This window comes from Carcharodon carcharias, chromosome 31, assembly GCF_017639515.1.
Source record: "Carcharodon carcharias isolate sCarCar2 chromosome 31, sCarCar2.pri, whole genome shotgun sequence".
NCBI lineage: Eukaryota > Metazoa > Chordata > Chondrichthyes > Lamniformes > Lamnidae > Carcharodon > Carcharodon carcharias.
In genome coordinates this window covers 9,941,217-10,013,305 of record NC_054497.1, presented here as the reverse complement: position 1 = coordinate 10,013,305, position 72,089 = coordinate 9,941,217, and the positions used below count along the sequence as shown (strand labels likewise).

The following is a 72,089-nucleotide window of genomic DNA, read 5'->3' as shown; positions in this document are numbered from 1 at the left end:
AAACAGAGGGAGAAAACAAAGTAGGATGGAAAGAAAGGCTGACAAAAGAGAATGAAAGAATATCAATAAAGGCAGGGAAAAGACTGAGACTGAAATTTTAAAATGGGCGAGGAAATGGTAGAATTCTGGATGGAGAAAAGGGAATTGGGGAAAGCATGAAAGATATGTGAGGAGGTTAAGAGAAGAGAAGCCAAACTCACACTCATGCACTTTTAGCATTTCTTTATATGCTTTTCTTGGACCATTTTGCCTCATTCAAGGCGCTATTTAAATGTAAGTTGTTGTTGCTTTTCCACCGATAACGTACACACGATGTGCGTTCTGAAGAGAATGGCAGCTGCTTGCAACAATCACGAAGGGGTTTTACATCTTCGAGGAATCTTTACATGTTTTCTCTTCGCACATTGATTGCCATGAGTTCACACAGCACCGCCTGAGGGCGTCTGCACAATCTGCTAGCTTGCAGTGTTTGTCGCTCGTTATCTGATTTATTTACCTTCCCATCTGTCGCAATTCGGAACTAATTGGGGCTAGCTTGAGAAGAAAAGCACCAACGCAGCAAGGACCTTAATGAAAAGGGGTAACGGCAGCTTCAAGCAGGTCCTAAACCCTGGCAGCAGTGAGAGTAACGCGCTGCCTTTTAAGGAAGAGTAACTGAGCAGAGGGCACGGCTGCAAATAAAAGGACAGCTTGCGAGGCAATGGGAGCTTTATTATGCATCTTGTCCATCGATAGAGGTCATCTGGGAGTGCTTGATGTTAACCTGGGTTGCCAGAAATGGGCAAGTATTCTAATCCCCAGCATTGATAATCATTATGTGACCCCCCCCCCCACCCCCTCCTCCTCGGTTAAAAAAAGAGTTTTAATCATTGGCGCAAAAGTCACGTCATTACATTCCTCCCTCCCCTCCCCTCTCCTTCCCTCCATCCAAACCCCCGTCCCCTCTTTCCTGGCTGCCTCCCCTTTCTGCTCTCCCCTTGCCCTTCCACGTTATACTGAAGTGGTCATGCAAGATGCGCTACGCTTGGCCGTCACTCCCACACGGCCACTACGAGCGAGAGAAAGGGGTTGCGTGCTTTCAGTGAAACAGAAAGCCAGCTCTTGCTTCCTCCTGTCACGGCACAGATGGTCTCCGTGCGCTTCTGCAGATTATCCTGCTACTGCTGTCAAGGGCACGCACCAGGCTGGTGTCAGAGTTTGGCCTGGACTGGTGTGGGTGGGTGTGGGTGGGTGGGTGGGTGGGTTAGTGCAATGTTGACTCACGGTGCTGATGACACCAGACCCCAGCTGTTCACTACCTCTCTCTCTCTCTCTCGAAGTGTTAAGCCCTGTTTAAACAGAAGGAAGGCTTAGGGCAGGGACTCCAACCAGGGGAAATCTAAATGACGGGCTCTTTCAGATGGGTTCAACATCATAATTAAAACTTTAGTTATTTCAGTGGCTTTTGTTCCGTCAAGCGATTATTTTTACTACCTAATTGCTCATTTCATGATTGCCAGGTCTGCCATTTTGGGTTGCTAAGCCCTTTGACTATCCCTAATATGATCTGCAGACACCCATAATCCGCAGAGAATTACATAGAATAGGCAGCATTGAAACTGGCCGTTTGGCCCAACTAGTCACTGCTGGTGCTTATACTCTACACGGACCACCTATTCCATCCCCTTTGTTTTGATTTCGCGGGCAGTAAGAAATTCTTTGATTCATCCCTTGGCACTTTTTAGTGAAATCCTAAGAGCATGGGTGTCATAATTTCTCCAGCAATAGTAATCAGAGCAATCCACCATATTAAGGCTATGGGGGTTGTCTGTATCCGTAGAGCACAAGAATTAGGAGCAGGAGTAGGCCATTCGGCCCCTCAAGCCTGCTCTGCCATTTGATAAGATCGTGACTGACTGATCTAACTGTGGGCTCAACTCCACTTTCCTGTCTGCCCCCCCCCCCCCAACCCTTGACCCCCTTGTCGATCAAAAATCTTTCCAACTCAGCCTTGAATATAGTCAATCACCCAACTAGAAAGGCTGTTTGCCTAATAGCCAAGATTAAACTGATTGGGTGCCTTCTGAGGGAGAGCGTTTCACAGGCCAATGGATCCTCTGAGAGAAAGCATTCCTCCTCATCTGAGCCTTAAATGGGAGACCCTTAATTTTTAAACTGTGTCCCCTACTTTCAGGTTGCCCCATGAAGGGAAACTCCCTCTCAGCACCCACCCTGTCAAGCCCCCTCAGGATCTTATAAGTTGCAATAAGATCATCTCTTATTCCTCAAAATCTACAACACCCATGCTCTTAGGATTTCACTAAAAAGTGCCAAGAGATGATTTTAATTGTGACCACGCAGAGGAATCAAAGAATTCCTTAATGCCCACCAAATCCAAACAAGGGGATGGAATAGGAGACCTGTGTAGAGTATAAGCACTCGAAACTCCAGTGGGTATTGGCCCAACCTGCTCAACTTTTCCTCAACCTCTTCATCCCAGGAATCAGTCAGCTGACCCTTCTCTGAACTGCTTCTAATGCAGTTGTATCCTTTCTTAAGTAAGGAGACCAAAATGGTACACAGCACCCTAGATAATAATGGAATAACCAAGACACAGCTGTGGCAAGACTTCCATACTTTTATACTTGATTCCCCTAGCAATAGGTGCCAACATTCCATTTACCTAGTGACCCAAAAGGGAAATGAGAGGACCCCATTCATAAATTCCTGGGACCTTAACCTCAAGAACTCTGTTTTATTGTTGTTTTGGCACGTGTTGACCATTTTGCCATCCTGCATTGCACAGCGATGGTACCAGGGCTGTCAAGGAACTTCAGTTATATGGAGAGACTGGAGAAGCTGAGGTTGTTCCCCTCAGAATGAAGAAAGTTCAGGGGAGATTTAACTTATGAAGGATTTTGATAGAGAAAGTAAGGAGAAACTGCTTATACCGGCTGAAGGGTCAGTAACCATTTAAGATAATTGGCAAAAGAACCAGGGAAGAGAATGAAAGGATTTCTTTCTTGACACAGTGAGGGGTTATAAACTGGAATGCACTGCCTGAAAAGATGATGAAAGCAGATTCAATAGTAACTATCAAAAAAGAATTGGATAAATACCTGAACACGAAAAATAAAACTGCAAGGCTATGGGGGAAAGGGAGGAACTGAAGAGGTGTGATAGGCTGAATGACCCCTTTCTGTGCTATATATTTCTATGATAGCACCCTTTGACTTTAAGCCTCTGGGATAGATTTTTTTTCCAATTTATTTTTTCATGGAATGTGGGAGTCGCTGGCGAGGGGCCAGCATTAGTTGCCTAACCTCAATCATCCTTGAGCTGAGTGGTTTGCTTGGCCATTTCAGAGGGCAGTTAAAAGTCAAACACTTTGCTGTGGGTCTGGAGTCACATGTTGGCCAGACTAGAAAAGGACATCAGATTTCCTTTCCTAAAGTGAACCAGATGGGTTTTACGACAATTAACGAAGTTTCATGGTTGTCATTACCTACAGTGTTTCCATTATTAGGAGAGACTAGGACCCGAGGGCACAGCCTCAGAGTAAAGGAAAGACTTTTTAGAACAGAGATGAGGAGAAACTTCTTTAGCCAGAGAGTGGTGAATCTATGGAATTCATTGCCACAGAAGGCTGTGGAGGCCAGGTCATTGAGTGTATTTAAGACTGAGACAGATAGGTTCTGGATTGGTAAGGGGACCAAGGGTTACAGGGAGAAGGCGGGAGAATGGGGGTTGAGAAACTTATCAGCCATGATTGAATGGCGGAGCAGATTTGATGGGCTGAATGGCCTAATTTCTGCTCCAATGTCTTATGGTCTTATAATACCTTTCCATTTCAGATTTTAAAAAAAATATACTAACTGAAATTAAATTTCACCAGCTGCCATTGTGGGATTTGAGCCCATTCCCACAAAAGATTAGCCTGTGCCTCTGAAGTCTTAGCACCAGTGATATTGTCACTATGCTACCATCACCCCATAAATGTTGATAAGCCTTGAGTCATGATGCTGAGCCACTCTTGATGGACACAGCGATGAGAATTTCTGATTGGCAGCGTTATAGACTTTCTAACCAAGAAGTATTAAAACACACACAAATGGAGGATCAGAAGAGGCCCTGCGAATCAGAGTCAGCCCTCTGTGCACACCCCCACCCCCAATTCTCTAACCTACACTGCTGTCAGGCAAGACCCCACCATGGCGGGTGGGGGTGGGTGGGGTTCTACAAAAAATAGCATTTGGATGTTAGCTTTGGTTGCCAACTCTGAATGGACACATTCCTGGAGGATTCTTCACATGACCAACTGCCTCAGAATCACCCTTGCCCCCGCATTCCTGCCATTGGTCCATCCTCCGAAAGCGTTAGCCAACAGGAAAGTGGGCAGACTCTTTTACACCCAATCAGTTTAATCTTGGCTATTCGTCAAACAGCCTTTCTGCACCCATGTCTACAACCTATAAATGATAGAAAATGAACAAAAATGAACACATGTTTTTAAGGTCCCTAATGATTTTTCTCCTGGGTGTTGCTCAGTTGCTTAGTGGAGATTAATCGTTAATTCCTGGAGCTTTCAGGGCACTCCTGGAAGGATTGGCAAAACCTAAAGTGAGGGACTGATAGTTTGGTTCCTCTCGTTTCTATGAACAATGTATTGACAAGAATTCAGTTCTTCCCATAATTTATTCGTTGCATTGCAGCAACTGCGTGCTGTATCTCCCCCACACCCTCCCTCCCCTCCTGTAAACACAAAGATTACAGGATTTGCTTTGCAATTTTCCCTGATGTGTCATCTATTAAATCCGATGAGATCCCGGTTTGCTCGCGTCCTGGCCCCTCCTTTCCTTTCCATTTGTGCTCGTGATGTTCCACTTGGAGGGTGAATGCTCCACTTGGCTCACACATTCACGCAGCACAAACATCATTAAAAACTATATCTGATCCAGTCAGTCACGTGCGGGGAAGGGGCTTAACGGGACTTTGTCCTTCCCGAGATAATCTGACTGCTCAGCGGGTGTGGATGGTGCCAGGGGTGGCTGTCAATCGTTATCTTTTTATTTTTAGCTGCGGCTCAGATTTCATCTGTCGTCCTTTCTTTATCTGTCCATACGCTGCACCTATCTGTCTAAGAATGAGCCAGGTTTTCAACTGCTGTCGGGGTTGGGATCCAGTGTGGGCTGGATTTAAGGATCACAGTCCCGGAGGTCATCTCTGAGTCCCAATGCTTTGGTGACAGTCTGCAATTTCCCCGATGTTTTGGAGGAGGGGAAGGGAATGAGGACCCTGCTCACTTCCAATTAATGCCCGACTTTATTAGGAGCTTACGAATGGGCTGGGGAAGGCAAGGACTGTCATTTTCGGAGGAGATTTCGGCAAACTTGAACAATCTGCTCCACACTAGCGGACAGCTGTCGGATTTGCCTCGGGGCAAAGGGAAAGTTTTTTTTTTCCTGATATTTCTGACCTTGCTGGTCTCTTGCACCAGATCATGAGCATTCCTTTAGTTTTGTCCGTTGGCAGCCTCTTCCCGTGCCTCTATGCTGCTGGCTTTCTGAGGAGTTGCCTGTTCTTTTCGGCAAGGCAGCGGCAGGACCCATCATGGCTTCCGTCTGTCTTTGTCACTGGCACCAGGCAGGCAGCTCCCATCTCCTGGAGATGCCCGGCACCACTAATTGGGTACCTCCTGCCCAAGTAGGGCCTTTGCTTGGGGTTGAGACACAAAATTCATTTGGGCATTGGGTTCCCACCCTTTATGACTGTTTGTCTGTCGCCATCTCTCCATCATCTATCTATCTGTATGCAGGGTTGGGTGGGGGGAGATTGTGGCACAGTGGTGATGTCACTGGGCTAGTAATCTAGAATCCCAGGCTAATGCTCTGGGGACATGTGTTCAAATCCCACCATGGCAGTGGTTGGAATTGAAATTCAATTAATAAATCTGGAATTGAAAGCTAGTTCCAGTAATACCATTGATTGTCATAAAAACCCATCTGGTTCACTAATGCCCTTTAGAGAAGGAAATCTGCCATCCTTACCTGATCTGGCCTACATGTGACTCCAGATCCACAGCAATGGCTGGGCAAGGGCAATTAGGGATTGGCAACAAATGTTGGCCTCGCCAACAACACCCACATCCCATTAAAAAAAAATGCATGGGGGATGATGGTGGTGTAGTGGTGATGTCACTAGACTGGTAATTCCAGAGACACAGGCAAATGCTAACAAGGCATCAGTTCATATCCCACCACAGTAGTTAGTTGAATTTAAATTCAATTAATAAATCTGGTCTCTGTAATGGTGTCTGTGACACCTATCATTGGTTGGTTTTGTAAAAACTCATCTGATTCACTAACATCCTTTAAGGGAGCAAATCTTCCATCCTTACCCGGTCTGGACTCCATGTGACTCTTAATGCGATTGACTCTGAAATGGCCTAGCAAGCCACTCAGTTGAAGGGCGATTATGGCCGGGCAACAAATGCTGGCCTTGCCAACGATGCCCACATCCCATGAAAGAATAAAGGAAAAAAATGTAGGATGGGTCTCATCCTTCCTATTAAGGAGGGGAAAAGTCAGCCGGAGTCCCCTCTCACTATTGATGGGCTCTGGATCTGGGTGGTCATTCGATGCGATTGGATTCAGGTGTGATGACTCCCAAAGTCGAGCAGACTCCCGGCATTAGCTGCTCTGTTCAGGCATAAAGATTGCTCACTCAGTTAAGGTAATGGAAGGTGCTGTTGTGCTCAGCAGCCCTGGCAACCATTACCTTATGTTACTCACTATCTCCACTGATGCAGTTCCCACACACTGTGAGACTCGCTAACTCCTCTCACCCGGTGCTGTGCGTTACCGTACCTTTACTGATGTTAATCCATCTCCACTGTCACTCCTCCCACACTCTCGTCTCTTCAGCCGCTGCTCCTCTTTTCATATCTCCATGCAAAAAAAAAATGCAAACATGAACAGAGAGGGGCGAAAGAAATAAAAGTAATGATGCAGAACAATTCCTGGTGAGATTTGTTACGAAAAGATTGGTTAATAAAGCTGAGGTTAATAAGCCTGGTGGTTAAGACAGCTTTATTCACTGAGCAGCTGAGAGGAGAACCCTGGCTTTGAACTTTGAACCCCAGGCACATCCCCGAAGCACACATCAGGGGCACCCGAGGAAGTCCTTTGATGTCCTACTTGTGTTTCAGCTGCATTGTACATGGGGCCATCAGGCATCTCTGGGATCCAATCAATAAATCATGTCTATGTGTACTGAAGCTCTCATCAATCGTCAATGTAATTACTGCTGTCATGGACCTCTTGGGAACACCAGAGTCTCGACCTTGGGCCTACATCCAGGGAACAAAGAGGAATTCATCGAAATTTATTGCACTTCACGGCTTGTAATATGTGAAATTACATTAAAATGTCTTGTCGCAGTACTCAGCCGATTGAATTATTTATTCTCGAGGCCCTCCTAAATCTTTCCTTAAGCGATTTCAAAGTCCCCCTCTTTTCTTTCACCACCCCCCCTTGCCCCGAGGGAAAATCAGGCAGCGCTAAAACTGGTGTGCATTGTTGTCCACGGCTTCAGTTACTAACACAAGGCAGAGTAGTGTATGCAGAGGTGGACTTCGCAGACTGCCCGATATCCGGTGCATTAAAGGAATATTCAGGACCAACGGTGCCCCATAGAATCTGACAGAATCAGTTTTCTACAGCGATTGTTACAACAAACTTAACAGATTGTCAGAATTTCTCATTTCATAGAACTCCAGTGGGCCAAAACCCTTCCTACCTAATTCCCCTGTAGAGAATTCCAATGATAAAACCGCCCCCCCTGCTGTTGAATTCCCCCCTGTTTGAACTCCAGTGGGCCAAACCCTTTCCCATTCTCGGCCTGTCCAGCCTCCCAGGCCTGACCCTGTAGCTAGGCCTTGCGACTAATCAATGGGGCCACAGCTGAGTAAATTTCCAGGCTCCGGCAAGCCTATTACACGCGAGTCAGGCCTTTGAGGATAGGCTCCTCTGGCCACTGATGGAGACCCTCAATCAGAACGTTGACCCAACTGACTTAATCTTTCTGGGAAGGGAGTAAAAATGACGACCTGTGCTTGTTTTGGTTTCTTTGAACCTCTCCCTGGCAGCCCCACAGAGCCTAGAGTCAATTACTGGCAGCTCTGGGACTAGCGTGACGAGATGTCCCGGGTTTGCTGGACCACTCTCGGATTTTCATTAAACGACCCGATGTCCCAACAATTCCCTCAAAATCATTCAGGTGTCCTGGTTTTCAGCTTTTCCCTTTCCCTCCCTTTCCCTTTAAACTATGCCAATGGGAACAAGATGGCCACAAAATTCCAATGTAACCAGAATGTAAACCGATAAGATACAGCTGGGGTAGGCGGGGGTGGGGTGGTGTGGGTGGGGAACACCCTGGGATGATTGTCAGCTGATCCCTGGGAGACACCCCCCCCCAGCCGGGCTTGTGCTCCGGGGGCTTCTTGCAAAATCTGTCCAGGTCTCCCTCCCCGATCTGGTGTGGGCAGGGTCTCCTAGCAACCGTGAGCTTGCTGATGGCGGAGGTGGTGCAGCTCCAGGTGAAAGCTCTCGCTGTTGGGGCTGCTGGGGAGAAATGGCTCGGGACGACCCTGGAATGGGGCACAATCACGCAGACCCTCACACCCCCTTACTGCGAAGGTCTCTGAACAAGGGCAATTAGGGATGGGCAATGAATGCTGGACAGTGTTGCCCACATCCCATGAGCGAATAATAAAAAAAAATATTACCATGGGCTGGTCAATGTGCCTCAGTTTAGAATTTTGAAAATCTAGTCACCCTGCCTGGAATAGGCCCTGGTATTCGTGGGAAATGAGGCAGGAATCGTTGGTCCCTCACACCTCATTATTCAACCTACCCACTGCCTACACCTGCTTCAAGCGTATACCCAGATGCGACTGGACGGGGAAACCAAAGGAAATAACGCAGCAGCACCTAATGGGAATCCCGCCCGTGGGTGAGGCTTCCAAAAAAAGGCAAAGGTCGCTTGGCCTTTTCGCCTGCCCGCCAACCGTTAGGTTGAACGGGCAGTGAAAAACTCAGCACAACTGATAACTTAATGGCCATAACAGGCCCTTTAATTGTCGGCGGGCGCGCTGCCGGCTCTGGCGCGTGCCTGCCGATCGAACTATTGCGCAGCCGACTTCATCGCGCGTCCTTTCACACTCGGTTGGGTTGGGCGCGTGTCCACCCACCGAGCTGAGAATTCTGGCCCGTGTGTCCACAATCCCAATATTTTATAAATTGCTTTCAAGTGCCCCGTCGATCTCGGATACTTTCACAATGTTCAGATGTTGACTATCGTCTGTCACAAGCATGATAAAGGTAACTTTTAAAAAAATTTCCTTGTGTGATATTTTTATTCAATTTTTTTTCCAAGATTTGTGAATAACATGGGAGAAAATCGCATTCGGGTAAAAGGGGTTTGTGATGAGGTGGGGGGGGGGGGAGAGGGGTGGGGTTTGCTGGCGGTGGGGTGACTGGTGAGATGCAAGGTGTGGTACACTGTACAATGACGTTACAGCTGAGGTCAAAACACATCAAGGAGGAGGAGGGTGGAAGAGAACCAGGGTTCTGTGTCTGCTAGGAACAGGAGGAGGAGGAGGAGGCCATTCAGCCCCTTGAGCCTGTTCCATCATTCCATCAGATCATAGCTGATCTCTACCTCAACCCCATTTACCCGCCGTGATTCCATTATTCCTTAATACCCTTGCCTAACAAAAACACTTAGTGTACTTTGATATGGCTAAAGGGCAGCATCTGTTGGTAAGTGAGGCGAGGGGGGAAGGGCTGAGGGGTGGCGGGTCATTCAGCTCTGCTAAAAAGCAGTACCAATTCCTTTATTTTTATTGCTCTGTCTTTCACAGTGCACCATCTCGCTGCCTTTGTCACATTTGCTCCTTTGTGTCCCGTATCCTTCCCCAGGCTAACTCCTCGCCTGCTCTGTGATGTGGATTTTATTCCTGATTTAGGGCTCATTCCCTCAGCTTAAGTGCTTGGCACTGCCATTCTGGGCTTTTCTTTTTTGGCAACGGGTAAGTTAGTTGATCTGAGAAAGCGTGCCCCTCATTTTGAAGACAGCAACTTCTAAAGAGTTCCTCCCCACTCCGGCCTCGCACTCTGAGCTACGTCATTCCCCAGCCTCACACTTCGAGAAGCTACTGACTGATAAATCTACTCATCAGGGCTTGTCTGGCACGTCTGAGCGTGGGTTGTGGCGGAGAGGGCGGTGGCTTCACGTCAATATTATGTGTCAACCTGGCTCAGTGGCAGGTTGTCTCTTGCCTTTGAGTCAGAATGTTGAAGGTTCAAGTCCATGTCTGTGTTACAGCAGTGACTACACACTTAAAGTATTTCCTCAGGTAATGAACACTTAGGGGATTTCCAGTGGATTTGAGAAGTGCTACATAAATGCCAGCTCCTTCCCTTTTCACTTGGACAATAGGGCTACACTTGGGTTTATTCCACCGCACTCTTGGCTGGTCTCCCACTTTCTATCCTCCATAAAGTTGATGTAATCCAAAACTCTGTCTTAACCCACGCCAAGCCCCGTTCACCCATCACCCCCTGTGCTCACTGACCTACATTGGCTTCTGGTCAAGCAATATTTTGACTTTAAAATTCTCATCCTTGTTTTCAAATCCCTCCATGGCCTCACTCCTCCCTACGTCTGTAATCCCCTCCAGCCCCACAACCCTCCGAGGCATCCGCACTCCTCTAACTCTGGTTTCTCGGACATCCCTGATTTTTAATTGCTCCGCGATTGGCGGTCACACCTTTAGTTGCCTGGGCCCCAAGCTCTGGAATTCCCTCCTTAAACCTCTCCACCTCTCTTTTCTACTTTTAAGACACTCTTTAAACCCTACCTCTTTGACCAAGCTACTGGAGACCTGACTTAATATCTTCTTAATGTGGCTCATTGTCATACATTGTTTTATAACATTCCCATGAAGCAGCTTGGGACTTTTTATTACATCAAAGGTGCTACATAAATATAAGTTGTCGTTGCTTAGTAGTGTGGTGGATTGATGGAGTCACTGGTTGGTGGTCTGCTTGTTTTCTGCAGGGCATGGTGGTTGGTGATTGACTGGACGCTGTGACATGATACTGCATGCTACTCTGCCAGAGATCACATGCTAACTTCCCGATTCCAGTCCCAGCACTGGGAGAAACAACCGTTGAGATCTTGCTTGGAATGGAGCCAGAGGATGAACCACCAGTGAAGTCTCGCACCTAACTCTGAGATGCAGGGGGCACACGGGAGGCTTGTATTGCTTGGAAAGAATATGGGATGCCAGCTCAATTTTTGTGGCTACCCGTGGTCATCCAACATTTGAGACATCAGCTTTATAACAGGGGAGAGAAGGTAGTGGGTGGGGTGTCTAACTGGGAAATTAGAGAAAGTAATTTCAAAAGGATCACACGCACACACCCGTACGCCCACGCTTCCACACAGGTGAACACGCACACACATGCACATCTACATGCTCGCACACAGTCCCTGGCTATTATAACCGTGCAATTGTAGGGGGGCCCCTGCTGGACCTGGCCTCTGACACTGGCCCCCGTGGGCAGCACTGGGCGCTTGGAGCTCTCAGCCTGACGCCTTCCGTTCCTGCAAAACTAGCTCGGATCAAACTCCCCCTTAGCATGGGGCCTCCCTTGCTCTTGGTGGTGGAGGGTGGGTGAGGGGAGGTTAGGGCAGGCAGTGAGGGGGGCCGCAGGGGGTGGGGGGTGGGTGCAAGGAGTGCAAAATTTCCACCGCTCCGCTCTTCGGAGCTCCCAGCCAGTGCAGTATTGCTAAGCTCTCCACTCCCGGTTTGTGGCTTTCCCAACTGTTCGCTTTGATAGATGGAAAATTGCTGGACCAAAATCCTGGAACTCCCTCCCTAACAGCACTCTGGGTACACCTACACTGCCTGACTGCAGTGGTCCAAGAAGGCAGCCCATCAACCTCTTAAAGAGCAACGAGGGATGGGCAATAACTTCTGGCCTTGTCAGCAATGCTCACGTCCCTTGAACGAACGTGAATCGGACAAAAAGAGGCTCCCCCCGGCCATCAGAGATGACAGGTGCAACATGAAAGTTGTACCCCTTGGAGTGCCGAGTTTGCCTTGTGGGGGACGTCACCTGTTATTGTATCTCATCGAGTTTAAGAGGCCAAAGGAAACCTTGGACTTTGCCTCAAAACCTGCCCTGATGCCTTGCGAGGGAGCGCCTTTGGTGGCATGGGGTAGATCGGGGGTGGTAGGGATGGGTTTAGATTTTCCAACCATTCAATCTATTGGGCACCCCCCCAACCCCTCCCACTCCCCAACCTCCCCACCCACAACCAGCCTGCCTCTCTCCATTTGCATTTTGCAATGAGGAATCCCTCTTCGCACCCCACCCCACCAAATAAAATAGAGAACGAAACATAGAAATGTGGGGGAAAAAATGATTACAGCAGGAAAGGATGTATTATCACTTTCTGGCCACAGCCCTGATGAAAAAAGACAAAAATGGTTTTTAGCTCAAAGTGGCCCAACACACTAATAAGGGCACAATTTCTCATCCCAGCAGCCTTTCCCGACTGCACACACACACTCACACACACGCATATATTACACACACTGAACGTCACTAGAATGAAGGGTTTCCACCTTGCTTGGAATGGAAAGTAAGGTGAAGTCGTCCTTGAAAGAACTGGTTACTTATGTACATTAGATTCTACATTGCCCTCCCCACAAGACTCGGTTCCTGTCGAGCTTTACTTTATCGTGTTGGTGTTGTGTGAGCTGTGCTTTCCCCCCACCCGCTCTTCCCCCCGCTCCGGCTCCATGCTCAGGATAAGTCCCTGTCTTGCGCGCTGCCGTACATGTATGGATCCTTCCCCTGCTCTTGGACGAATTCCTCCTTCTTGTCCCACTCATTGGCCCAGCCACCGTTGGTGACGTTGGTCGTCTCAGTGGCCCCATAGCTCCCGTAGCCAAGGCCGGCGTCCTCAACCTCGTTTGCGAGCTCGTCCTCATGTATGAAGCCGCACTTTTCGTCATTGAGTTCCTCAGGCTCTGCCCAGGGCTGCTTCTCTCCGGAGGCGAAGATGCCGTAGAATATGACGCCCGCATAGTGAACCAAGGAGGCGATCAGGAAGACATACTGCCATTCTTCTCGCGTCTTGGTGGACATTTTAAAAATAAACACAACAGCTTGTTAGAGAGGAAACCCAGAGAGGGTATGACTACTGTAAACAAAGGCCAAGATCTTAACTCCGTCAAACAACAGATGGGAGAAGGATCACCAGGGGTTAAAAAGATAAAAATAAAAACCAAAAGTGCTGGAAATATCCAAAAGGTCTGGCAGCATCTTCGGAGAGAGAAACAGGGTTAACGTTTCACGTCCAGCATGGATTATCTTTGAAACTCTCTCGCCACAGATGCTCCCAGGCCTGCTGAGATTTTCCAGCACTTTCTGTTTTTATTTCAGATCTCCAGCATTTGCGGTATTTTGCTTTCAGTCGGTAGATAAATGTTGGGGGGAGGGGGAAGCAAAACCAACAAGATGCCCACCGGCCACTGCCTGTTCCTTTTACACTGATGGATATCGGGGTGTTTTTCAGTGGAGTGATGAAGTGCTTTAAAGACATATTTAACTTATATTTAAATCGTGCCCTCGCAGGGCCTGGTTTAACAGTTGTTGCTCAGGTTCCCACAATCGAGGCCACAATCAGATCAGCCACACTTTTATCCAATGGCTGGGCAGGCTCACTGGGCTGACTGGTCTACCCCTGCTCCTAATTCTCATGTTCCTCACACCATTCACCCCGCACCATAGCAAGGTCGCCAACCCTCCAGGATTGAGCCTGGAGTTTCCAGGAATTGGAGATCAGTCTCCAGGACACTGCTGTGTGCAACCCTGGAGAAAAATCATCGGGGCATTAAAAAAGGTTTTTTTTTTTTGCAATTTTCTTTGAACATATCTCTTTACCAGATATAAAAATATTGAAAATGGGGGAAAAAAGGCCGTTTGGCTGACAGTCAGCCATCATCCAATTGGGTAATGAGTCATTTCACTTACCAATTGGCGTAGGAAGGCAGTGCGTCACAAGGATGGATGTGTTGACCGACTAATGGCTGGAATGTGGGGGCAAGTCATACGCTGAGACCCCCAGGAATACATTGAATCACAGTTGGCAACCCTAAATATCTGTCAGCTTTATCTGCTAGCTTCAGAGCAGTGTTGGGCGGGGGAGGGGTTGGGGGTGGGTAGCAGAATATCTTTAAAGCCATCCCTTTGAGGAAGGGATAAAAAGAATATAAAAATCAAAACCTCAGCAAAGCTACTGAACAGTTGGAAAAATATCAATAACACATCCTCAGGGACCTCCAAACACATTTTGTTCATGCACCCTCCAACGTTTCATGCTCGAAGTTGCATGGATTTGAGTGGAATGTTGGGTTCCTTAACTCTCAGATGCGAAGCTATGGCATTTTATTTATGGTTTCTCACCTTGTGCTTTGTCATGGCCCCCACAATTAAAGGGCACACCATCCCGGATAAAGTCCCAACTCCATTGGACAGTCCCATCAGGATACTGGCGTAACGTGGGGCGATGTCCAGGTGGTTAACATTGAAGCCTATAGCCCAAAAAACAAACAGAAGCGAAAGATGGGATGGATTAAGTCGAGTCATGTCCCCATCTGTGCGATGCTAAATTGTGAGCCAAACAACACATGCTAACATATGATAATATATGATAATACAATTGCATTTATGCTAATGGCTGTTGCTGGTTTCCTAACACTGCCTGATGAAATTAGAGAAAGCAGGGATGAAAGCACGAATCACCTGAGATTGCGAATCCACTGAAGCCGACAGCTAGGACGAGGAAAGAGATTGCCACAGCTTTAGTGTGAGAGAAACCCACCACCAGCAGAAAGGTGGCTTCCATCCCAAAACCTTAGATACGAGGAAGGAAGAGGAATAGAGCAGAATGAGGGGATTATCTTGAACAGTGAAGATTTCATGCAACAACTTGCTTTTATATAGCATCTTTAAAGCAGTTCAAACATCCCAAGAGGCCTCACAGGAGCATTATCAAACAAAGAGTTGATGCCGAGGTACATAAGGAGATATTAGGGCAGGTGACCAGATTAGAGAATTAGATGGAGAATTCCAGAGCTTGGGGTCCCAAAAGATCCATTCTCAGAGTTATCACTGCAAAGGATTGGATGTACCCATCAGGAATTTATCTTATCTACACAAGTCAGGGACTGCCCATGCCCCCCCACAATGAATTCTACTGATAGATTTCAAAGTATCTCTCTTAATTAAAGTGGATAGTGCAAATGGTGGGTATAAGATATAATGCGGTCAGTTTTTTTTAGAAATAAGGAATTATTACCTTTATATAGCGCCTTTCATGGCCTTGGGTGTTCCAAAGCACTTTAAAGCCAGTTAAATACTTCTGAAGTGTCGTCACTGTTGTAATGTAGGAAATGCAGCAGCCAGTTTATGCATAGCAAGCTCCCGCAAACAGCAATGTGATAATAGCGGGATAATTTGTTTTTGGTTGATAATTGTTGGCTAGTGCACTGGGGGGGGGAGCTCCCTAACTCTTGTTTGCGATAATGCAATGGGACATAGGGTCATTTGAGAGGACAAATGGGAACTTGGTTTAAGCCTAGACTTTGTGCTCAAGTCTCTGGAGTGGGATACGAACCCACAACCTTCTGACTCAGGCGACAGCGCAGGGAGAGCAAATGAACTGGTTCATGTGTAGGAAGTCAGTAGGCGGCCAGATCATCCAAAAGAGCATAAGAAACAGAAGAAGTAGACCATTCAGTCCATTGACCCAGCTCCCCATTCAATACAATCATGGCTGACCTCCTACCTCAACTCCACCTTCCCACACTATTTAGCTCTCTTAGGGTCAGCTTAATGCCTGTATTAAAATGGAAGGCAAAGGAACGGCATACAAACTGGGTCAACGTTTTGATGTCAACCTTCACACATCTAAATTTCAGGGACCCCTACTGTGGAACTTTTCCAAACAAAATGCTCGTCAAATAATCCCTCTAATAAAATTAGAGCGGTATGCCACAGATTGGGCTTGAGTTTCTGGATCTCAATGCTGCATCTGAGAAGGCATTTAAACTAGGTGGTGTTTGGATGGGGTGTGGACGTGGAAAGATGCAGAGACAACATAGGGCGGAATCGTCCCAGATTTGCACAAAGTGCAGTTCTCAAACACGTCTCAAGCCATTTTTGTGTCAACATTAGAGGGTGAAGCTTGTTGGGCCAAATGGTCTTTTTGTATTCTTCCTGTAGATGAGTCAGCAGCTTCAGGCTGCTGAATGTGCCGGGGAGTAGGAGGCACTTGGTTCTGTAAGGAAGAATGACTAAAGGCTGTTGAGTGACATCCATCTGTACTTAGCCACAGTCTGCAAGAGGCAATAGGCATCAATCTCTTTGTTAGAGTGAGATAAGTGGTTATAGCTTGAGGTTGACCACTCAACATCAAGTATGGCTGAGCATCTGCCATGGGCACAACGGAAGGATTAGCAGGCTGATTATCAACCCATTTAACCATGCCATAAATGCTCCATTCATGACCTACAAGCCCTGGAGTGGGATTTGAACTCAGAGCTCAAAGGCAGGAATGCTACCCACTGCGCCACAAGACTTCCCTAATTTGCTCACATCTTAGGTTAAAGTGAGAAATAAGGGAGAAGGGTCAATCTGCAGTCATGGTGGAAGCTGGTCCAGAAATTTAGTTGGGATTTCCAGGCAAATTAGTAGATGGATATCAAATTCATCAACAACAACCTGCATTTATATAACATCCTTAACGCAGTAAAACATCCCAAGATGCTTCACAGGAATGTCATCAGAGGAAATGTAGGGTGATGGAGGAACCTCATTTTAGGATATGGGCAGCAGAGTTTTGGTGAGCTTCAGTATATGGGAAGCTGCAAAGTTAGAGACCAGGCCGTGGGAGCATTGGAATAGTTGAGCCTAGGCATGGGTGAGGAGATAGCATGCTGGCACAAGTTCGGGCATCATGCGTGACTAGGAGTTGCTGTTACAGTTGAGGGAACTAACGTACAGAAGTTCACTGTTGGACTGCCCTGCAAAAACACACCTCCACAGTTCATCATCTTCCTGACGTTGGTGGTGGACATGAGTTTCTTGGCTCTGAGGTGGTCCGCTAACTGTCCACCAATGGGCACGATGATCGTCATGACGAGGTGGGGGAGAGCAGACAACAAGCCTACCTGCGTTGAGAGGAAGTTGAACATGGAATTAACAATGTGAAATGCACTTTGACCTATGTACTGTCAACCCTTTGTTCCTGGAGACCAGCAGTGCCCTAACCGGCCTCGTAAACATGCTGCAGTAGAAATTCCTCTCAGGCTTTCCTGCTAAGTGGGTTTGGCCGCTTGATGCCCCCCCACCACCCCCCCTCACCCCATGCCTGATTTCAGTTCTATTGCCCACTTTCTGCTAACTATTCAGGGCAATTGTCTACCCAGCTGAGCTGACTCCGTGACCCAGCGACGTTACATCATATGGGGGCAGAATGTTTTGTCCTACAGGCAGGCACGTGCCCGACCTGAAAGGGAGTGAGGTCGTGCGTGACGGCGTTGGGTGAGTGTCTCGACGTCATCGTGCACTCTCGCCACCTTTTGGTCGGTGGGTGCGCCTGAGAGTTGGCAGTGCACCCGCCGACAATCAAAAGGCCTGTTAAGGCCCTTAAGTAATTAATGAAGTCACCTTTTTTGCTGCCCGCTCAACTGTTTGGTTGTCGGGTTGGCAAATGGGTCAAGCGGCCTCTGCATTTTAAACAAAACCTCATCCATGGTGGGGGGGAATGTTTCCAGCGCTTAGTTAAAAAAAAATAACATTTTTTAAACATCCTTTTTCACATGTCCCTCTTCACGTGACCGAGTCACATGGGGGGACACGTTTATCTCATATGTTAAAAGTTTACTTCCGTATTTAAAACCCGTCAGCTCCCTGAGGCTGCTCTGTGCCTTCGGTGGGGTGGGGGGGGGCAGGTGGGGGGGGGGGCGTTGTCCGTGTATGGGCTCCTCCCGCCCACCCACCCCCCACACCTCAGCGCTCGTACCCCTCCCGCCCCAAACCGGCAGCACTGAGGCTCCCAGCGCGCGTTTCACGCCGGGCTGGCCAATCGACGCGGATGATGCCCGATTGCGGGCAGTGGTCTGTTTCGCGGCTGCTCCCAGGCCCACCCATCACGCCCGCCCGAGGAGAGAAAAATCCTGCTCTTGGAACTGTTTCGAGTTTCCAGCACGGGAACAGGCCATTTGGCCCATCTGCCCTTGCTTATGCTCCACACAAGCCTCCTCCCACCCCGCTTCACCTCTCCCTATTGGCATATCCTCCTGTTCCTTTCTCCCTCTTGCGTTTAACTAGCTTCCCCTTAAATGCATCAATATTATCCACCTCAACCACACCGCGTATAGGAATTCCACATTCTAGCCCATCTCTTGCTAAAGAAGTTTCTCCTCAATTTCCAAGCGGACTTATTGGTGACTATCTTTCACATACGGTTCCCTAGTTCCGGTCACTCCCACGAGCAGGCACATCTTCTGCACATCTACCCTATCGAGCCATTTTCTAACCTGAACAACCTCTGTCAGGAACCCCGGTCTGATCAGTCTTTTCTGATTATCAGTTTTGGTACCAACCCAGTAAAACTCGTATGGCACCTTCTCTCGTGCCTTTACATCCTTTTTTTTGTATAGTCTTGTAGGACACCAGGGCTGTGCTCAATAATCTAAGTGTGGGCCAGTTGGAAAATGAGTTGGGTCGGGGGGGGGGGGGGGGGGGGGGGGGGGGGGGTGGTGGGTGGGGGGGGGTGGGGGGGTGGTGGGGTGTCCAGCCTTAAATATGCAGTTTGGGTTCCAATGTCATTACTGGGGCCCCGGCTGCAATTTTAACCAAGGCCCTAGGTGGGGGAAGGAGTCTCTCAACCCACGATAAGTCAGTTTGCAGAGCAGGTGAGGTGGTTTTCCAGCTCTGACCACCTCCCTCGTCTGGGAGAGAAGGTGCATTTCACAAAAACAGGAAGGGGGAAAATACCAAATACACATTTTCGAAAAAAAGGACAAATTCGGTACCTTGCTGATCTCGAACCCGAACACCTCCTCAAAGTAGGCCGGCTGGCTGATCAACAGCAGGTAGAAAGTCCAACTACGGCAGAAGTTGGCCACAACGATGGCGTAAACAGGCATCGAGGTGAAAAACTTGCGCCAGGGGGCCTTGAATTTCTGTCAAGGAACGCATAAAAAAGCATGGAGCATGGAGTCAAAGTTACTCACCCCTCAGTCCAAGCCCACCTCTTTCACAAACTGTGAAAAATCCGTAGGGTGGTGTTATGATGCCCTGTGACAAATTCCTTGAGTTACACAATCATAGAATCAACTGCAGTGCAGAAGGAGGTTATTTGGCCTGTGCCTGTGTTAGCGTTTTGAAAGGTGGTGGCAAAGTAGTATTGTCAGTGGTCTAGTGTTCCAGAGACCTAGGGTAACGCTCTGGGGACCGGGTTTCGAATCCCATCCACAGCAGATGATGAAATTTGAATTCAATAAAAATCTGGCATTAAAACTCTGATGATGACAATGAAACCATTGCTGATTGTCGCAAAAACCCATCTGGTCACTAATGTCCTTTATGAAAGGAAATCTGCTGTCCCTACCTGGTCTGGCCTACATGTGACTCCAGACCCATACCAATGAGGTTGACACGTCAATGTCCTGTGAACAAGGCCAATTAGGGATGGACAATAAATGCTGGCCTAGCCAGTGGCACCCATGTCCAATAAGCAAATATAACAAACAATTAGTTCCATTCCTATGCACTTTCCCCATGGCCCTGCAAATTTATTCTCAGTTTTCTATTCTCACATGGCTTTTCTCACTGATTCTTCAATTTTTTTCTCAAATGTTTTTTCTATGTAAACTGTTGCAATGTAATTGCAGGCTTTGGCCACTATTTGGCACCATGGAGCAAAATTCTGAAATCCCTCAAAGCCATTGCAATCTTCAATCTAAAATATTTACGTTTATCTACTACCCATGGTAAATTTGCAAGGTTTAAAATGTTAATATTAACAATTATTTATTTAGTTTGGGATTCCTTCACAATGTGAACTCGTCTTCTGGAGCATGTGGCCTACTTGAAGGAAGCTTCCTCTGCCACTGTACATCCATTGGCAATAAAAAAAAGGCTTACATTTATATTGCACTTTTCACAACCACCAGATGTCACAAAGTGCTTTACAGCCGATGAAGTACTTTGAATTGTAGTCACTATTGTAATTGTATTGTAGGAAACATGGCAACCAATTTGCACACAGCAAGCTCCCACAAACAGCAATGTGATAAAGACCAGATAATCTGCTTTAGTGATGTTGATTGAGGGATACATATTAGCCAGAATACTGGGGAGAACTCCCCAACTCTTCTTTACAATGGTGCCAGGGATCATTTATGTCTATCCGAGATGGAACATGGGAACCTCATCTCACTTCATCTGAAAGACAGCACTTCTGACAATGCAGCACCCGCTCAGTACTACAGTGGAGTGTCTGCCTTGATTTTTGTGCTATGGTCCTGGAGTGGGATTTGAACCTACAACCTTGTGATTCAGAGGCAACTGAGCCGGGTCTGACACTGGGGTAAGGTGGGTGTGGGGAAGGTGGGGAGGTGGGTGGCAAAGAGGGAGGGCAACACCCAAGTTGTCCACATTTATCCCCATTGCCCTTTGACCTTTGGCTTCTGCTCAATACAAACGGGTAGAAAAAAAGCAATACTTACTACCAGAGGGTTCATAAGATTGGCGCCTTCTCCAATAGATTCCTCGATGTAGGTCTTCTCTTCATCAGAAATGGTGGGGTGTTTGGCAGGGCTCTCATAAGACACCAGCAGCCAAAATATGTACCACACCATGCCAAAGCTCCCTACCAGAGAAGAAAAATGAGACCTCTTAGATATCAATACATTTCTAACTTCCAGCCTCTTCACCCCCCCTCATTTGCTGCCTCGGGCTGGGACAGGCTACAACAGGGGTGGCAGTGAACTGGCCATTCCTCACGCCTTTGATGTTGGGTCTTTCTACTAAGGGAGGAGAATCAAACCCATTGTCCAATCCTATACTCAATGGTCCACACATGCACTTTGCAGCAAAAAAACCATTGGGATGACGAATGGGAAGCATAACCAAGCTTTTCCTCCCATCCACCACATTCCCTTCACTTACCATTCGCTCAGCTTGAGGCCATTCAGCAACAAGATATACAAACATCATTGGGAACAAAATGGATCTATTTCAATGGCTCCTACCCTCATCCTTGTTTTCAAATCGCTCACTCTTCCCTATCTCTGTAATCTCCTTCAGCCTGCAACCATCCAACAAACCTCCTGTTATGCCTTCTGGTTCCCCTAAGTTAGAAATAATCGCACTTTAGACTCAAAATGCTGGAGCTTCATTGAGTGCATTTCTTACTGCTCTCCACGTGTTGGTACACCGATGGACTGGTACATTGTTACTTGGCACATTGACTGCAGTGCGACAGTACTGCGCCACCCTTGAATGTATATTCACACAACAATTAGTTCCTAGCCTTTTACGAACAATAGAACATCTTCACTCCTCTCGTTCTGGCCTCTTGAACGTCCCTGTTCTCAATTGCTGCGCCACTGTTTGCTGTGCCTTCAGTTAGGTTGTCCTTAAGGTCCCTCTCTGCCTCTCTATCTCTCTCCCTCCTCCTTGAAGAAATGGTTAGAGTGCGTCTGTGGATCATCCAATGAAAACCCTGAGGGTAAGAGTGCTGTCTCGAAGAGTAGGATCACAAGGTCCTTAACAGCTTTATCATTCACGTCTAGCTAAGCTATCGGCCTCAGCGTGTCCGCAATCTTTGGCCAAGCCTTTGGTCACCTGGCCTAATATCTCTTTATGGGGCTGGGTATCATATTTCATTTTCTGATGCTCCTGTGAAGCCCCTTAGGATGTAAATGCATAAAGCAATTTTTTTGAAAAAAATGCTTTCTATTGCATGTCCACAGGAGCCAACACTGCGGCACATACGGCCATATAGGGGCAGATGGTAGTACATCATTCCCTTTAACCCTGCGTGTGCTGTACTTGTACAACAGCAGACACTGAGTCAAACACATGGCTATACAGCACCAGATAGGAGTGAGTCATTCCCTTCTACACTGTGTGTGCTGTCGTTTTTTGGACTCTAACACAAGTGCAAACAATTATACTCAGCAAGCTAAGCTGAAAGTTGACCCCATACTTTCCCCCAGTACATACCATAGACATAGAAGACTGAGGACCACCCTGAGTACTGGACGAGGACCCCTGCGAGAGGCATTGCTACCACTGCCCCTGCATAGGAACCTGTAAAAGAAAATGTGCATATCACCAAAATATAGCTGAGGTGGGACATTATTAAGTAGTGGAACATTAGGGTCAGGAGGAGGCCATTCAGCCCCTTAAACCTTTTCTGCCATTCAATTAGATCATGGCCGACTTATCCCTCAGCTCCATTTACCCCCATTTGCTCCATCTCAATTGATACAAAAACCCAATAAAAATCTATTGTTCTCAGTATAGGGTTGCCAACTTTGGTTGAACGTGTTCCTTGAGATTTCATCACATGACCCCCACTCCCTCCCCCCACCAACCAATAATTGCCGAGCCCACACTCTCTTGCCATTGGTCACTAAATATGTCAATCGTCATGGTGACCCCACCTTTCCACTTCATTTGGAAATTGGAAAAAACGTGATTGAGCGATTTTTTTTTGCCTATTAGTTAAACAGTCTATTTTCCTCATCTCCACGGTTTTTATAAATAATAAACAGAAATGCTGGAGAAAAATGAAATAAATGTGTCATTTAATTTAACACCTTATGATATTTGTTCTGGTTGATGGTAAAAGTGTCTTGGAGATTAAGGGCCAGATTTTTGCTGACAAGGCAGGAATATCGAGTCAGGAAGTTTCCCAATCCAGCAAACCCATCTCATTTAAAAGACCCGCTGCCCGCCATATTTTCTGGGGAGGTGGTGGTGGGATGGAGTCAGGTCTGCTGCCTCTGGAGTAGGCCGCAGGAGCTGGCGAGTGCTGAGGTGGGCTGGTTAGAAGGCCCACCACAGCTCTCTGGACCTTCAGCCCAGTTGTATTAAAGGTTGTTAGGTCCTTCAGCCCTCACTCCTCACACCTCCTCAAAAGCCTTGTAGAGGTGAAAGAAAATCTAACAACCTGTTAGAGATCTCACTCAAACACATGTGACGCTGCAAAAAACTCAAATTCATGAAACCCATTCAAAAATGTAAATCACCTCAAGTAGTCAATCTGCTGCATAAACAAACAAACATCTATTTCACTGACCACATCAAAGATAGCTAATCTTTTAATCACTTCTTAAAACTGCCAATCAAAATGTGAACTCAGCCCCCTGCTGAGATAAGTAGTTCTGGAAATTTTGAAACTCATCCAAGCATTCATAATGGGCTCAGCTACAATTTAAAACATTTGGGAAATGTAAACAATGGAGTCTATTGAAATTGCAAAAAAAGATGGCAATTGGCCACCAGACATCCTGTCCATCAATGCACTCCAGCAGCAGGTGTTTCTTTTTTATTCTATGTGAGAGCTGCAGCTTTTCCCCTCAAATTTTAAAGGGCTGGGAATTTAAATCACTTCAGATCACGACAGTTACGCTGACCTTAAATCCACTCTTCATATGCATTTATGCCTCCTTCATAAAATTGTGCTTTCCCTACTACAGGAACAGCGAAAATGGGGACTGTGGGAATGCAGCACTAATTTTAAGTGGCCCAGTTTCCTGCCTCTGTGATTCAGTCAAAACTGGGATCTGCTGGAAAGGGAGGGTGGGTGGGGTGTGGGTAGGATTTCCGCTTCTGGATCCCGCCTGGCATTTTTAAAGGCCTGCTGAGTTGTTGTGACTTGGCGAAAATCCAGTGCTAATTTTCAAATCCTGAAGCTTGGAGAGTTGCTGAATCTTTACACCCTCATGGGGTTGGGCATAGAGGTGTCCAGGTGCATAAAGGCCCAATGCTGGTCGCCATGCCAGTTTCCAGGCACCGTCCCACCTCTGAGCCATTTTCTAGGGTGCAAGATGGTGGCAGAGCTACCCACCCGCAAGTTTTTTTTTAAATGATGTTGGTTGAGGGATAAATATTCCAGGAAGACTCCCCTGCTCTTCTTCAAAATAGTGCCTCGAGGAATCTTTTATGTCCACTTGAGAGGGTAGACTGTTTAATGTGGCAGCTGAAAGATGGTACTGCTGACAGCACAGCATTCCCTCGGTACTTTAGAGCCCATGACTTTTGACTTAGAGCGAGAGTTGCTACCCATTGAGGCACAGGGAGAACAAATGGACTGGGGAGTATGGGAGCGGGTGAGTGGATAGCCAGGTTGTCCAAAAGAGGTTAAGTTCGTTTGGATCAAATGGCCTTTTCTTGCTTCTCTGCATAAAAGTCAGTGGCTTCAGTTCTGTTGCCAATGGTGACTGAAGTCAGGCTGCTGAGGGACAGAAGTCTCTTGATTTTGTATATAACTAGCGTTCGATTGATGGGTAAGGCAGATGAGGCCATGGCTTCACATCTCATTTGAAAGATGGTGCCTCTGATAGTGCTGCACTCCCTCAGTGCTGGTACTGAGCCTTGAAGGGGAAAATTGGGAAAAAGAGGGAGTGAGGCCTCATTAGAGTAAAACGTGCTTCTTATAAAGCACAGGAGAAATAATACAGGTGGGGGGGAAGAATATACTGTACAGGGAAATACAAGCCTCGGGAAAGGGCGAATCACATTCAGGGGGTCCTGGCGATGTCCATTCCTGGCTCCATACCAGGAAGTAGGGATGAACTTCAGGGGTCAAAGGTAAGGAGGCATACAGAGCACCCCAGAGAGAACAGAACACCTGCCCTCTCCCACCGTGACCCATTCACGAAACGCCAGCCAGGCCTCTGCCTGACCACCCTGTGAAATGAACTGTTGCGATGGTAACCCGGACAGGCCTAAAGAGATCAATTACCACAGAAGGAGGTAGTAGCGAGCCTGCTTCGCTCCAAGGGAGGTGCCCATTTGCTCCAGATTCCATGGCATGCAGGATACGTAACCCCCTACAGGCAAATAAACACAAGAGAATATCAGATTATAGGCCTTGCCTTTGCTCAGGGCAATCAAAGTTAATTCACTGTTTAACGGATGATCCTGCCACAGAAAGTGAGGTACGAGGTCATTTTTTACATGATAATGGCCCAAGATGTTCCATATACAATACGGGCATCACTCACTTCAGTTGGGCACACATACCCTAAGGTTACCGCAACTGTCCTGAAGGCGCTGGTTTATATCACCGTAGAACCTTACATCACAGAAAGAGGCCATTCGGTCCATCGTACCTGTGCCAGCTCTTTGAAACAACTATTTAGTCTCACTCCACTGCTTTTTCCCCAGCAAATTTTCTATTTCTTTTCAGATATTTATCCAGTTCCCTTTAGAAGGTTACTACTGGCTCTGCTTCCACTGCCCTCTCAGACAGCCCATTCCAGATCATAACAACTCGCTGATTAAAAAAATGACTTCTTTTGCCAATGACCTTAAATATGTGTGCTCAAGTTACCAACCCTCTTGCCAATGGAAATAGCTTCACCCAATTTACTCTATCAAAATCCTTTATGATTTTGAGCATCCCCTTAACCTTCACTGCTCCAAGGAGAACAATCCCAGCTCCTCTAGTCTTTCCGCATGACTGAAGTCCCTCATGCCTGGTTCAGTTCTGGGAAATCTCCTCTGCAAGACCTTGATATCCTTCCTAAAGCATGGTTCCTGCGTTCTTTGTGGGTAGAGTTGCTAGCATCCTCAGCCAAGTGGCCATCCTTCACGTTGGAGCATAGGTTGGCAGCCTGTTTGATTGCAGAAGATAGCACAGGCCTAACCCTGTCCTCGAGGCAGGAGTCAACCAAGATAGCAAGGGGCAGGAACACTGACTGAGATTTCTGCATCTTAGCATGCAGACGTTCAATGCAGTTGCCATGGAATTGGTTAACCCAACTCAGAGCAGAGACAAAATGCAGGAACAGCATTAAAATGCATATAATTATGTAGAACAGGCCCATTCTGGTGGTTATGCTCCACTTCAGCCACCTCCTGCTCTATTTACTTCATCTCACCCTCTCAACATAACCTTCCAGTCCTTTCTCTGTCATGTATTTATGTAGCCTTCCCTTAAATACATCTTTGCTATCCACCTTAATTACTCCATATGGTAGTGAGCTCCAAGTTCTCATCACTCTTTTGTTGATAAAGAAGTTCCTCTTCAATTCTCTGATGAATGAGTGATTCTCTTACATTTATGGTTCCTAGTTTTATACAGTCTCAGAAATGGTAACATCTCCTCCAGGCATGCCTTATCAAACCCTATTCTCAAACCTGGAATAATCTTGCACCTAGGGTATTAGAGACTTTAGAGGATTTCAAAATGTAGTTGGAGGCTGAATGGGGAAATGAGGCTCTTTGATGCATTGAGGTCCAGGGAGGTGAATGATTTTTTGCATCCCTTTTCCGACATCATTTTGCCTACTCACCTCAACCAGGCCTTGTAGAATCCTGATTAATATGACACAGCTGTAATGGACTCTGGCTGCTGAGGGTATCAACATGTTCAGTGAGGATGTGGCCACGATTGCCCAGCCAAACACTCTGTGAAAAAAACAAGAGTGAAGTTGATTCAAGTAATTTTTTAAAAGGAGATTTGACTTCGATGGAACAAACTCATGACGCAGCGACTACGAAAACGAGTGGAAGCCAACAACATGGAAAAAGCAATTACACTGAAAAATGCAGCGGGACACGGTTTCCCTCAGTACTGCAGCGGGAGGGTCAAGCTAGATTTTTGCACTTGGGTGTGGGTTTTGAACCCACAATCTACAGACTCAGTGGCAAGGGTGCTACCCACTGATGTCCTGTGGCTGGGGAGTCCTGGCATTAGCATGCCTGACAGGTTTGCTGTGGTAGCCACAATTAGTTGGGCATAACCTTCCATGGTGTGAATGTGCCGCGCTAAAGGAGTCAGTTGGCATTCCCATCACTCCTGATATTTAAGGGAGATCCCTGTTATCTGCTACTCATTAATAACAGATGCATGCAGCGTGAATCACCAAGTTAGATAGCAACAGAGGCACTAGAGGAAGCAGCTCCGAGAGAGGGTGCGTGTTGAGCAGATGGGCTGCAGGCATGCTTTCCTCTCTACGTAAGTTAATGACACAAATATTAACCATTTCTCCATCCTTTCCGGTTAGAATCTGGAAGGTTTGAGGGAACAAAGTAAGAAGACATAACATCACTTAACAACTTGGGTGTGTTTTATCGGGACAGTGGAGACTGTATCTAACATGTGCTGTACTTCTGTATCTAACACAGCACGTACAATAGAGCATTTGATGGATCAATACAGGAGTTTTACTATTTACCTATCCCATCCTGTACCTGTCCCAGGAGTATTTGATGGGGCAGTATAGCTCTTTTAAAGCCAACCAAATAAAGTAAATTAACAAAGTAAGGGATAAAATAAAATGCAGCCCTTAAATTAGGGTCACTGCAAAACCAAAGAATGGGGCAGTGGAGAGTGAACTTTATTTTATATCTAACAAGAGCAATAGTAATAAATCAAGCTATAATTAGGTTAATTTGGAACTTTAAAGCTGCAATCTAGTTATTGAGTCTAGTTAACAGAAATTGCCTAGAAGTGGCAGCTATTTGTCAATCAACTGAAAATGAATAGGTGTTAATCACTGTAGCAGGAAGCTAACTTAGCAGTTGTAACTTGGGTGTGAGTAATCAGCTCTTCATAAAAGTAGAAAGGTGTTGCTATTGCACAGAGAGTGGTGAGGTCTGAGTATGACAACATATAAATGGAAATCCAGTACTGGGGGAAAGAAGGTGCTGCTTTTTAATATTTTTAGTTTTCAACCCCCTGCCTCCCTCCCAGAAGCTGGTGAGTATTCAAGGCTTTAATTAGGTGAAGGTGATTGTTTGGTGAATTTTTAAAGTGCTATCCTTCTAAAACATGGGCAATAGTTTGAACCTGTACTGAAGAGATATAACTATTGCATTCAATTTATAGATTAATTAGTTTAAACTAAAACAACTGCTGAGTGACATTTCTAAACTTGAGACCTAATTAGTTAAATTAAACACAATAAAGTTGGCAGGGCAGGTGATGTGTTGCAGCTATAGTATGTGGGGATTGCAGACTCCAGGGTGTCTGTAACTCTTTCAAGTACAAACCCGTTTCCATCTGTTTCAGATGAAGTTACATTGTTTCATAGTTTGCCATTGTGAGATTTGAACACTTGATCTTGGGGTTACAAACCCAGTACCCTAACCACTTGGCTATTTAGGCCAAGCCCTCCAGGGTGTCTGTAGTTCGAGGAACATTGGCTCAGCGTTGATGAGCTGGAGTCCAAGTTTCAGACACTACAATGCATCAGGGAGGAGAGAGTTACCAAGAGGTAGTCACACTCTTTAGTCTAGGTACTTCCTTGTCTGTGATCATGAACGGGAAGGTGTGAATATGAATGAGGCAGGTATGGGGTTCAAGAAGGCAGCAATGGAGGATCCTCAGCCCTTGCAATTGTCCAACAGGTTTGAGGTTCTGGCAGATAAAAACAAAAAAACTGCGGATGCTGGAAATCCAAAACAAAAACAGAATTACCTGGAAAAACTCAGCAGGTCTGGCAGCATCGGCGGAGAAGAAGAGAGTTGACGTTTCGAGTCCTCATGACCCTTTTGAACTCAAGTTCTGTCGAAGGGTCATGAGGACTCGAAACGTCAACTCTTTTCTTCTCCGCCGATGCTGCCAGACCTGCTGAGTTTTGCCAGGTAATTCTGTTTTTGTTGAGGTTCTGGCAGCTTATGTGGATGAGAGCAGGGACTGCAGGGAGGATGACCAAATTGATCATAGCATCATGGTGTCGGTTGCCATTCAATTGGGAGGAGCAAAAATGAATGTAGTTGTGGTAGGGAACAGTATAGTTCAGGGGATAGATACTATTCTCTACAGCCAAGAGCACAAGTCCCAAAAGGCTTCATTGCCTACCCAGTGCCAGGGTTAAATACATCTTTTCAGGCTGGAGAGGAACTTGGAGTGGGAGGGGAAGGATCCAGTTGCTGTGGTCCAGAGGTAGGACTGAGAAAGAGATTCTATGGAGGGAGTATGAGCTGCTAAGGACTAAATTAAAAAACAGAACTACAAGGGTAGAATCTTTGGATTAGAGAGGGTGTTAAATGATGTAGTAGGGGACAGGAGTTCACGTCAGGGGGGATTTGGAAAGTTAAAGAGAAAGGACAAGTCAATAGTGCTGGGTAGTGATATGGAAAATGATAACTAGGGTGTGGCAGGAAGGGACAGAGCAAACAAACAAAACAGTGCATCGGCACATAAGGTCAAGGTAGGAAAAAATGGTAAAAAGACAGAATTAAAGGCTCTCTGTTTGAATACATGCAGCATTCATAACAAGGTGCATGAATTTATAGTACAATTAGCAATAAAAGTGTATGACATGATATTAAGCCATTGCAGAGACATGGTTGCAAAGTGACCCGGGCTGGGACCTGAATATTCAAGGGTATTTGACATTTTGGAAGGACAGAAGAAAAGGAGGTGGGGTGGCTCTGTTAATAAAGGGTGAGATCAGTACAGTTGTGAGAAATGATCTTGGTTCAGAGGGTCAAGATGTAGAATCAGTTTGGGTGGAGATAAGAAATAGCAAAGGAAAAAAGTCACTCATGGCAGTGGCTTATAGGCTGGGCCAAAATCCTGGAACTCCCTCCCTAACAGCATTGTGGGAGTAGCTTCACCACAGATTCTGCAGCGGTTCAAGAAGGCAGCTCACCACCACCTTCTCAAGGACACTTAGGGATGGGCCAGTGATGCCCAAGTCCTGTAAATGAATAATAAAAAAAACTGTAGCTACACTGTAGGACAGAATATCAATCAAGAAATAATGGGGACTTGAAAGAAAGGCACTACAATAGTCATGGGAGATTTTAATTTTCATATAGTTGGGATGAACCAAATTGGCTAAAGTAACCTGAAGGATGAGTTAGTGTATTCAGGACAGTTTCTTAGAACAATGTGTTTTGGAAACAGGAACAGGCTATTTTAGATCCTGATGTGTAATGAGACAGGATTAATTAATTATCTCATTTTAAGGGATCCTCTAGGTAAGAGTGATCATCACATGATGGAATTTCACATTCAGTTTGAGGGGGAGAAACTTGGGTCAGAAACTACAGCATTAAACTTAAAGGCAATTACAAGGGGTGAGGACAAAGTTGGCTAAAGTGGAATGGGAAAACAGCTTCAAAGGTGAGATGGTAGGGAAGCAATGGCAGACATTTAAGGAACTATTTCATACTCTCAACAAAAATATACTCCATTGAGAAAGAGCCTGAGAAGGATGCACCATCTGTAGCTAACTAAGGAAGTTAAGGATGGTATCAAATTGAAAGAAAACATGTGCAATGATGCAAAGATTAGTGGTAGCTCAGAAGATTTGGGAACATTTTTAGAAACCAGCAAAGGATGAACAAAAAACTTAATAAAGAGAAAGAAATTGGAGTATGAGAGAAAATGAGTAAGAAATATAACAAAAGACATTAAAGTATATAAAAAGGAAGCGAGTAGCTAAAGTAAGTGGTCCTTTAGAGGGTGAGTCTGGGGACTTAATAATGGGAAACAAGGAAATGTCAGACTCTCAACAAGTATTTTGTATCTGTCTTCACAGGAGAAGGCACAGAAGCATCCCAAGAATAGTACAAAACCAAGAGACAAAAGTGAGGGGGGAACATAAAACAATCTTTGTCACTAGAAGAAAAAGTACTAAGAAAACTAATGAGACTAAATGCTGATAAGACCCCTGGCCCTGATGAGTTGCATCACAGGGTCTTCAAGAGAATGGCTGCAGAGATAGTGGCTGCAATGGTTGTAATCCTTCAAATTTCCCTAGATTCTGGAAAGGTCCCAGCAGATTGGAAAACCACATACGTAACACAACTATTCAAGAAAAAGGGAGATGGAAAGCAGGAAACTGGAGGTCAGTTAATCTAACATCTGTCATTGGGGAAAATGCTACAATCCATTATGAAGGAGTTAGTAGCTGGATATTTAGAAAATCATAATGCAATCAGGTAGGGTTGGTTTGTGAAAGGAAAATTGTGATTGATAAATTTATTAATTACCTGAGGATGTAACAAGCAGGGTGGATAAAGCGGGACAAGTAGATGTAGTGTATTGGATTTCCAAAAGGTATTCAATGAGGTGCCACAGAAAAGGTTACTGCACAAGATAACTACTCAGAATTGGGGGTGAAATGTTAGCACGGATCGAGGATTGGCTAACTAACAGGAAACAGAGATTCAGGATAAATGGGTCATACTTGGGTTAGCAAATTATAACTAGTGGACTGCCGCAGGGATATGTGCTGGGGACTCAAATATTTATGATCTATGTTGATGACTTGGATGAAGGAAAAGACTGTGGCCCCATTGTGGACAGGACCCGCCGTGGAAGATTCGGTGGCCCAGCCAGAAGTCCCTTGACTTTCGGCGGGACCGGACGATCCTGGCAACAGGCGGGGCTGGAAAATCCCGCCCGGTATTGCAGCAAATTTGCTGATCATACAAAGCTGGGGATGAAAACAAGCTGTGAGGAAGATACAAAGAGTCCGCAAAGGGAATTAGATAGGTTAAGTGAATGGGCAAAAATTTTACAGATGGCGCGTAATGTGGGGAAAACGAGGTTTTCCACTTTGGCAGAAAGAAATAGAAAAAATAGAATATTATTATTCAAATGGAGAGACTGCAGAATTCTGCAGTACAGAAGGATCTGGGTGTCCTTGTACATGAATCGCAAAACTTAGTATTCAGGTACAACAAGTAATTAGGAAGGCAAATGGAATGTTGGCATCTATTGCGAGGATAGAGTATAAAAGTAGGGAGATCTTGCTACAACTGTATAGGGCATTGGAGACACCACATCTGGAATACTGTGAACAATTTGGGTCTCCTTACTTAATATCATTTCATTAGAAGCAGTTCAAAAGATTCATCAGGCTGATTCCTACGATTAAAGGGTTATCTTATGAGGAAAGGTCGAGTATGTTGGGCTTATACTCAGTTTAGAAGAATGAGAAATGATGTTATTGAAACATAAGATTCTGAGGGGGCTTGACAGGTTGGATAGTGGGAGGATGTTTCCTCTCTTGTGGGAATCTTAAACTAGGGGGGCACAGTTTAAAAGTAAAGGTTCTCCCATTCAAGATGGAAATGAGGAATTTCTTCTCTTCGAAGGTTGTTTGTCCTGAATTCTCTTCCATAGAGAGCAGCGGAGCCTGGATCGTTGAATATATTCAAGGTTAATTTAGACAGATTTTTGATCAACAAAGGAGTTCATGGTTATGTGGGTCAGCCAGGAAAGTGGAGTTAAGATCACAATCAGATCAACTGTGATCTTATTGAATGATGGAGCAAACTCGGTGGGTCGAATGGCCTACTCTTGTTCCTATTTCTTATGATCATCAGGTTGACTCAGGATGGCAGGTATAGATTATGAGGAGTCAGCAAGTAAATTTTTTTTTATATTCGTTCATGGGATGAGTGTCACTGGCAAGGCCAACATTTACTGTCCATCCTTAATTTTCCATGATCCATGAGAAGATGGTGGTGTGGGTACACACAGTGCTGTTAGGGGGGTGGGGGAAGTTCCAGGATTTTGACCCAGCGAATGTAATTGGAGAATCTCCTCACTAGCAAAGGGAAGGTTTAGAGGTGATCTATTTGCTGGCTTTACAACCAGATAATGTGTGCTTTGACAAGCTATTTCTCCTTGTGTAGAACCAGAGGGAACAGCGTGAATATGAAGAGACTTAAATTTAAAAAAAATCTGTTGAAACAATATTTCAGTGAGTCAGTGTTCAATCTATGGACCATATTCCTTAGGGAGATGGTGGAATCAGTTAGTATTGATTCATTCAGATATAAATTGCTGTATATACTAGCATAAAAGTCGAGGTTTTTTTTAGACCAAATTTTTAGGGAAAACCTAGAGGGTTGACTTATACACGAATATAATTTTTGAGGGGTTGAAATCCATGCATGTTGAAGGAACAAGTGTTATCTTAAAACATGAAAAATATTTACCAATTACTGCATGTCACTTCATTACAACCCGAGAGAGAGAATATGAACAGAGGAAAATGTACATAATCAAAAAGAACTGGTAGATACAACCCTAAAGTAAGGACATTAAAATTACCAGTTATTTATCATGCATTGGCCAGCCTTTATTGCCCATTCCTAAATGCCCTTGTTCATAGGGCTTCTAAGAGTCAACCACATTGCTGGTGGGTCTGGATTCATATGTTAGCCAGAACTTGTAAAGACAATAGATTTCTTTCCTGAAAGAGCATTAGTGAACCAGATGTTTTTGTAACCATCAACAAAGGTTTTTATTGAATTTAAATTTCCCCATTTGCTATGGTCAGATTTGAACCCAGGTCCCCAGAACATTATCTTGGGTCTCAGGAGGGCTAATTCAGTGACAACACCACTGTGCCACCAGCAGAAACACAGCACTGGGACCTGGCGACACTGTTGGTAGCGTCTGTTGTTGCTTTGCAGGCATCTTGCCTCTGAATAGATTCATAACTGATGGTATTATTCATCTCAAATAGCTTAATATGATATAATATGGAGTGTGGTACCGAGGATATTGTTATTAAAGTGTAGATAATCTAATAGTGTTGGTAATATGACTATAACACCAGGAAATTATAATTGCTGGTTCTAACTTGTGTTCACACTATTTTGGTGTAGCATTGTACATCAAAAGCATGAAAAAAGTATTGTTCTATTATCCCTCAAACTAGGGTCAACTTATATATAAGGTATATGAAAACATTAAAGATTTTTGGCCGAAAGTCAGCGTTCAACTTTTTACATGAGATCGACTACTACTGCAGTATATACTGGTATATTTCTTCAGGAAATAGCTTCTTAGAATAGAATATATGAATAATTTGAGACACGGTGTGTGGTGATTGGAGGTTGGGAGGAACGGGTGACTTTGCATCTATAATTCCCAAAGCTCTCCACCATTGGACGTTTCCTCACCTCGTGTCTGGGTCTGTTGTAGACTCATTGATAGAGATTGATCACTGTGATTAATCTATAACTCCCTTATCATTGTATCATGCAGCTAACAGATGAGAGAAGGCAAACTGGTCTTTTATCGTCTCGTAATTCTCATGTCTCGGACTTGCGAGCGTTTAATATGTGTAGTGAAAAGGAGCTTTATTCTATATCCAACCCTGTGCTGCATCTGTCCTGGGAGTGTTTGATGGGGACAGTGTAGAGGAGCTTTACTCTGTATCTAACCCTGTGCTGTACCTGTCCTGGGAATGTTTGATTAAAATAGTGAAATGGAGCGTTATTCTGTTTGCAATCTGTTTTGTAGTTGACCTTGCAGTGCTTGATGAGATGGTGCGCATAGTTTGCAACAGATGGGGAGAGAGTGAAGTCCAGAATAGGTTATCAGATGACAAGTATTTCCTCACTGAGACAGTGTTAGACAACCGTCCCCCGGTACCTCAATTGCCCTGGTTGATGGCAGCTTCCTGTTCAAAGCCAAAATAGCTACAGAGTAAAACTCACATAAATTTGTTTAAAGTAATGGAGAGAACTCCTGACCCTGATTTTTAATTAGTCCCCAAGAGTCAGAAAATCATTTATGAAACCGTCTTTGTAGTCCTAGCTGGCTGCAGGCATTGAAAGGAATGCCACTAATTACTCCTAAAATAACCCACCTGTATCAGACTCCTTGTCACAGGCTTGGGGCAAATTTCAACTCTTCAATTCTTGTTTCAGAATAAACAAAACCTATGCTGTTTTTGCAGGACACTCGGTTCTGTTTTGATCTCTGGAACTATTCAGCTTATTAGTAAGGAGAAATGAAAGAGACCTAACTGGCTTTCCCAGCTGACCCTTGGGTGTTGTCTGGCCATATTGGGGATCAGCACCATCCAAACCTGCGACCTCTACCACCTGGAAGGGCAAGGGCAGCAGACGCATGGGAACACATGGGAACCATCTGCAATTTCCCTTCCAAGTCACACACCATCCTGACTTGGAAATATATTGTTGTTCCTTCACTGTCGTTGGATCAAAATCCTGGAAATTCCTTCCTTCCTAACAGCACTGTGGGTGTACCTACACCACATGGGCTGCAGTGGTTCAAGAAGGCTGCTCACCACCACCTTCTCAAGGGCAATTGGGGACGGGCAATAAATGCTGGCCTAGCCAGCGACACCCACATCCCTTGAGAATCCCACTCCCTTTTAGGGAAGCAAGTCCACCTCAGATTATAATGTTTCCTTCCACTCCCCTTTGTGCCCAGTCTGTTCCTTATGATCCTCAATACACACAATACTTGCACATTGTTAAACACTAGATGATCCCAATGGGGGTTAACATGCTCAGCTATTACATGACTATTTGGAGAAAAGACATGTGACAGGAGGTTGGATAGACGTATTTAAAAACATGAGGTGTCTGCACTGTGTAGATGGGGAGAAACTGTTCCCACTGGTGGGAGGATCGGGAATGAGAGAGCACAGATTTACAATAATTGGCAAAAGAAGCGATGACTATGTGAGGCAAATCTTTTTTTCCCGCAGTGAGTGGTTAGGATTTGGAATGTGCTGCGTGGTGGAGGCAGGTTCAGTGAAGTCTTTCAAGGGAAAATTGGATTTTTACCTGAAAAGAAATGTGCAGGGTTACCGGGAGAAAGCAGGGGAATGGGACCAGGTGAATTGCTCATTTGGAGAGCTGGCGCTCAGGACAAATGTAGGTCCCTTACAGTCTGAAACAGTAGAATTTACAATAGAGGACAAGGAAGAGGCAGAGCAATTGAACAATTACTTTAGTTCTGTCTTCATGGAGGAAGACACAAATAACTTCCCAGAAATACTCGGGAACCAAGGATCTAGTGAGAAGGAGGATTTGAAGGAAATTGGTATTACTTAAACAATAGTGCTGAAGAAATTAATGAGACTGAAAACTAATAAATCTCCAGGGCCTGATAATCTACATCCCAGGGTACTAAAGGAGATGACCATGGAAATAGTGGATGTGTTGGTTGTCATCTTCCAAAATTCTGTAGATTTGGGGACAGTCCTGGCAGATTGGAGTGTGGCAAATGTAACCCCACTATTTAATAAAGGATGGAGGGAGAAAACAAATTGCAGACTGGTTAGCCTAACCTCCAGCAGTAGGGAAAATGCTAGAGTCTATTATAGAGGATGGGATAAGAGGACACTTAGAAAATATCAGTGTGGTTAGACAAAGTCAGCATAGATTTATGAAAGGGAAATCATGTTTGACGAACCTACTGGAATTTTTTGAGGACGTAACTAGCAGAATAGATAAGGGAGAACCATTGGATGTGGCGTATTTGGATTTTTAGTAAGTTTTTGATAAAGACACACTAACCTCTTTTGTGGGAAAAATGAAAGCACATGGGATTGGGGGTAATATATTGGCATGGATTGAGAATTGGTTAGCAGACAAGAAAGAGTAGGAATAAATGGGTATTTCTTGGAGTGGCAGACAGTGACTAGTGGGGTACAGCAGGGATCAGGGATCACAATACATATCAATGATTTGAATGAGGGAACCAAATGTAATATTTCCAAGTTTGCTGACGACACAAAACTTGGTTGGAATGGGCACGTTGAGGAGGGTGTTAAGAGGCTTCAAGACAATTTAGACAGGTTGAGTGAGTGGGAAAATATATGGCAGATGTAGTATGACGTGGATAAGTGTGAAGTTATCCAATTCGGTAGGAAAAACAGAATGGCAGAGTATTATTTAAATGGTGACAGATTGGGAAATGTTGATGTACAAAGGGAGCTGGGTGTCCTTGTACACCAATCACTGAAAGCAAGCATGCAGATGCAGCAAGCAGTTAAATGGTATACTGGCCTTCATTGCGAAAGAACTTGAGTACAGGGGCAAAGATGTCTTCCTGCAGCTGCAGAGGGCCTTGCTGAGACCACACCTGGACCTGACGTTTCAGCTCAGTGGATGGGAGCATTCGGGAAATGGACCACCAACCGCGATTGGCCCCTGACCGCGATTTTACGCTGGCAAGCGCTGTCGGGATGAGGGCGGGCGATGATGTCAACCCGGGCGCTCTCTGACAGAAAGCTCCCTGAAGGCAGAGAGAGCTGCTTCAGGGAGCTAAAGACCCAACATTCAGAACATAAAGTTTTTAAAATCAGGAGAAAAATGTCCAAGCATCACAATTGGGCACATGAACATATAGATTATAAAAGCGCTGTCCACAGATTTCTATTTTCATTTTATTTAATAACGGAGACCTCATCCCACCCTTTGGATAGGTTTGATGAAAAACGTAAAGGCCGCCTGGCCAATTGCTCGTCTGCCAACTGTAAGGTTGGGTGGGCTACATAAAATTGAGCCGTTAATGGGCTTTCGTGTCCTCTAATTGCCGACGGATGGGCTTCTGACTTTTGCTTGTGCCTGCCAACTGAAATATCGTGCGAGCGTGGGATGACTTTGGGACGCTCACCAGATGTCATCTCGTGCGATTCCACACCAGATTGAGTTGGGCGCCCGCCTGCCCGATCAGTGTAAAATTCAGCCCCTGGAGCACTGCGTGCAGTTTTGGCCTCCTTTCCTAAGAAAGGGTATACTTGCCATAGAGGGAGTGCAGCAAAGGTTCACCAGACCGATTCCTGGGATGGCAGGATTGTCGTACGAGGAGAGATTAGGTCAACTTGGCCTGTATTCACTGGAGTTTAAAAGAATGAGAGGGGATCTCATTGAAATGTATAAAATTCTGACAGGGCTGGACAGACTGGATGCAGAGATGATGTTTCCTTGGCTGGGGGGGGGGGTTCTAGAACAAGGGGTCATGGTCTCAGGATAAGGGGTAGGCCATTTAGGACCAAGATGAGGAGATACTTCACTCCAGAGGGTGGTGAACCTGTGGAATCCTACAGAAGGCTGTGGAGGCCAAGTCACTGATATATTTAAGAAGGAAATAGATAGATTTCTGGACTTTAAAGGCATCAAGGGGTATGGGGAGAGAGCTGGAGTACAGTGTTGAGATAGAGGATCAGCCATGATCATATTGAATTGCAGAGCAGGCTGAATGATCTACTCCTGCCCCTTCTTTCTATGAATGGCCTCCTTCTGTACTGTAACAATTCTGTGATTCTGTGGAATGTTCTGGAGTGGCTGGAAATAAAATTAGTTATTACCATACTAATTTGAGTGTTTATTTGGACAATACAGTTGCAGCTACTCCATGCCTGCAGATTCTACCAGGGCTCACTATTAGGCTTTCACTCATAGATTACTACAGACTTTTTCATGGAAGTATCGATCAATAAAAAAACATCAAAATGTCGCAGCTTGTACTGAGGATATTTATCACTAACTGGTCTTTGCTCCTTCATCTCCTGAAGGTGCTAACTCATCATGCATGTGTTAAACAAGGCACACAAGTACCAAAATACCTATATCTTGTCTCCAAGCTGCCTCCTCCACCCATATCTCAGACTGTGGTGTATTGCACTTTGGAATTTGTGGCATTTAAACCCATATCATTGCTGTTGCCACATCCAAAAATGACTGCATTGGGTATGTTTCTTAAGAATTTGTTGATTTTAACCCCTTGAAATAGTGGAAGGATTCCCAGGCTAATAGTCGGCTAGGTTGTGACATGAATGTTCCTTCCATGTTTGTAACCATCTTTCTACCCAATGATTGGTTTTATGGGCTCCCGCAACTGTTGTGTTCAGATAAACACTCTAATTGGTGTGCTAATAATGAGCTGTTTTTACTTATAGGCCCTCTAGTGGGGAAAAAAGCAATGGGATTCTGCAATCTGTTTGAGGGGGGAGGGTCACCCATACCCACTGGATGCGAGTATCCCAGATTTGAACCCCTGCTCCAACCAGTCCAGACATGTGGATTTTGAATCTGGGTTGACATCCAGTGCATCTGGCCCTATTGTGGGAGCCCATTTAATCTTCCTGCCATATAGGACAAATCCCCTCTCTATTGACCCCTGTAAAGATGGTTACAGTCATGGAAGGAACATTCACGTCAGACTGCTAATCAGCCTGCAGGTTCTCCTACTATTTCATGCTATTCTCCAAGGGAAAAGCACGAAGATATGAAAACAGCAAGGTGCCAAATACAGGCCGAATATCTTTTCTTGGTGACGTGGGCTATACTACATGCAGTTGTCAAGAGGGCAGTGTCAAATAAGAGAAATAAGCTAGCATTCCCTTATAGTCTTTGGATGAATGTTTTCAAAGGGGATTGAGTGGTTGCTTTGCAAAATAAAGATTTGCGTTCTATAGCATTTTTTTTCCCTTCATGGGATGTAGGCAAAGCCACCATTTGATGCCCATCCCTAATTACCCTTAAACTGAACATTTCAGAGGGCATTTAAGAGTCAATCACATTGCTGTGGGTCTAGAATCACATGCAGACTGGACCAGGTAAGGGTGGTGGATTTCCTTCCCTAAAGGACCAATTTTTGCAACAATGGTGACTACCATTAAGCTGAGAGTAGATTTATATTCCAGATTTATTAATTGAATTTAAATTCCACCAGCTGCCGTGGTGGGATTTGAACCCATGTCCCCAGAGTATTAGCCTGGGCCTCTGGATTACTAGTCTAGTGACATTAGTGCTCTGTCACCTTCTTCCCCTACAACAGCAGACCGCACCAAGGCACTTCATAGCCAATGAAGAACTTTTGAAGTGTAATGAAATGGAGGAAACATGGCAGCCAATTTGCACACAGCAAACTCCCACTAACAGCAAGGTGATAATGACCAGATCAACATTTTTTTTTTTAGTTATGCTGACTGAAGAATAAACATTGGCCGGGACATGAGTCTTAACACCTCAACTATTCTGCAAGCAAATCTTATAAGTTCACATTGGAGAGTAAGCAGGGCCTTGACTTAATATCTCGTCTGAAAGACAGTACCTGTGACAGGGCAGCACTCCATCAGTACTGCACTGGGACTGCCAGCTTAGATTTTTGTGTTTAAGTCTCAGGAGAGCGACTTGAACCCATAACCATCTAACTCAGAGGTGGGACTACGACGCACTGAGCTACAGCTAGCACTGCTGGTGCAGCAGCAGGGCACTATTCTGGGGTTGAGATACAGGATTAGGCCTGAGTTGGTGACATCATACTAACCCAGGAGAGTGAGGTGGTTGGCATGGAGGGGTGGGTGTGATGAGGTGGGGGTGGGGAGGTTGGTTTGCTCTATATTGACATATGGCATTAGCATCCAGTTCATACCAAGAAGAGAACAAAAAATTATCAGATGGTCTAAAAGCCTGACAGCTCGGTGCGCTCCATGCGTGGGCAAGGTGCCAATCCCTTGGCACCATGCTTCAAACACTGTTAATTAATCTTACCGTGAGTCACTCTGCAGGGCATTGCACCAGCAGAAAAAGGAACATTTAATCATTCACTCAATGCTCAATTCCACCTCTGACAAGGAAAGAGCTTAAAATTATCCTGACATTCGTGTTTACAGTGGTTTTGCTGATGTGGCTCTAACCACAAGGGATACAACCTAGATTTAATCCTTTTATTTTGCCAATCTATCCCTTCCCCACTTTGCCCGTCTCTTCCCCTTCTCTTCTACCGAGGGCACTGATTCTTGCCAGGTAACAGGTGCCCTGGCATCACTACAAAACTTTGCTTATTATTCCTGAGCAAGTAGCGAATACTGGTGGGCAGGCTGCTCAACCATAAGAGTATCCCAGCTGAATCCCATCGAGTTGTATCCAATGTCTTGCACTTCCCAGGCAAAGGTCATTTCCTAGGAATTAGGGACAGGAATCATGGCTGAATTTTTTCTCTCTTGCTCCATGGGACTTTTGTACAGAAGTGGGCTGGGTGGGTGTGGGACCATGACTGTTCAGGGTGTTCAAACACCAACCCTAAAATTCCTATGCCAATTATTAAAAGCCAGTAGACAGGTACAAAAAAAAAATCAAAGGCTGTTGGCCTTTATCTGAAGGGGATTGGATGGCAAAAAGATAGGTGTTATGTTTCAGTTCTACACAGTTTTGGTCAGGGCCATCCATCGAAGAAGAGCACTGGAGTTCTCCCCAGTGTCCTGGGTCAATATTTACCCTTCAGTCACCATCACTAAATCAGATTGACTGGTCATTATCAGTTTGTGGCATCTTGCTGTGCACAACTTGGTTGCTGTGTCTCTTACATTACAACAGTGATTGAATTCAAAAGCATTTCATTGGCTGTAAAGTGCTTCAGGACATCCTGAGGTCATGAAAGGTGCCATATTAATGCAAGTCTTTCTTTTTCTTTAACTGCCCTACCTTGGTTGCTAAGACCCTCAACCATATTTTTATCTCCAGACCCAACTTGTCTCAACTCAATGGTCTCCTGGCCAGCCTTTCATCTTTCACCCTCCATTTGGGATTAGGTGACTTTTTTTTTTTTGGACAAAGCTTGATGTCATCCAAAATTCTGAGGACCCACATCCTAACTCGCATCAGGTCCTGCTTGCCCAATACTCCTGAGCTCGCTGATAGCTCATGGGGTCCGGCAACGACGCAAGATTTTATAGTTCTCATCCTCATCTTCAAATCCCTCTAGGGGCTCACACTTCCCTACCTCTGTAACCTCCTCCAGTCCTGCAACAACCCTCTGAGATTCCAGCGCTTTTCCAATTCTGGCCTCTTGTGCACTTCAGAGCTCCTTCATCCCACTGTTCCTTCAGCTGTCAAGGCCTTTAAACATTCTTATGTCCCTCTTTTAAGACGTGCCTTAAAACTGACCTCTTTGACCAAACTTTTGGTCATGTGTCCTATTATCTCCTTCTTTGGCTGTGCCAGTTTTGTTTGCTGATTAGGCTCCTGGTATTTTTTACTACGTTAGAGGTGCTCTTTAAATGCAGGTAGGAGAGAGAGAGCAGTGTTGATAAAGAAGAAGGTCTATGTTCAACCTTCTCTCCGCCAACATTCTGAGTGCTATTGTTGAAGCGCCCACCTCTGAGGCCTGAACAACTAGCACTGGCGATCTGCCCAAGGTCAGGTCCTCTGTTTATTTCTCCGTACCTTGTGTTGCTCATATGACCCTCTCATTTTTGATTTCAAATTGTCTAACATCATCACTCTCTTTCTCCATCTTGGCCTACATCCCTCTGATCTTCCTTCAGTTGCCTCCTTCAACAACTTCTCGTAGCTCGGACTCTGGCCAGTCTAAACCTTGCTGCCTCTTCTCGAGGGTGTTCACTAACGATCTTTCCTCTTCCACCATCCTGAGAACCTCAAGATTGCTCTTGGGCTCTCTCTCTCCAACTGCTGCACCACATCCGTCTTCCAGCGCCACATTTCATGACTTTCTCGTCTTTGGATGTCCGCTTCAGCCCCAAACAACAGGACACTCCAAATCACAGTCTTTGCAATTCTTTTCTTACGATCTCTGCTCATTCCTGTGATGAGAAATTCTTTATGTTCAGAGTGCATTCTTTGCTATTGCTCTGACTTCTTTCTGACGATGTTTCCCAGTTATTTAAATCTACTTTCCCACTGTTACTTTTCCCAATCTCCATAACTTGTGTCCTTTTTACATTACTTTTCATTTCACAAGCTTTTGCCACTTCATTCATTCTATCCACCAGCCTGCTGGAAAAGTCCTTCCTTACCTATTGGCAGCAAATTTCTGTGATATGTAGCCTCCGGGAATTTGTGTGACAATATACCCCCAGAAGAAGGATCCGTGAATCATTCCCACCGTCTCTGGATCCCAGTTAAATCTAGCTTGCTAGAAAAAAAGGAAGGAAATAGATTAAAATCTTTAAAATATATATATATATATATATATATATAATTCTCTTCATAACAACTTGTTGCACAAAGTAAAACATTTTCTCATCTAATTCTCTCGCTGGTTACCTTGGATCAGTGTCCTCTGGTTACTGATCCTCCTGCCACTAGAAACAGTTTATCCTCCTTTATCCAGCAAAACCTTTCACAATTTTGAACACTTCTATTTAGTTTGCCTATGGCCTTGTCTGCTCTAAAGCAGTATCTCATAAACTAGGATTCACAGACTCCTAGGGGCCCGTAGAGATTTTCCAGAGGGTCTGCGATATAATTGCATGGTGGATAGAGGCAGACATGGTGTGATCCCAGTGGCAGGAGTGGACTGACTGCCACATGTCGAGCGCAGAGTGGACTGGCTAACTCACGTAGAAGGGGAGCGCACATGGAGAAATGTTGGCATCGACCTGACAATGTGGAAAATTGAGCAGCTGTGTCCTGTCCACAGAAAGTAGGACAAATTCAATCCAGCCAGTTACCATCCCATCAGTCTCCTCATGATCATTAGCAAAGTGATGATGTCAGTTGCGCTATCAAGCTGCACTGAGCCAGCAATAACCAGCTCATTGATGCTCAATTTACATTCCACTGGGCCACTTGGACCCTGACCTCATTACAGCCTTAGTCCAAGCATGGACAAAAGATATGAAATCCAAACGTAAGGCCAGAGTGACTGCCTTTGACATCAAGGCAGTATTTGACCAAGTGTGGCATCATCCTAGAAAAATTGAAGTCAATGGGAATCAGGGAGAAAACCCTCTGCTGGTTGGTGTCATACCTAGCACAAAGGAACATGTTTGAGGTTGTTGGAGGCCAATCATCTCTGCTCTAGGAAGATTGTTGCAGGAGTTCCTCAGTCCCAGCATCTTCAGTTGCTTCATCAAGAACATTCCCCCCATCTTATGGTCAGAAGTGGGATGTTCGCTGATGATTGCACGGTGTTCAGTACCTAATACTACTCCTCAGACGCTGAAGCTGTCCGTGCCATATGTAGCAAGACCGGGGCAACATTCAGGTTTGAGTTGATAAGTAGCAAGTAACATTTGCATGAAATACTCTCCACTTGCCTGGATGAGTGCATCTCCAACAACACTCAAGAAGCTCAAACCATCCAGAACAAAGCAACCCATTTGGTCTGCATCCCTTCCACCACCTTAAACATACATTTCTCTAACATTGGTGCACAGCGATAGCAGTATGTACCAGCTGCAAGATGCACTGCAGCAAGTTGCAAAGCCTCCTTTAGTAGCGCCTTCTAAACTCACAACCTCTACCATCTAGAAGGACAAGGGCAGTAGATCCATGGGAACACCACTATCTGCAGGTTTCCTTCAAAGCCACCCACCACCTTGACTTGGAGCTGTCTCACTATTCCTTCACTGTCACTGGGTCAAAATCCTGGAACTCCCTCCCTGGGAGCACTGTGGGTGTGCCTACACCACATGGACTGCAGCAGTTCAAGAAGGCACCTCACCACCCCTTTCTCAAGGGCAATTAGGGATGGGCAACAAATGCTGGCCTAGTCAGTGACACCGACATCCCATAGAAAGAATAAAAAATAAAAATAATGAAATATTTACAGTTTTACAACCTGTAATTGAGATGGGGTGGTCCTTGTATATGAATCCATTTGAATAGGGTTCCTTGAACCAAAAATGTTTGAGAACCAGTGCGCTGAGGAGAACAGTCCCAACTTTTCTCTCTCGCTCGCTCTCTCTCTCGCACTCTCTCTCCTCTCTCTCTCTCGCTCGATTGGATTTTATGTGAAGGTGATGCCTTTGTTGCCTTTAGATTTGACTAATCCAACGCTCTCCTGGCCAGGCTCCTATCTCCCACCCTCCAAAAACATGAATTAATTCAAAGCCCTGCTGCCTGTACCCTAACTCACACCAAATCCCATTCACTCGGCATCTCTGTGCTCAATGAACCGGCATTGGCTTCTCAACTCTTATTGATGAGCTCACCGCCACCCACGCCCCCTGACTCCTTTTCTCTGTAACCGCCTCCAGCCCTCGGAGATCACTGCAGTCCCCCAATTCCGGTCTCTTGTGCATCCTTGATTTTTAACACTCCTCCTTCAGCTTTCTAGATCCCAATCTGAAAATCCCTCCCTAAAACCTCTCAATTTCTTGCTTCCAAAAAATCTCTCTCTTTGAGCAAGCATTTGGATTGCTTGCCTTAATATTTCTTTGTGGCTTGATGTCAAATTTTGTTTAATAATGTTCCCGTGGAGTGTCTTTAGGATTTTTTTTTTAGCTATTTTAGACATGGTGTATAAATGCAAGTTGTTGTTGCCTCCTACCTCTATGATGAGTTTCCCATTGCTATAGACCGTGTTGTTGTTCACCATGCTCACGATGGCCACTCCGAGATTGCAACGGATCCCGAAGGAGATGCAGAAGCCCAGGCCGCTCATCATGGCGATGACATAGCGCTTCGGCAGCCCGAAGCAGGTGCAATCCACGACCGGCTTCCGTTTCTCCGCCACTCCGATCGCTCGACCATCCTCAGTCAGCTCGATGGTCTCTCCAACATTCTGTCGCTTCTCTAGGATTCTGTGTTGTTAAGTTAAAAAGCAGGTGAATTAATATCTCGGGAAAAGAGGGAGCAGGAACAGAGAAGACCAGAGAATTCATTTACATAAACCTTTGAAGATGGCAAGACAAACTAATAAAGCTGTTTAACAAAAAAAACATTTTGTTGCTGAATAAATGAGACATGCGGTCAGAGCTTTTCATCTTACACTCATCAGCACTGGTGCAAGAATACCAAGTTTCAATTGAAGCAACAACATAGGCTCTCTTTGAAATTTGGCATTCTTACATCTGTCCTGCTGAGTGAAAGATGAAAAGCTTCAACAGCATGTCTTTTTTTTTTCAGCAATATTCAAGTTCTGCACTACCATGCGACTAAAGTAAAGCATATGGGATCGTTGGCTTTATAAATAGCATCATGATGGTAGATTTTACTTACCGAATGGTGTGTGGGTGGTTCAGTAACGTGCTAAACCCACAAGTCTGGATTTTCCTGTATACTGCAGGTTTAACTTCAAAACATGCAACTTTTGGTTGTGACAAGTTCCCTGTCCAGAAGGCAGCCTAACTGACAGGCTTGACATCTGCATAGGTAGAATTCCAGACAAGGCCACAGAACCAGGTAGGTCCAATCCCCAATCCCGTGTGCAGGGGTGGAGCAGTCCGATCCCAGGGGTGAGTGGTAGCATGTCGGGGGCCGGGACTTTTATGGAGAGGCAGCTTGTGGGGAGCTGGAAGGAAGCATCCCTGTTCCTCCTGGCTCACAAGCAGAGCTGTAAAAGCACCGGCCTTCTCCTAGAGGCTGCCCGTGCCTTGCTGCAGCTGTCCGGTTTCCCAAAAAAAGTTAAATCCAAGTCTTCCAGCCTTATGAACATATTTAAAATGTCACCTCTCCTCCAGGGAGTGGGTGACTGTCCAGCCCTCCATAAAACCTGAAAATTGGCAGGTTAACGCTTGATTCTTAAGGTATATGGAATTTCTGCCCATTTAACTCAACCCCACCCACCTGCAACCAATCCCATCCACTCGACTGGGTTAAAACAGCCCCCATCATGTCACAAAACAAGGGCGTTATGCTGAACCATGATAAGTCACTGAATACATCTCCACCGGAGTTTTGAGTCTGCTTCTCTGCACTGTACTTTAGCAAGGATGTAAAGGCTTTGGTGGGGGAGCAGAGCAGATTTCTTAGAATGGTACCATGGGTGAGGGAGAAGGGAAAGGTGCAATTTTATACAGGTGTTCGAAATTATGAAGGCTTTTGATAGAGGAGAGAGGGAGAGGCTGTTTCTACTGGCAGGAGGGTCCATAATCAAAGGATCCAGATTTAATGTAATTACCAAAAGAACCAGAGGGAAATGAGGAGAGTCTTTTATTGCAGCAAGTTGTTTGTGATCTGGTCTGGAAGGGCAGTGGAAGCAGATTCACGAGTAACTTTCAAAGAGGAATTGGAAAAATATTGAGAAAGAATTTACAGGTCTATGGGGAAACAGTGGGGTGTGTGGGATTAATCAGAGATTTCTTTCAAAGGGCCAACACAGACATGATGGGCTGAATGGCATAACCACCAATGGTGGGCAAAGGGAGTAGACAGTACACGCAGCAGCAGAGTCAGAACGGAGCATGGGCAGAGATTGTAGGACCTGAACTGCTGCCCAACTAATTCCTCACAGACCAAGCCATCAAAAATTCTGACCTTTATGTCTCAGTGCCACACCAGAAAGGGATCTTTACATCGAATTACATTACAGCACGAGGTCTTTTTAAAATTCATTTATGAGAAGTGGGCGTCACTGGCTAGGCCAGCATTGATTGCCCATCCCTAATTGCCCTTGTGGTACATTGGTGTCCCTGCCTTGCAGCCAGGAGCTCAGGGTTCAAGTCCCACTCCAGGACCTGAAGGCCAAGGTTCACAACATGGCCAAACAGGTTGAGTACCAAACTGTTGGGTTCCAACACATGCCAATCACAGGCATTAAGAGCGGGAGAGATTCCTGGTCAGCTGTGTGATAGAGATAATGTTGGAGTCTCTACCATCACTATCCATAGCTCCGGGCTACAACATGCATGTAACAGTGCATGTTGCCACAGCAACTCAGACTCCCTGAGTGATCTGTAATACATCACCAGCACAGAAAGCTCCAGATGAACTTCCTCCCGCCCCTCCTTCATTTAAACCCAGTCAGCATATCCTTCCATTCCTTTCTTCCTCATGTGTCTATCCAGCTTCCCCTTTAAAGGTATTGATACTATTGACCTCAACCACTCCCTGCGGTAGCGCGCTCAGAATTCTTGCCTCTTGCTAGATAAAAAAAGGCCTCTCCTGGATTCCCTATTTGATTTATGTGAGACTACCTTACATTTATGGCCCCTAGTTCCTATCTCCTCCACAAGTGAAAAAAATCTTCTATACATCTATGTCATATTTCCCAAATTGTGGGTCAGGGCCCCCCCCCGGTGGGGTCACGGCCCCCCCAGTGGGGTCACGGCCCCCCAGTGGGGTCACGAGACGGGATTCTGGGGCTGCGAGCTCTGAGGCAGCGATGGCCATTTTGAAGCTCAGACTGAGCGCTAACAGCTGCAAGGCTCCTTTGAACCCTTTGTATTTTGTTCCTAACGGTGGTCTTGGCTTTTTGCTGCAAAAAAACGAGGCTGCGAACAGGTCGGTGCCCCTTGATTTGAAAGAAAAACCCTGCGGCTTAATCACTTCCCATCATGCATCAACTTCAGCCCCCACCCCTCCCCCCACCTGCTCAGCAACTGAAGGCACTCAACAACTCTCGTACCCCTGTACCGCCCACCCCTCCCCCCTCCAAATTTTCCCTCTGGTGTCATGCAAAGTTGGGGTGTTAAAATGGGGTCACACTGGGAAAAAGTTTGGGAAGTACCGGCCTTTGCAATCAAATCCCTTCATAATATTAATGGCCTCTCCTAAATTGTTCCCCACCCCTCCCACCGCCCTCAGGCATCTCTTTTCTAGAGGCCACAAGGGAGTTGGAGACAGTTTTCTTACAAAAATTATGTAACGTACAACATTAGGCATGAGGATTTGGCAGGAGGCGAAGGCAAGTAAAGCACATATTTAAAGTGCCGTTAACGTCATGAGAACAACTTGTTTCAACTCATCTCTGAATAGATTTTATTTGTGGCAAGAATAATCAATCTTCATAAACGCAAGGCTGCTTTGCAAAGACATGCCGGGCTTTAATCAGGATTAAGGATGGATCAAGGCTTCCGTGAAGCTGCAGATAAAAATAGCTGTGTTAAATGCATGTCGCATCTAATCGTTGATTCAGCAACTCCATCTAAATAAAACCCAACAGAACACACTTACACACACTTTAATTTCTAGATGATCTGGATGATTTTTAGATGCTGCCTCTCAGCACCATTTGGAAATGATTACATGTTGTTAAAGACTGAATATTTGAGGACAGAAATGATGCTCAGATTAGGAACTCTCGTGCATTTGATGTAGTGAATGGGAAGAGATAAAATCCTTTGTGATTGGGAAGGGCACAGTGTGTTAGAATTCAGAAGAATGGTGGGGGAGCAGGTTGTGATGAATAAGAAATGTTACAATGGGAGCAACTGGTTTGTGCCCCTCGAGTTCTTCAGCGGGAGAGAATTGGTGGAGATTTGGTACATTGGAATGTAATAGTGTGAGTGAATATGGTATTTGGCCCATTTTGGATTGTTGTACACTGGGAGTGAATAGCAAGGAGTTTTGTGCATTGGATTGCAGTACACTGGGAGTGAATAGCAAGGAGTTTTGTGCATTGGATTGCAGTACACTGGGAGTGAATAGCAAGGGGTTTTGTGCATTGGATTGCAGTAAACTGGGAGTGAATAGCAAGGGGTTTTGTGCGTTGGATTGCAGTACACTGGGAGTGAATAGCAAGGGGTTTTGTGCATTGGGTTGCAGTACACTGGGAGTGAATAATAAGGGGTTTTGTGCATTGGATTGCAGTACACTGGGAGTGAATAATAAGGGGTTTTGTGCATTGGATTGCAGTACACTGGGAATGAATAGTAAGGGGTTTTGTGCATTGGATTGCAGTACACTGGGAGTGAATAGTAAGGGGTTTTGTGCAATGGATTGCAGTACACTGGGAGTGAATAGTAAGGGGTTTTGTGCATTGGATTGCAGTACACTGGGAGTGAATAGCAAGGGGTTTTGTGCATTGGGTTGCAGTACACTGGAAGTGAATAGTAAGGGGTTTTGTGCATTGGGTTGCAGTACACTGGGAGTGAATAGTAAGGGGTTTTGTGCATTGGGTTGCAGTACACTGGGAGTGAATAGTAAGGGGTTTTGTGCATTGGAATATAACAATGAAGGGGAATGGGAAGGTGATTTGGTCCTTTGCAATGTAGTACAATCTGAGTCTTTGGCAAGGAATTTACCAATTAGAATCCAATAAATTAGAGGAATATCCCCTCAAAAATATATCCCATATAAAGCACATTGGGTGGACCAAGACTTAGAGCAGTAGAGCTATCTGTTTGGTACTAATAACCCTGTAGCTTCCCTAGCATTTACTCTATGTTTGGTATTTTGAACACAATTTTTAAGAGCAGTATCTTGCCAAACAACAACAGACAATTCTTTATCAAGTACCAATATAACAAAAATGCCCCCATGAGTTCAAAGGACAATAGGTTTGAACATCAGTTCCACGCGCCAAATTCTCTGGCCATGTGAATACCAATATTCTTTGTGTGATTCAAATATCTAGTTTGGACATGAGACAGCAGACATCAGCTGATTGAGCATGAAACTCTGAAAGATGAGGCATTAAACCCTTTGGAAGAAATCATTGATAAAGAACCACACACTTCTATTGATTGACCACTTTTACAGTAGCACAGACTCCTATATTTGTATCTAGATGCAGCCACGGTCTGTGATGGTCATTGCAGCATATGAGGCTGTTAAACTACCTTGTACTTTTATGCAACTGGCCTCTCATTTCACGTATCCATTAAGTGTATGTGGTTTAAAGAGATCACAGATGCAGTTCATCACTCTATCAGGCTTGGTTCACATTCCCTGAAATGCAAAAGGTTAAGGAGCGATTTGACCAAGAATTCAGCTATATAGGGGAACTGATAGGGTAGGAAGAGAGAAACTAGCTCCACTGATTTGGGAGTAACATTTGGAAACACTTTGACACACAGAGGTGGCAGAGCGTTGGAAGTCTCTTCTGCAAATGGCTATCAATACTAAATGAATTGATCATTTTAAATCTGAGATTGATAGATTTTTGTTTATCAAAGATCATATGGGATATGGGGCAAAGGTGGGTGTATGGAATTAGGTCACAGATCATTTTTCTATTTATTCATTTATAAGATGTAGGCATCACTGCCTAGGCCAGCATTTATTGCCAATCCCGAATTGCCCTTGAGAAGGCGGTGGTGAGGGGTTTAATGGCCCAAATCCTATTCTTTTGTTCTGATAGCTTCAAATCATTAAATTCCTTAAACCTTCAATTAAGATTCTAAACTATGGTTGGACTCTGGATGTAAGTGACTGCACACATGCACTACCCAGAATCTATATCCAGGGGGAAAGCTTCTATACATTGAATACATGTAAACGTCAATGCACCTGGCCAAACAAATGACTCATTCCTACATTGCTCAACATATTGGAGAGAGATGACATGGGTGGCTACTGAAAGACCTTGGATGTGACATTATGGGTGATCAACTCCCAAGCACGACCGAGCGTATGATACAACTTGGACCAATCGTGGGACCGTACAGAACAGAAGGAGGCCATTTGGCCCACCTTGCCTGTGCTGGCTGTTTGAAAGTGCTGTGACGTTAGTCCCCCTCCCTTGCCAAGGGATCAGATAGAACCTGGCAGTATGCTAAAAATAATGTGAGAGCCTGGAGCTTTTGAAGGTTGTCCTACTGTCTCTTCCACGAGTGCCAAGAAAATTATTCGTGATGAGCTGCCTTCAGTCACTTGGTGTGGAATCAGAGGGAAAACTGCAGCAGAAGGATTTAGAGGAAAATCTTAGTTACGAAGGGTTTTGAGCTATAGCCTTCTTCTCACCTCCAGGTAAAGCAATTTGCAGCAGACTAGAGAGGATAGCAGATCGTAACCCACTGCCTTGACTGAGGATACAGGAGTCAAGCCACAAGAAAGAAGTAGGATCAGGAGGATGGCATTCAGCCCCTCGAATCTGTATCATAACCCCATTTATCAGCCTGGGCTCCACATCCTTTAATAGCCTAACTTATAAATCTGTCAATCTCAGTTTTGAAATTTTAAGCTGACTCCCAGCCTCAAAAGCTTTTTGAGGTAGAGAAAAGGGGCCTCCTTACATCCAGAGTCCAACCATAGTTTAGAATCTTAATTGAAGGTTTAAGGAATTTAATGATTTGAAGCTATCAGAACAAAAGAATAGGATTTGGGCCATTAAACCCCTCCAGCTCACAATCACTGACCATCCAAACAACTTTCCCTTCCACCTGCGGCTCTCCATTTCAAGCAGGTGGCTGCCTGGTGAAGCACTCAGCACACTGCTGTGAGGAAATCCAGTTTGGGATTAAATATTGTGGGTTTTTTAAAAATTCTTTGAAATCATTTGTTTAATTGTTCTAAAAATATTGGACATGGGAAATAAGAAAGGTTGTTGGGTTGATAGTAAAGAAGTATTCAACTGAATAACAAAGAGACTGTTCACTTTCTATTTGACCATGGGAAGGCGGGGCATCTTGGTGATGGACATGTTTGCTGACCAATAGCAGGAATGTGGGAGTGGAGTGGTTGGAGGCAAGAAGACAGGTGATGGAAATGCCAGTAATATGTCCAAGGAAAGTTGGCAACCCTAGGGTCTTGTGAGAGGGACAGGGTAGAATCCGAGGCAGAGGAGGTCCTGCGCCTTCCAGATGAAGATTGAGAAATGGTCCTCCTCCTTCCGTCCCCACAAAAGGCTCCTTCCTGCCTTACGGTTGGAAAAGTCTCAGCGATCTCTCTGCTCAAGCCTAATTGGGATTCCATTAGCACCACAATTCACACAGTCCTTGCCTGCTCCCCACCAGTGAGCCATCAGAATGGAGGGGAGAGGGCAATTCTCGCAATGACTCTTAATGTCCCTTTTCAAAGGCCCCCCCCCCAACCCCTTCCCACAACTGCCTACTACCAAATAAAGTTGGGCAAGTTGGGTTAAAGTCAATCCCAATTTATCTTCATGACATCTTCTTTGGATGGCTCAGGTAAAGCCTGGGTTGATCCTGTTGGAGATATGAGGCTGTCAGCCTTTACTAACACAAGTCCACAAAACAGATATCACTTTTGAGATGTGCTTTCGGATGTGAAATATCTTTAATAGGCTTTATTGATACTAGCACCGTAAAAGCAAGCCTGATCTCAACATAGCAATAAAGACACTGCACTCCAAAACAGAACAGCAATAGAGTTTACACTCCAATACAAAACTGTAATAGCACTTACATTCCAGACAAGAACAGCAATGAATATTACACTCCAATATGGAGCAGTAATGGAGTTTGCAGTCCAATATGGAGCGGTAATGGAGTTTGCAGCCCAACATAGCACTGCAATATATAACAGCAATAGCATCTGCAATCCAAAGCAGAGCTAAAGCGAGTGTACACTCCTATACATACCAGTGATTGGGTTTACACTCCAATACAGAAACATTATAGACAGTCCACATTCTGATGCAGAATAATTTTGGCCCATAATTTGAGGTCAGTGGCGAAATTACAATGATTGCCGTTGAAATTGAAGAAAGCTGCACTGAGAGCTAGCAATTTCTGTGGTGAGGAACTTACCTCCCTCAGCGTGCAATTGATTGTAGCATTTAATGACGATTCCCAATGCCAAACTGCAGTGATGCCATCAAGCTGCCTAAGCAGCCAATCACATTGCAGAATTTTCACAGACAGCAAACCAGGAAATGATAGACGTCAATCCACTTACTAAAAATGTTACAGGGAGCAAAATTAGGATTGGATCATACATATGTGGTTAAGATGGAAGTTGATATATCATGAACAAACTTTTAAAAACTAATCATTTAAGAAAACGTATTAAAAATATCTAGTAATTTTTCATAATGAAAATTTTAACAACTTTTCATTAGTTTTTCATCAGTAATTATTATTCAAATTGCCTTTAAAAACACTTATGCCCCTTAAGCAAGGTTTAACCTTTTTATGGTGACCTGAATTTTCAATGCTTGCTGTCTTTGACTCTCTGACACAGTCCATCAAACTGATATCGGACAGCATTTAGTGCAAATTCAGATTAACACAGAAACCCTGAAGTTGCCGTCTGTCATTCACTTCTCTGCCAAAGGTTGTGCTGTGGCAACTCCTCCCTACCAGCGCCACTAATCAGCAAAATTAACTAAAATGGTGAGAATTTCCCCTTTTCTGCTCTAATATCACTGTTAGAAAGCCTAGCGGTTCTGCAACATCCAATTTTGTGGCCAAAGTTGTCCATACTCCAATATAAAATATAGTCCATGCTCCAAATACAGAATTGTAAAGAACAATACTACACTCCAACACGGAATAATATTAGGTCCTGCATTCCAACAGTGATACAGCTGAAACTCCAGTAGGAGAAAGTAACAGAATCAACACACTTTTGGTCTTCCTTGCTCTACTTTACTTTAAACTGTTTACTTTAAACACCCAAGTACATGTGATCATTGTGATAAATGCAGATAATGAGACATTATACTTCACAATCAGTATATGTGTTCAGGTATGTCACACTTCACAATTCCAGCATGCTTTTATGGGTTGTTATTGAGTTCATATCGCATGATCCAACTCAGGCTTCAACATTTCACAATTCCAGTATGAGTACTGGTACACCACACTCCACAATCTAGTATCAGTACAGCATACGGTAGTTCACAACTCTGGTACTAATTCCAACTTTGATCTCTACATCTCTGCATGCTACCTTTAAATCATAGTACATCAAAGATACATACAAGAGACATGAGAATAACAACATTGAGATAGCAAAATGCATTTAAGTATTCTCAATCTCTTCTAATCATTTTATTACATGGTTATACGGACCTCTTGGACTCCAAAGTTACATTGTCTTCACAAAACCTTCAGGATCATTTTAATACTATAAATACCAGTGACCTGACCAAGGTCTTTCAGACTATCATAGTTATAATGATTAAATTTCATACATTTCATCGATCTTTTAATCTTAAGAAAATACCCTTGCCTTAAGTCCACTTACACTATACATCCCATTATTAGCAGAATGCTGTTTTTTTAAAACTCATCGTGAACAGCCCAGAAGAAATGAATGTGCAGATTGTGTGAACTCTCAGTCCCACAAGCTCCCAATTCTTCCTTTCCTGCCAGGAGTTATGAAGTCATTTTAGCTTGTTCAACAGCATTGTCCAATTGCCATCTTGTTTCCAAACACACCATCTGTAGTAAACCAAAATGACTAACACAATGAACTGAAACACACTGGCATAAGAACTGCATTCAATTCACCAGTAACTGGTGGGTTTCAACAGGGACAATGACTCCCACCAGCTCACATGTTCAACTGGATCCAAAGTTGAGCAAACCTTCTCAATTTCAATCGCGCCATGATTAATTTCCCCGACAATCATTTTATTTAAATGTTGAAGCCACTGAAACTTTGGACTCCTTTCCTGTAGCTCTTAGTGCGAAATAGCAACATGATTACAGTCAAAGTGGGCTCAGAGAGTGCCATTTTAAAGTCCTTTGTTCTGTGATCAATTTGTGTCAATAAAATTGCAAATTACCACCCTCCACAATTTGAAGGGATCAATTGGAACAAATAATCCAGCTTCAAGATGTCTTTATATCCATATCTGATCATTGGTAACAACAAACCTGTTACAAGAATACAAATTATATACACACTATCTCCCTCATATCAACAATTACAGGTTCATTTAAACTTCGCACTTCAACATCACATGAGCGAGATAGAATATACAGGATGGTAAATTACCATTACCCCAATGGATATTATCATACACATACCTGTAATCAAAATTCTGACACAATCTCAGATCAGCTTCCATTGAACTTCTTAACCCTACTCCAATCGCTTATAGCTCCAAGGTATTATCAAATAATTGCTGCACAACATCCTGCAAGAATACCAATATCAGAGGAAAACGACAATTTATACTGCATGTGAAGAGAGTACTGATTGGTTGGCAAGTGGCATTGCCATGGGGAATGCACCAGTGATGGTGACTGACAGTTAACTGCCAAGTATTGTTTGAAATTTAAATCAGGCAGCTTGACCCTGAATGGTCAAGGCATTGCCCTGAGGAATGAACCAACAAATGGCTGTCACTTACTTTGTTTAGCTGAATTTTAGTTAAAATTCTGATGAGTGCTAGACAAAAAGCTTAGACATGTCTCTTTTTTCAACAATACCCAAGTTCTGTCCTACCAAATGATTAATTGTTTCAAACTTCATGTAAATTTCCAATACAAAAGATGTTGCTCAGTGATTTAAAAGGAGAATTAATCTGATATTAGAAAGCACAAAAAGAACCACAGTTGCCCGTGGCATTGACTTCTTTACATTTCATTAGAAGACAACTCCAGGCATCTTCAATCAATAAAAACAAAAAAACTGCGGATGCTGGAAATCCAAAACAAAAACAGAATTACCTGGAAAAACTCAGCAGGTCTGGCAGCATCGGCGGAGAAGAAAAGAGTTGACGTTTCGAGTCCTCATGACCCTTCGACAGAACTCTCGAACTCAAGTTCTGTCGAAGGGTCATGAGGACTCGAAACGTCAACTCTTTTCTTCTCCGCCGATGCTGCCAGACCTGCTGAGTTTTTCCAGGTAATTCTGTTTTTATCTTCAATCAATGTCAGCTTGTGTCAGCTTTTTTCCAATCTTCAAGTAAACTTAGAACAAACTTTCATTGGATAAAGAAGCAAACTGTTACTTTTGCAATAAAAACAGAAAATGCTAGAAAAACTAAAGTCTTTGTGCATTTAAAACAGCAGCACTCATTAGCAATCCAACTATTTAAACAATCTGTGAAATAATTCTGCAGTACTATCCAACTACAAGATGTCTTCTGGTCATTATCATACACACAGTTGCAGTCCCCTCATTTCACTTTTACCCTGGTCACTCACTTCAAAACCATCAAGATCATTAAACAATCAAAGTCATCTCAAATCATTGATCCCTAAGCATCAGACAGAAATTGTTGGGATGGGAGACTTCAGGTACTTGGATAGATTGGTGAAGCTGGAACTGTTGTCCTTACAGAAGTTTGAGAGGAGATTTGATAGAGGTGTTCAAAACCATGAGTGGTCTGTACAGAGCAGATAGGGAGAAACTGTTCCCATTAGCGGAAGGGTCAAGAACCAGAGGGCACCAATTTAAAGCGATTGGCGAAAGTACCAAGGAAAAACATTTTTTCATGCAGCGAGTGGTTAGGATCTGGAATTCACTGCCTGAGAGCATGGTGGAGGCAGATTCAATCATGGCTTTCAAAAGGGAATTGGATAATTATCTGAAGAGAAAAAATTTGTAGGGCTTAAGGGAAAAGGCAGAAAAGTTGGACTAGCTGAGTTGCCCTCACAGAGAGGACAGGCTGAATGGCCTCCTCTGTCCTGTAACTGTTCTATGATTCTACGTCTGGAACTAATGATTTTTTTTACATAATTTAACAACAAACAGAATTTAATTGATCATAATAAAGATCTGGTTTCACTATGAAATACATTAACCAATCTCAATAATTCCAATTTAATTCAGGCCATTATTTTGTTAACCAAATGCAATAGAGAGTGCAAAACCATATCCAGTGACACAGTAACATTCACACATGCTTACAAAAATCAAATAGAAAAAAGTGAGGGCAACACTCAAGATCCTATCCTTTTCAAATGGGAACAGTTTCTCCCTATCCACTCTGTCCAGACTCCTGATGATTTTGAATACCTCTATCAAATCTCCTCTCAACCTTCTCTTCTCTAAGGAGAACAGTCCTGGCTTCACCAATATATCCACATAATTGAAATCCCCCAAAACAGAAATTTCTGTCCAATGCTTAGGATTTGATGATTTGAGAAGACTTTGATTGTTCAATTAACTTTTTGATTCAGTCCTTTTCTCAGTTTGCACTCAGAAACTGCTACAACCTGACTTTCTCAACATTTTCAACATTCCGACTCTCATTCTGTATACCTGTGGACCAAGCTTACAATTCCTACACTTTATTCCAAAGATTTCCCCAATTTGGGGTTCACAATCATAAATGCAAATAAACATCATATTCACACCTTCCTACTTCCATGCAAACCCATATTGGGGTATGAACACAAAATGCCAAATTATATGTGATGTTCCCAGTGCTTGAGCCCAAGAACCATTCACAGTTTCGACCAGTTCAGAACTGAAAACATGACTTATATTTCTCGAAAATAATATGCACATGGAGCAAACAATTAACATGCTCAAAACAGCACATGCTTGTCCAACATCAGGGGTAAGGCTACAACAGGTTAATGGGGACAGTGGGTGATACACTGAAAATCAACATAAATCATAATTTTTTAAGGCAGCCTTTCATTTGCAGATCAGAAAACATCCCCACACTCTGAGAAACTGAAAACAAATGGCCTTTTCCTCTTAGAATAAATATGGAATATGCTGCCTATTTCTTTCTTACAGCAACTTAATCTTTGGCTGTGGACTTTTTAACTTATTTCTCTTTTTCCTAACCCAGGTGTTTTACAGAACTCTTTTAAAACAGTCGTATGTATGACACCATATCTTCCTACACAATCTGTTTTTTCTCCTTGTTATGTCTATAGCTTATAACCTGTCTCATGCCAGTAATCCCCAAAAACGTGAAACTTGATGTTACCTTCATGACCTCCAAGGGGAATGAAAGATTTATGGTCAGGATTGTGCCTTGTTCACTTGAATGTTTTAACCCTCCAACTCTCCACATTACCAGGAAGTCGGGTGAACTCTTGTGGCATAACAAGTGTATGAGGGGTCAAAGAGGCATCTAACGGCTGCTCCTCTGTACCTAACATTGCCACTTGCACCATACAGTTTGTAATTCTGAAGTCTGCCAAGATAATGAGGGTGCAGAAGAGAACGATGGCCTTTTTTCCATGTCTCAAAGTTCCCTTATCAACATTCAGACCAAGGGAATCCTCAGAATGCCACCAGGTTTCATCAACTTTGATCTCCACTGTGGGGGTGAACTAATATCGCTGTCTCTGCACTGTTGCTCTTCTATCCCCTTCACAGGACATCGGGTGGTAGAGTCCCTTCAACCACTACACTCGCCTCAGTCTCTGCCAACTTCACAAGTTCCAATTTAGGTATTCCATTCTCTAAGTCATGATTCCTATTCAGTAAGATGCAGTATCAAAACAGTTCCCATTGCTCCGAGTATCTGTAATCACAGTTTTAAATCTTATTCCTGGCACTAGCTGCTCTATAAGTTCTGCAATTTCTTCACCTCTGATCTCAGCCTCTGCTCCTGACTTCTGAATTTTCAGCATTAGGCTAGTGTCTTCTTTTTAGCACTTTGGAACACTAACACTACTTTTTAACTAGACACTCTACTAAAGACTGTGGTGGCTCTCTCCATCTTCCTGTCATTGTTTCCAGCCCTGTCTCACAAGGGCTAACCCCCCCCCACTCCCCTTAGATTCAATCCATTTATTAAGAGATGACTTGAGCTCATCTGGAATATTTCCTGATCCTCCCATTGTTATCTGGAGATCTCTTTAAATCATGATCCCTAAGAGAATATTCACCCCCTCGAGCTGAAGTTTGGGAAACACTTCTTCAAAAACAATTTCAACTTAATGAAATTCAAAAATATTACACCTGACTCACCAAGATGCTGGACTGCTTTCTTGTTCCAAGTCAACTCGTTGTTTTAAACAGTGGGGTACATTCAAATTAATTGTAACAATGCAGGATTGGGTCTTTAATGAGACATTACTCTTCACAATTCTAGTATATGTTCATGAGTTTTTATGGAGCTTATATTACACAATCTAATATGACTGTGCTGATCTCACACTTCAGGATTGCAGTCTGAGCACAGCTTGGAGTGATTTACTCCCAATTCTTATAGTAATTCTACCTTTGACCTCTACATTTCATACGTACTACCACTAAATCATGGTACATTAAAGATACATACAAGTGACATGAGAATAACAACATAGCAAAAGCAAAATGCACTTAATGCTTCTCAAATTCTTCTCATCATTCTGTTACCATGGTCCCTTTAGGATTAATTAATTATTATGAACACAAGTGACCTGATCAACATCTTCCAGGTTTTCAAAGGCAAGGATGAGTGAATTTCACATATTCCATCAGCCTCTTAATTTCAAGAAGGCAGTCTTGGCTTAGGTCTACTTATGCAATGCATCCCATTCTCAGCAGAAATCTCTTATCTAACTCATTATGTCCTGATCCCACAACCTGGAAGGCTTCACTACCAGCAGCACAAGTATTGAAATGTATGTCTATAACATTGTTTTTTTTTAAAGTATGGGGCCCTACTGCTGTGCTGTATTGGAACATAGTGGACCATTCAGCCCCTGAGGTTTGTTCAGCCACCTTCGATCTGTATTCCATAATACTCTTGTATAAATCAGTCAAGTTTTGAAAATTTAAATTGATCACTTTTTTTGGGGAGAGAATGCTCTCAATTTCTACTACTCCATATGTGAAAAAGTGCATCTTGATTTCACTGCTTGTTCTAATTTTAAGATTATGCCTTCTTGCTCTGGATTTTCTCTCCAGGGGAACTTGCTTCCCTGTAACTGTATAGAAACTGATTATCATTTTATACAACTCTGTTAAGTTACCTCTCAACTGTCTAAACTCAAGGGAACATGAATTAGATTTATGCAATCCTTCTCTCATAATTTAATCCTTTAAACTCTGCTATTATTCTGGTGACCCTGTACAACACATACTCCAAGGCCAATATATCCTTCCTGAGGTGTGATGTCCAGAGCTGAATGCAATTACTCCAGATGGAGTTTGACAAAGAATCTGGACAACTGAGCATAAAATCAGCCTATTTGTATTTCAGTCACCTTCAGATCAAGGCCAACATTCCATTAGCCTTTGCGATTACTCATTGTACCTGTGGACTAACCTTTAGTGATCTGTGTACATGGACACTCAAGAGCTTTGATGATTCTCTCAGAGTTGAGAAAAACCAGGACACTGAGGGACACAGGTACTATGAACTTTCATTTCCACTCCAATGAAGAACAGGAATATAGTCTACACTTCAGTACAGGAGAGTAATAATGAAGACACAGCAATACAGAACATCAGTAGAAGATTTAAATGCCAATACAGATGAACCATTGAGATACAGAATAATGATAGACTCTACACTTCAGTACAGAATGGTAATAGAGTAAATACTCAATTACAGAACAGTACTTTAGAGTCTACAGTTCAGTACAGAACTATAGGAGGGTTTACACTCCAATGCAGAAGAGTAATAGAGTATACACTGTAATACAAGAAGAGCAATAGAGTCTATACCCAAATATAGAACAGTAATCAGTAAACAGTGTAACTCCAATAGAGAACTATAATAATGCCTACCCTCTAATGCACCAAAAGGAGACAATATTCCACTACACTACAATAATAATATAAACAGCGGCTGGACATATATAGTTCAATGATGTGACAAAGGGAATTCCCCAGGGATCTGAACAGGGTGCTCAGTTTTGGAACACATACACATTTTAATGAACTGAACGAAGGAATAGAGTTGTATATTGAAGTTTGGTGATGATACTAAGTTAGGGGCTATAGTAAGTTTTGTAGACAGGAGCAGCAAATTACAAATGGACAGGCAGATTAAGTGAGTGGGCAAAACTTGTTCAATGTGGGAAATGTGAGATCATCCTCTTTCGATCCAAGAAAGACAAATCAGAATGTTTTCTCAATGGCTTACAAGACATAGTCAGACTCTTTGACTTGTGGCTTAACCAAGATGCAAAATCTTTCCCCTAGGGTTAATCATATTATATATATTTAAATCATTTATAAATAAACAAAGCTTGGATGAAGTGTGACTAAGAGCAATTGAATAATTCTTCAGCCATTCCTCAAGGAGGGTATATTGGCCTTGGAGTGTGTACTGTACAGGTTTTATTTTTATTTATTCTTTCATGGGTTTCACTGGCAAGGCCAGAATTTGTTGCCCATCCCTAATTAACCTTGAAATGAATAGCTTGCTAGGAATAATCAACCACATTGCTGTGGGTCTGGAGTCACATATGGGCCAGACCAGGTAAGGATGGCAGATGTCCTCCCACAAAGGACATCAGTGAACCAGATGGGCTTTTATTACAGCTATGATAGTTTCATGGTCATCATTACTGAGGCTAGCTAGATTTATGAATTGAATTCAAAGTTCACCAACTGCTATAGTGGGATTTGAACCCATGTCAACAGAGCATTAGTCTAGGCTTCTGGATTACAAGCCCAGTAACATTACTACTATGCCACAATCTCCTCAACCCAGGATAGCCAGATTCACCAGAATAATACTAGAGTTTAAAGGATTAAATTATGAGAGAAGGGTTGCTTAAGCCTAGCTTATATTCCCTTGAGTTTAGATGGTTGAGGGGTGATCTAATTGAGTTGTATCAGATGATAATGTGTTTCTATTTAGATACAGGGAAGCAAGCTCCTCTGGAGAGTAAAACCAGAGCAAGAGGGCATTTTCTTAAAATTAGAACAAGTAGTGAAATCAGGAGGAAATTTCTCACAAAAGGGGTAGTGGACATCCCTCCCAAAAAGCAGTGATTGTTAAAAACTTTCAAAAATTGACAGATTTTTATTATACAAGAGTATCATGAAATATGGCTCAAAAGCAGGGGAATGGAAGAACAACTTCAAGGGGCCCAGTGTCCCACTGTGTTCCAATTGCAGCAGAGCAGTAGGACCCCAGACTCCAAAAAAATACAATGTTATACACATACCCTCTGATATTTGTGTTGCCTAGCATTGAAATATTCCACCATCATGGACAATTTGATCAAGATTATTAATTCCTTTCAAAATTTACAAAAGAAAAATCTCAGAGTTAACTGTTAGGCAATGGTTTTTTCATTAAATGCCTTCTTCCCTAAGTGAAAAACAGTTGGGATAATGATAATTTTAACTTAACTTATCAGGCAGGAAATCCATAGGGTTGGGTGGAATAGTAGTTTTACACCCACCCAATATCACTCTCCACTGGCTTCAATGGAGATAAAATAAAGTGGGGTGCAAAAGCTGCATTATAACCAAATCCATCAGTTCCCTGATGGATGGGTTAGGTGGAATATGCCCCCATTGTATTCCACAGATAAAACTGAGATCAGAAACATCATCATGTCTGTCACTCTGCCAGAAGCAAAACTGATCTGTGCATCTGATAGACAACCTTAGATATAAAGAATAATGCACTCTTGCAATAACTAGGAGTAAGATGGAACGCGACTTTGCTTACTATCTATAAGATGGTGGCTAGAACCCAACTGTTTACTCTTTGACCTGTGGCTTAACCAAGATGCAAAATCTTTGTCTTAGGGTTAATCAGATTATATATATTTAAAGAATTTATAATTAAACAGAGCTTGGATGAAGTGTGAACAGGAGCGGTGGAAAGATCCTTCACAAAATGTGAACAATTATGTCAGAAATTTGAATGATTGATAATTCTTTATTCAAATGCCTATTTATGGAATGTATGCTACTGTTGCTCCCCAATAACTTTTGTTCAGTTTCAGCTGATTCTTTTTTGAAAGCTGGATTCCGTGAGATGCATAGGAATGTCACCTCACATCTGTACACCCATCATATTAAAAGACATACATCCATCAAAAGTTTTAGTCATTGAGTTGTGCCAAAATATGAATCATATAATTAAACTCTTGTGGACTGATTTAATTTTTAATATCTTCTAAATATTTGAGGCAAGCCATTTTTTGTGGCTTTACCATCTCTGTAATTTTATTACTTGCAAATAAGTTGCATTTTTACTTTTAGCCTGAACATACCTTTTTGGCAATGTGTTATATTTTTTTTGAATACACAGGAAAGCACTTCAGGTGGTCTGAGTAAAAAGACAATTGTTAACCTTTTGATCCCTATAACAGTCATTGATGTTGATTTTGAAATGGCAGATTCTATTGGACAGAGGGAGCAGATCATTAATCATTCCCCTGAACCTGTAAAAATCATTAAAAACCTATGTTTATTGTCTTTATTTAAGTGCCTTCAGTTGTCTTTTTAAGAGTTAAGCTACTCATTGGTACTTGTATTAAAGCTCCGTTGATTTCACAAGTCCTCAGTTTACATGAATAAATCAGTTTTCAGTAAGAACTCGTGCTGCTTCAAAGGCCCTCACAACAGTGTGGTGACCTGGTGCCTGCAGGAATGGGAAGGTAGGTGCTGTGCTATCATTTCCATTTGCACGATTACCCTATTCTTGGCAGGGTGGGGAATGAAATTCAGCCCCACAGGCTGGATGAGTTTAGATTCATACAAGACTTGATCCATTAACGGTATCTGAATTTTTGTTATGAACAGGAGCTGAGAGATTTGGGGAGAGACCCTGAAACATAATAGTAACACTTAAATGAATTAAACTGTAAGCTATTTGACTCAATATTAGGATTAAGATGGCAAAGTACTTGCCTGACAAAAAAAGGAGCCAATTCCATGTTGAGATTGAGAGTACTATATTTAGGCTATTATTTTGGGCAATTGCCTCTCTGTGCCCATTTTAATGCCCCTTTGAGTACAAGTGATATTGCCTTTAATTCTATAAAAGAGGGGCATATTCACCTAAATTGCATAATGATAAATGTCTAACAGTCTACTGGCTTCCATTTTATATACAGTAGCCTCCTCAGCTGCATTATCCACATAATGTCTATAAACAGTCTTTTGTTCAAATTCATTATCAAAATCTGGGAACTCCTTGTCTAACAGCATTGCGGATTTATTTTCACATGCAGCGGTTCAAGAAGAAGGCCCCCCCCCCCACCAGTATTTCCTGTAATTTTTTTTCTCAAGCGCACAGGCAATTTTTTAAGTGCATGGCCCCTTTAAATATGTTTTGCGTGGCCATGGTCGTGTGGTATTTTAAAGGGGCTAAATTGGGTGCACAGCCTGTGTGGGGGCCTTTAGGTCGCGAGGTGGCCATGCAGCTTTGAGGCAACATTGTTCACCATCATCTTATCAAGGGCATCTAGGGATGGGCAATAAATGCCAGCCTTGCCAGTGATACCCACATTCCGAAGGATGATGAAAGGTCACAGATCTGAAGCCTTAATCCTGTTTCTCTCTCCACAGATGCTGCCAGACCTGCTGAGCATTTTCAGTTGTTAGTTCATATTTCCAGCATCTGCAGTATTTTGCTTTTCTATTTAAAATAATCCATATCAATGCTGGTAGTACCTGATGTTTTATATATATATATATATATGTTTGTGTTGAATATATATTTTTATATATAGACACATAGATATTTACATATATATGCATACACGCATATTGTATGTATATATATATGCTCCTATGATGTACTGAAGAGGGGATTCCATCAGAAGTGGTTGCTACTGTGGTGACTAAAACATGCTGAATGTCTGTCCTCTTTCTGTTCATATGTTATTGTTTAAAATGCCACAGTTACATTGCATGTTATGTCCATTGCACTATGTCCCTTAGCAATGTGGTCAAAAAATATCTCCTTTCCTTGTTATCTTCTGTCTTAGATAATATCTTTTAATTCATTCCTGGGTTATGGTTGCCCTCTCGGCGGGACATAAATCATCCCATTGCACTATTTCAAAGAAGACCAGGGGAGTGTCCCAGTTAATAGTTATCTCTCAACCAATATCACTAAAACAGATTACCTGGTCATCGTGTCATAGCTCTTCATGTGCACAGATTGGCTGCTACATTTTCTGCAACAGGAACTGAGCTTCAAAAACTCCCTACTCAGCATCACAGAATTGTTACGGTGCAGAAGGAAGCCATTCGGCCCATCGTGTCTGCACCGGCTCTTCTGAGCAGTTTAACTTAGTGCCAATCTTCTGCCTTTCCCCCGTAATCCTGCACTTCAGTTGTTTCTATTTAAATAATCATCCAACGCTCTCTTGAATGCTTTGGATGATTATTTGACTACATTTAAAAAAAAAACCCTACTCCATTGGCTGTAGAGCGCATTGGAAGTTCCTGAGATAGAGAAAGATGCTTTATCAAGACTTTTTCGTTCTTCAGGACTGCAGAATTGCAAATCTTCCCACATCCAGCCTTGTGAGCTACAAAAGCATCGAGATAGTTGGCAATTTCAACCAACAGGGAGAGATTCGTGAGTAGACTTCCCCAGATCTCTTGATCAGAACACGTGGAAGTCAATAATCCCGCTTTTTAAAAATTATTCTTCCTTGGAATGTTAACAGCACTGGGAAGGCCGGCTTTTATTGCCCATCCCCTAGTTGCCCTTGAGAAGGTGCTGGTGAGATGCCTTGTTGAACCGCTGCAGTCCATGTGGTGAGGATACTCCCACAATGCAGTTAGGTTGGCAGTTCCAGGATTTTGACTCAGTGATGAAGAAATTGACAAATAGACTCAAATTACACAATTACACAGTGTTCCTTTAATTACAACGGGGTTCAATGCTCACGTCACTGCATTAATTCAGCCTGCATATGTCAAAGACAAAATTAACTCCTAATAAATCATACTAATTAACTGTTTTCATGTTTTCTTCACCTGCATACAAGTATTTGAAATTTAAATAGTTCCCTAGCCACGAATAGAATGAGTTACAGACAGGAATCCAATTGTAAAGTTTGATACATTAAATTTAGAATAATTGGTTCTTGGAGTGATCAAGGTCGGGAATCTACTTAGAGCATTGAATGGCTGATTATACAAACGTTGGGTGCTCAGAGGTGGATTACAGAATGGAATTTACCAAAGGGGTTTTGAAATGTTACAAGATTAGCTCTCGTGATTTCGGATACATGTAGGGCTCGATGATATTACCTGGTAATCAACGCGCTCCCCGCCCCCGTCTCCCCCTGGAATTGGATATCTGAATAATAATCTTGTCCCGGTACAAATAAATAATTCAGGACTCCATTCATCAGGGATAATCCTCATCATGCACGATAAATATGACTTTGAAATTAAACATGAAGCGAGCTTTAATCAAATGCTGTTCAATATTATATTAAGCCGAGGGCGGCCTGGTTGATAACTTCGCTCTATTTGTCCTTAGTGAATGATCTCTCTGCCTAAAAGGGTATTTACAGAAATTTATCTTTTCCATGAAGGCTTTTCTTGAAAGATGGAAGGCGGCAGATTCCACAAGGATCCCAGATCAGGTCAGGCGAGGCTCAGAGGGAAAAGAATATAAATCCACGGAATGATAGAGAAGTGGTGTGCTCTGTTCTCCAAACCTCAACCGAATACCACATGGACAAGTCACAGAGAAACTCCTATCTCTTATGCCCCATACATATCCAAGAATTAGACGTTATCATATTCGAACGAAATCTGTCCAGTCCATAACAAATCGATCATATTAATTATTAACGATAATCGTTCATCTTCGCCGACCTAACTTTAGTCAAATTTACAATATTTCTGTTAGACAACGACAATTTGATTAGGTTTTATAATTCAAAACATTCATTTATTCCGGTTTAGTGTTAATGTCGAATCGAGTTATTTGCCCATGCCCATATATTTCGCTTAAACGACGGAATAGTGGAGGACTGAGGATAGTGACAGTTCAAGGTTTAGCTGTACATCAATTTTCGGATTTTCATTGAAGTTTCGGATCTGGAGTTTGGAAAAAAAAAAGTCCCATTCATGACTCCTGGCAACGAATTAAATCCGGCCTTTTTGATGGGCCACTTTTCATGGCTTTCACCTGTACCCAAGAAAGCGAGGCAGCGGCTTTAAGATATCGATCTGCCAATAAATGGGCAACTATGGGGGACAAATCTAACGAAACTAACAAAGTGTTTCTTAGCGGACGACGTTATGAACCGGGCCCCAAACCTTCCAAACCGACAGAACATGTTTTGTAATTTTCAATGTTCTAATAAAATGCAATTAAAAGAATCTCCTTTTGACAAATGCAGAGGGGGTCGCAGTAAATGCAATATTTTACATCTATTAAGCTTCCCCGAAATGTTAATAGTTTAACAGCTGGCCAATGTTAACCAACACAGTCACCAACCCCCAAAATTTCCGCCCAGATCAATCTAATTCGGCGGAGCAACATGCATCTTCCAATTTGAAATAAAATCTTTTTTTTTTTGCCTGCAAAAGTTTCTCGTGTCTGTCTGATAATGTTTTAGTTTGCGCGCTAAATATGCGGCATGGGATTCGACTGTTCGCAGATGCCAGCACTCTCCAAATGTTATGAAATATTAATAAATCATGTTTTATACATGGATGTCCAGCGCTGCATGGACGTGAGGGAGGAACATAAACAGACACTCAGAAAACCATGTATTAAAAAAAAACATGTTTATTTAGACTGCCCTTGATTTGAGAAATAAATCGGGTAAATGATTCCCCTCTCGTGACCGGCGACTGTTTTAAACTGTTAAATCTGCTTCTTTCCATCTCACAGTCTTTTAAGCTCACTCTTAAAATTACAATTATAAAAAGCACTCGACACAGTAGCTAACCCACAGTCGGCTAAGATCCATAATGTGCTTTTAAGACTATGACAATACTCGCTCTTCAACCAGTAGCTGTACGTCAATTAGTGTATTGCAGGCTGCCCAACATATTCAGGCGCAGATGAATCAGACCCGAGACGGGCTTATACGAATTCTCCTCAAAAATGCACTGGTTTTGTGATTGCAGGCAGTTGACATATAAAAGATGGGAGAGAGAAAAAAAAACCAGAATGCGCTTCTGTGCCTTAAATTATTAATCAGCCAGAGATAATCTTTTCTACAGGGAGTGACTTTCAGCGAGGCTGGGAGAGAGGGAAGTGAAAAGTAATTTAGGAAGTCTTTTTCCTCTAACTGCATTTTTGATCAAAGGAAAGATGTGAAGTTGCAGTTAACAGAAGAGAATAATCGATGAAAGATTTGGAAGCTATATATATGTAATTAAAATCAGAGATTAAATGTGTTAAATTCCAACACAGCAGAATGAACCAGAAATGCATTATGCTCATCTACAATAATGTGAGACAAGCAAATCTGTGAAAGGTAACATTTTGTATTTTAACGGCTCCATGTTCGCTCGACTCCTTCAATTTATAGGCAACCTTAGGCCCAGAATTTAAGGGCAACACCGAGGCTTGAAAAGAGTAAATGAAATGATTGCAAACCAGCTGTTAAGTTGTTGTAAAATGATCACAAAGTGACTTAGGTTGATCGGAACCTTTGCTTCATTACACGTAGACAGATGGAAGTATCAGTTTGCTCTATGCTGCATTCTCCTCTGCTGGGTTTTAAGTACACTGCGGTTAAATTCTCCCTTGCCAGTAATATCAAGGCCCTATTTGACTTTGTAAAAGAATTGGCGTGCCCTTCCTAGGGGAGATGAGGAGGCATCTTTCATCTTTTAAACATTGATCAAGGGGCCACAATTATTTTAGAAAGCGCATTTGATTTTGGAAATTATGTTTGGCAAATTTTGGAAACTGCTGAAGGCATGATTATACAATATCAAGTGTCCAGTGCATGAATGAATGTAATTCTTCGATCAATCAGATTTTGCGCCCATGATTATACAACGGCGAATTCCAACATTATTAACGCACAAACAGCTTGTTAGAATAATTTATAGAAAATTATTGGATATGAACGGAAACTGAAATATTTGCATGTTACTTTAGATGTAGTAAACTGCAATCTTCATTTATGGGCTGTTCCTGGTTTCCAGTTCTAATCCCCGGATCCCCATCATAACAAACGCACTCTGCTAACTATTATCGTTTGATAACGTTTTTCCCCACTGCGCAGTCCCCCGTGTAACGAAGTAATCGTAAAAAAAATTGAACATTTTAAAAATCTAAACGAACGCGCGTTCAGAAAAGAATAATCTTATTTTTAAAGAGCCTTCGACAGAGGAAGTGGGGTTAAATGCTCGGTGTTTCTAAACGGATCTTTGTCACTCACGGAAACAAAGAATGTAAAAAAAAAGAAACTGGTACAACACGTAGCGATAACAGCCTAGAAATTGGATTAAAAGCAAATGTTAATACTTCACCTGGAAACAGTGGAAAAGAAAAATCAAAACAGCCTCCAGCCCTTGCGAGAGAGGAAACGACTGGAAAGGCGTATACAACTAATAATGTCTTTCAATAATAATATGGCTTTATGGAACGCTTTCTGAGAGAACAGAAAGAGGCAGACTTACCTGTGTAAGTGTCCCAAGGTATCCCCTGCTAATTTCTTGAACTCTTCTTTCCTTATCTCCATAATTCCGCCAATAATGTTACTTGCGGTTTCTCTATTCTATACGGATCACCTTAAACAATTCCAGTTTCAATCATCACGGAGCTTAAGGCCGGCTGGTATATTACAAGACCCTAAGAAGTTTGCTAAAGTGACCTTTTTGCCAATGTCCTTGGCGTATCTATTGATTTCTGGCAGCGGAGAAATAGCGCGCCCCGTGGACCAAATTGTAAAATAGATACATGTTTCTCTTCCTGCAGACTACATGTGATCAAGCCACATTCGATTGATCCATAATATCACGGATCAGCCTTGCTTGGGGGGGGCGGTAAATCCTTTGGCTATCCTTGCACCCAAGTAAGTGTACGGGATGTTTCATTAGAGTTGAGGGACTGCTTCTTGAGTTAAGTGGCCCAAATGAAGTTACGGAGCAGGTCGGAGTGAATAGTTCAGCACCTCAGCTGGTGGACAGCTCCCACTGCGTATTTCAGAACCATGGACAGCTCACGCCTTTCCCCCTCCTCCTGAAACTTTTCAGACACCAGGTAACACGTCATTCCAGGGCCTGGGCTTAACTTGAAACTTCATAGCGTTTGCCAACCGTTTGCCGTCCCCTGCCATCACTCATTGCTTTAATGGGCCAACGCAGCTCTTCATTGGATGCCCGCACTGCCAATCAGCGCTATCTGGCTGGATTGAAGCCAATCAGTCTAGGCTTCCTAAAGTGGATGCTATGGCAACCAACTGAGATTTGATCATCTTAACTGCTGGGAACATATGGTTACACAATACAAGCTGGTAGTGTGAAACAATGCAGCTATCTATCTGTGTATCTGGACATAGAGAGAATATTTTTGATTGTGAGGATGTCCAAAATCTGGGGCCATAAATGTAAGTTAGTCACTGATAAACCCAACAAGGAATTCAGGATAAACTTCTTTACCCAAACAGTGATAAAAATCTGGAACGTGCAGGGAGTGGTTGAGATAAATTGTTTAGAGGCATGTGAGGGGAGCTGGAGAAGTACATGAGAGAGAAAGGAATAACATGACATGTTGATTTGTTGAGATGAAGTAGGGTGAGAGGAGGTTTGTGTAGAGCCTAAGCACTGATGTGGACTATTTGGGCAGGATGGCCTGTTTCTGTACTGTGCTGTGATTCTTTCTTTCATCTATCCACCTGCCTGTCTGTCCATCCGTCCTTATGTCTGTCCATTTGTCCGTTCTTCCATTCATCCATCCATCCATTCATTCACTCGTTTTAGGTGCTAGCAACTCGGGATCTGAGCTGTTTGGTTTCCAAACAAAATATTCTGAATAAACTGTTCAAGTAGCGAAAGTATAGCATTTTTGGAGCATTGACTGAAGTCATTCAGTTATTACATGTGTCAGTGGTGGCTCAGTTACTTCTGTCTCTGAATCAGAAGGTTTTCTGTTTAAGTCCCACTCTGGGACTTAAGTACAAAAACCAACATTCCATTGCCAGTATTGAGGGGATGCTGCACTATTGGAAGAGCCATCTTTTGGATGAGACATTAAACTGAGTCCCTGAATGCTCTCTCAGGTGGACGTAAAAGATCCCATGGCACTATTTTGAAAAAGAGTAGGGGAGATATTCTTGATGTCCTGGCCAATACTTATCCCTCACAGAAACAGATTATCTTGTCATTATCACATTGCTGTTTGTGAGGTATTGCTATGTGCAAATTGGCTGCTGTGTATTCTACATTACAACAGTGACTATATTTCAAAAAATACTTCATTAGTTGCAAAGCACTTTGGGATGTCCAGTAATCATGAAAAGCATGATGTACTGTAAACACAAGTTCTTTTCTTCTTTTAAAATGATCAGAATATCATCTCATTTTTTAAAAAATGAGTTCATTGCTTCTCTAGTCTCTCCACATAACTGATCTCCATCATCCCTGGTAACATTGTGGTAAATCCTCTCTCCAAGGCTTTGACATCCTTCCAGCTGTGTAATGTCCAGAGGTGGTGATATAATAGTATTG

General features: G+C 43.5%; 1 protein-coding gene across 1 annotated transcript; it reads right to left on the bottom strand.

Annotated features, from left to right (window-relative positions):
- Positions 1–12,857: 12,857 nt before the first annotated feature.
- LOC121271749 (vesicular glutamate transporter 1) lies at positions 12,858–70,102 on the bottom strand. The gene is made up of 12 exons (XM_041177976.1): positions 70,041–70,102; positions 45,355–45,607; positions 42,875–42,993; positions 26,663–26,777; positions 25,108–25,195; positions 22,359–22,445; positions 20,858–21,000; positions 19,160–19,309; positions 17,158–17,290; positions 14,862–14,972; positions 14,523–14,650; positions 12,858–13,190 (listed from the first exon to the last, which is right to left on the bottom strand). The coding sequence occupies exons 1-12, from the start codon at positions 70,100–70,102 to the stop codon at positions 12,858–12,860; spliced, it is 1,722 nt and encodes a 573-aa protein (XP_041033910.1).
- Between the last annotated feature and the right edge of the window lie 1,987 nt (positions 70,103–72,089).

What these genes read in the sequence shown, in the direction of transcription:
- LOC121271749 (XM_041177976.1), bottom strand. Translation starts at nt 70,102, where the DNA reads ATGGAGATAAGGAAAGAAGAGTTCAAGAAATTAGCAGGGGATACCTTG. An exon ending in CTCAGTCTTCTATGTCTATG is followed by an intron (nt 21,001 to 22,358) that starts GTATGTACTGGG and finishes CTTCTCTGGTAG; the next exon opens with GGAGCTTTGGCATGGTGTGG. An exon ending in ATCTTATGAACCCTCTGGTA is followed by an intron (nt 19,310 to 20,857) that starts GTAAGTATTGCT and finishes GTTCCTTGACAG; the next exon opens with AAATTCAAGGCCCCCTGGCG.